The sequence below is a fragment of the Elaeis guineensis genome, chromosome 5, assembly GCF_000442705.2.
Source record: "Elaeis guineensis isolate ETL-2024a chromosome 5, EG11, whole genome shotgun sequence".
In the NCBI taxonomy this organism is placed as follows: domain Eukaryota; kingdom Viridiplantae; phylum Streptophyta; class Magnoliopsida; order Arecales; family Arecaceae; genus Elaeis; species Elaeis guineensis.
Window position 1 is genome coordinate 67,955,608 of NC_025997.2, and position 72,089 is coordinate 68,027,696.

Below are 72,089 nucleotides of genomic sequence, written 5' to 3' on the forward strand. Positions count from 1 at the left end.
CAGGCTTTGTCATCCAAAATGAGTAAGGAAGGGGAGGAAGGACTTGCGCAATGAATTAAGGATCGCATCCTTACCGAGCTGCTCGTGCAAGGGAAAGCCCAGTTTAGTTAGCTGCTCAATCATTTCGATCATGTACAGTACATGATCAGTGACTGAGGCTCCATCCCTCATCCGAGCATTGAAAATGACACAACTAGTTTTGTGCCTTTCAACGTGGTCAGACGTGCCAAAGGAGTTGTTCAACATTTGAAGCATCTCCTGTGGCTGAACTAATCATTCATTGCCGCCAGCATAATGCACCGAATGGTGGTGCGGTCATTGAGCCACTTTTGATAAGTGTCTCGGACTGTCCCTCTAACATTCGGGGCTGGCTCCTCAGGTGCCAGATTCGTTACTACATAAAGGATCCGCTCATGCTCAAGGATAATTTTTAATTTTCGATACCAGCTATCAAAATTAGGTCCCATGAGCTTGTCATTATCTAATAATGATCGGAGGGATAAAGTAGTGGCCATAGCTGTATAAAAGAAAACTAGACCTCTATAAGTACATAAATTATAAATACTAAAGATTTGGACTTCAGTCTAAAGTTTCTCCCAGTATTTTTATGAATTGGTAGCCTCAACCTCCAATTCGAAGAATTACTTTAATTTCTTAGTGGATACTAGAATCCACACAGACTACACATGAGCCCAACTTTGGTTGGTCAACCCATATGCATCTATGGGTAGGTTCATAACCAGTTGTTTCTCTAAACAACTTCTAGTAATTGATTTTGCCCTAGAACCTAATCAGTAGGCTTTGGCCTCCACTGAAAAGATCTGGTTAGGTCCAACCATTAACATGATTTGATTTGGTGAATCGGATCAATAAATGATCAGGCCCAACTTTGGCCGGCCAACCTGACCACCATCAGAAAGACTCAAACCAAATTATCATATTATGAATGATAATTCCATTAGTCAATAAGCACCAGGCCTTTGGGCCTCCAATGATTATTAAACTAATGGACTTATTATCACTCACTTAATGGGAGGCTATGACTTAGTTATCAATATAACTCAATCATTTTTAGGGACCTAATAATTTTTGAGGATTTTATTAAAGGATAGATGAGAAGAAAATATCCAGCCAATTTCAATCCTCCCACTGACTTCACCAAGTCAGATTAAAAAAAGATTTAATTAAAGCTGGCATTAGGAGCACCTAAATCAGTCAAACTGATTTACCTAATGACATGGGTGATCCCTAATCATCAAGTGATCTAATCAAAACTTAATTCATCAGGTTGGCCAGGTAAGTGAGGTCAATGGTGAGGATAAGCCATTAACTCATCAGAGATCGAATCACTGCGAGTAGCTCCCACTTTAAAAACCACTGGTCAAAATGCCAAACTTACCTTAGACACCAACCAGTTCATTAATTTTAATTTGATCAACTTATTAAATAGGGTTCCACCACGTAGCCATGAATTAAGTCCATCTTGGTCTAGTTAAAGATATGGACCCATTCAACTACAACTATTGGAGTTGAGTCTAGAGTATCCTTGACCTAATCTAATTCAATTTTTGATTAGATTTGACCAATTACTCTAATTTAGTCCATTTCTTTAAGCTAACCTTAGGTCTAACCCAATTATGGACCTAATCCATCTAACCCATTGACCCACAAGTTTATGCAATTGTCTTAGGTCTTAATTCACAATTCTAGACCTATTAGACAACACTTAATTCTTTTAATTAAGTATTTGGGCTGATGGGTCAGGATTTGGCATTTCGAAAATAATTTTCAAATTTGAAAGATTTTTTTTTTTATTCACCAAATATGTTGACTCATTTCACAAATAGATAAGCACATTTCATGAATAGCAATCCTATTGCTAATTACATAACAGAAAATAACTCAATCAAAATAAATCAAGAATATTTTTTTAGATCTAATCTAACACATTCATGATAAATTTCACAATTGAACCTTTATAATTAATTCTTTTCGCTACTTCATCTGCGTGGGATATAATTGCAGCGGCACCCCTACAGCCATAGGAGACCCCATCGAAGGGGAGGGAGGGCCTTTAAGTCCTACTTTTCTCCTATGACCAGATGGCCATGGCAACCAACCCAATTCGATTACTTGCTACTTGGATATACCAATTTCAAAATTTAAATTTCAAATTTCAAATTTCAAATTTTAAATTTCAAATTTTGAATTTTAAATTTTGAATTTCAAATTTAAAATTTCAATCAAATTTTAAATTTCAAATTTCAAATTTTGAATTTCAAATTTTTGAATTTTGAATTTTGAATTTCAAATTTCAAAATTCAAATTTCAAATTTTGAATTTCAAACTTTTAAATTTTGAATTTCAAACAACTTTCAAAATTTAAATTTTGAATTTTGAATTTCAAATTTCAAATTTAAACTTTTAGGTTACAACTTAATCTACGCATGTAAATTCATATATCATATCTAAGAACCTGCTCTGATACCATTTGTGGGGAAAATTCAGTGCAGGGGTAAAATGGTAATTTTAAAACTTTTTCAAAATTATAATTTTACAGTGAAAAGATATTAATTAATCTAATTAATTAATATGAATTTACCCTACACTAGGATCTAAATATGATATATAGCATGCATTCATTTAAATTTGAAATTTAAATTCGAATAGTAAACACTTTACTGTAATGTGTTCAGAACACAATACCTTTGTGCAGGTAGTAGATCATCATAATTTGATCACCATCGAGAGAGTCTGATCATCACGACGCAGCCACACAGCATGTCTGGCCTCTACAGATCATCCATACGAAACTTCCGATCTGATCGACTCCTCACGAGTGCTAGCTTGTTGTAGAGCCCTTTTGACAGCGGATGCTGATCGAACTCCTTCGATCGATGTCTGTCGATTCTTCAGATACTCTGGATCATCAACAGATATGCTTGAGAGAATGTTGAAGATCTTTCCGAGATTTTGTGGGCTCACGACACTCATAGCTCACTTTCTCACTTCCCGAACCCCAGGTTAAAACTCTAGAGAATTCATCGAAAACCTTGAACCCACTTTTCTTTCTTTTCTTTCTTTTTCTCTTGAAAGGATATGGACTTCCTTCTCATGCGCAAGACTTCTCACATCCCAGAATTTTTCTCCAAAAAACTTCTTCTTGCATGCCCCACTCTTCTCTTCTTTTTATAACAACGTCAAACGTCTTATCCAAAAGAAAGGATAAAGATGAGTAATTGCACATTTGAATTCAAATCAAATTTTGAATTCAAATGGACACAAACTCATCCCTTATCCACTAAAGGTGTGAGGCATGGCTTAAATTGTGCATAGAGTGATTTCATGAGAAACCTTTTCTCATGTAATAAATAGGGCATAAAAAAAGGGATAAGGTGCAAAGATTGATTGCCCATTCAAATTCAAACTTTATTTTTAATTTGAATGGCCAACCAATCATCCTTATCCATCCATTTGGCACATTAAAGTGGGGTGTGGAGAGGGCTTGGCATGAAAAAAAAATTCATGAGAAGTTCCTTCTCATGAATCCAAATGGGTGCAATGGAAGTGAGGTGGCGCATGGAGATTGGGTCAAGGTGGTTTAATTATTTAAACCAACCTAATTGAACCAAATAAGTTAGGTCCAATTAGACTAATTTAAATCCAATTTAATTAAGCTTAATTAGGCTTAATAAAATCTTAATCAAATCAGGAATTGACTAAGCCCAACCCCTGATCAAATCAGGGACCAAACCATCTCGATGATTAGGTCAACTCTTAACCTAATCGGGTCAAACCCAACTGAATCCAATTCAATTGGACTTGATCCAAAAATAATTACTCAATCAAATTGAGTTAATTAGTGATCAAATCACTAATTAAACCTCTCATAAATACTGAATCCAAATTTGATGGGCAATCAGGCATCAGAATTCATCGATATGTAAACCTGATCGAAAAATCCCAACCAGTGGGACTCTTGACCCTGGTACCCATATTGTGTGGAACTCATGATCAGAGAATCTTGATTCTCGATCATAGAGTTCCAGACACATAGGACTCATAGTCCATGAGCATTAGGACTCTTCATCAGCCATTAGATCAGATAGGAACCTCTAATGTGTGTGACCCCGCAGGTTCGAACCTAAGCCAGTAGCACAGGAACCAATTTCTGTACTAATCGAAGTGACCATCTAGCAATGGTACCCGATGATCGGATAGGTCGAATAGTCATAATCACAACACTCAGAACCTACGTAAATATGGTTACTGTATAATTCATCCTTTTGACCTCTATGTTTAGGACGACTCAGGGTTAAACTGTCAATCCTGATTAGATCATCCGAATCGTGCTCAACTCAAACAGTCCTGTGACTCCTCATAAAGACTACCCTAGCCAAGGTTTTGCTAAATTGAAATATGACTGTACATAGCTTCTGAACTGGAGTGGTCAATCCCATCTTGACACACGCACCGATAAGTCAAGTACTTGACTACACCTAGCAGCCTTCCGTCACTGAATTAGAAATTCAGGTAGTCCAGTGCCTAAGTGCAGTGAGTTGCTTGCAAGTCACCGTGGCGGTCTCAGATCGGAGGGACATTTATATCCATATTCTATCGGAGCAAATCTTGACAATAGAAATAGCTCCAGAGTCGGTCATGTTCAGTGCAGATGTACCCTTACATCTCACCTGTATGCCATACCAGTGTCTCCACATTCATTGGTTAAGAGGACAACCAACTTATATGACACACAACGACCTATGCTTGATAAACGTTGTCGTCTTTGGTAACAACGTATCATTTGGTCGTGAACATATTTAAGGACTAAACGACAAATCCTCTTTTGTTGAGTCTAAATAGTCCTAAGGACTTCACCACAACATAGGAGTTCATTAGAAGATGAAATATTTTATGATAAAAAATATCAAAATAATTTTTATTAATTCATAATTCATGTATAAATACAAAAATGAGCACAATCATCAATAGGCTAACGATTGACTTTGAGATACTATTTCCAACATGATCATCGTAATGCAGCCACACAATATGTTTGGCCTCTGCGGATCGTCCACACGAAGCTCCCGATCTGATCGGCTCCTCACAAATGCTAGTTCGTGACTGCACCTTTTTGATAGCCGATGTTGATCGAACTCCTTCGATCGATGTCTGCCGACTCTTTAGATGCTCCAGATCATTAGCAAAGATGATAGAGAGGTTGATGATACTCTCCCTGAAGTTTGGTGGGTTCACGACACTCGTAGCTCACGTTCTCACTTCCCGAACCCTAAGCCAAAACCCTAGGGTACACAAGAAAAGCTTGCACCCACTTCTCTCTCCTTTTCTCTTCTTTTCTTTTCTTTTCTCATGCAAGAAACCTCTCTCACGCTACCCTTTTTTTTTTTTTGATGCTTTGTGTGCACGCCCTCTCTTATCTCCTTTTTAAAACGATGCAAGACCGTGTCTTTGCAGCATTTTTACCGCATGAGAGGATAAAGATAAGTGGTTGCTCATTTGAATTCAAATCAAATTTGAATTCAAATGCCAACCAACTCATTCCTATCCACTCTACGCATGAGAAGAGAGGAGGCATGGCTTCTCTTGTGCATGGAGAATTTACACGAGAAACTCTTTCTCATGTAAAACAAATGGCGCATGGATTGGTTGCACATTTGAATTCAAACTTTCTTTTGAATTTGAATGGCCAACCAACCATCTTTATCCACCCATATGGTGCACAAATATGGGGCGTGGGAAGGCCTTTGCATGGGAAAAAATTTACGAGAAGTTGCTTCTCGTGAATTCAAATGGGTGCAGAGAAGTGAGGTGGCACAGGGAGTTGAATTCAAAAGGTGGTTTGATCATAATTGAACCAACCTAATCAAAATAGGTTAAGCACAATTAGACTAAATTAAACCCAACTTAATTAGGCTTAATTAAGCTCAATAAAATTCTAATCAAATCAAAAATTGACTAAGCCCAATCCCTGATCAAATCAGGGACCAAACCACTTTGACGATTAGGTCAACACTTGACCTAATCGGGTCAAACCCAACTGAATCCAATTCAATTGGACTTGATCCAAAAATAATTACTCAATCAAATTGAGTTAATTAGTGATCAAATCACTAATTATACCTCTCATAAATACTGAGTCCAAATCCGATGGGCAATCGGATATCAAAGTCCATCGATATGAAACCTTGATCGAAGAGTCCCAAACTAGTGGGACTCTTAACCCCGGTACCCAAAATGTGTGGAACTCATAATCAGAGAATCTTGATTCTCGATTATAAAGTCCCAGACATATAGGACTCATAGTCCATGAGTATTAGGACTCTTCATTAGCCATCAGATCAGATAGGAACCTCTAATGTGTGTGACCTCGCAGGTTCGAACCTAAGCCAGTAGCACAGGAATCAATTTCTGTACTAATCAAAGTGACCACCTAGCAATGGTACCCGACATCCGGATAGATCGAATAGTCGCAATCACAATACTCAGAACCTACGTGAATATGGTTACAATATAATTCATCCCTTTTGACCCCTGTGTTTAGGACGACTCTGGGTTAAACTGTCAATCCTGATTAGATCATCCGAATCATGCTCAACTCAAACAGTCCTGTGACTCCTCACTAGAACTACCCTGGTCAAGATTTTGCTAAATTGAAACATGACTATACACAGCTCCTGAACTGGAGTGGTCAATCCCATCTTGACACACGCACTGACAAGTCAAGTACTTGACTACACCCAGCAGCCTTCCGTCACTGAATTAGAAATTCAAGTAGTCCAGTGCCTAAGTGCAATGAGTTGCTTACAAGTCACCGTGGCAGTCTCAGGTCGGAGGGACAGTTATATCCATATCCCATCGGAGCAATTCTTGACAGCAGAAATAGCTCCGGAGTCGGTCACATTCAGTGCAAATATACCCTTACATCTCATCTGTATGCCATACCAGTGTCTCCACACTCCTTGGTTAAAAGGACAACCAACCTATATGGCACACAATGACCTATGCTTGAAAATATTATTGTCCTTGGTAACAATATATCATTTGGTCATGAACAGGTTTAAAGACTAAATGATAAATCCTCCTTTGTCGAGTCTAAATAGTCCTAAGGACTTCACCACAACACAGGAGTTCATCAGAAGATGAAACAATTTGTGATGAAAAATACCAAAATAATTTTTATTAATTTATAATTCATATACTAATACAAAAAAGAGCACAACCATTAACAGGCTAATGATTGACTTTGGAATACTATTCCCAATAAATGAGACATGTCGTGATCTCATCATCGACATCATCGAAACTTCTTTCGATGGACCAGAATTCTTCTGATTCAGACAATTAGAATGATCGATCATCAATATCATTCTAATTGCACTCAAAATTCACCAGTGATACCTAGCAGTATGTGGTGGCAATCCATCAGAACTGAAGACGAACCTCTCAGTGTAGCTACCTGTGTGATTGAGTTCTTCTATCATGAGTCCCGACTGAATTAGGGTTAAGGTGAACTCATCAAACCCAACATCATTCATATGAATTAATCGATCGATCCGAGTCCGATGTGAAACCCCAATGAAAAACTCTTTTTCATTATTTCACTCTGTCATGGCCATGGGCTTAAGAACTCGATCTTTGGATCATCATAGGACTACTCCTCTCATCTACCGAGGTTGATAGATCCCATCTTGGTGTGACCTAGTTCCTACAATGAATATGCTACAGCCAACAAACACCTCAGGATTCTGGATAGCTAGGAGACTGAGTTATGGTATGGTCAAACTATAATACACTCAAGGTAAACTATCGATGTACCTCAGGTTAAAGAACTAGACACACAACTGTAGCATCGAGCTAGTCATCGACGAGAAGGTAGACTTCCTTATGACTGCTGGAGGTGGTCACGCTCAGTACTCTCGTTCTCAATGAATACCTGTACTTTCACTTCAATATCTCCACACCGTAGACTCAAAGCACATCTATCCTAAGGAAGTGATCGTACATCAATTTTTTGGATTGATCACCATCCTCGTGATGATCCTATGGTCAGGAGCTGTTTATGAGTTAGTTATGTAAATTCATACCTTAAATTTTTAATTCTTGAAAATATGAATTGACATTCCTACTAATTCAAAGGATGTATCACAGACACAATGTACATAATGTGATAGAAGAATAACCCATTTATTGATTTATAATCAAAATTATAAATTTATCCCTAGATTTGTATAGGAATGTGTCAGCCATTCTGGCATCTGAAGAAAAAAACCGCCTTTTTCCTATGTAGGATCTTTCAGATTTTATCAAATCTGGGATGAAATAATTTAAAAATTTTATCCTATGCTATTTCAGATCTAATATCTATTAGATCTAATTTTGTTATCTGATATTTAAAATCTAAAATTAAATCTAAAAGTATGAGAAGTATAGATATACCTCAAGGGTAATTTGATTACCTTGTAGATGATCTCAGCACAGCCTGCGGTTCTGATGTAGCCACCCAAGCGTCTAGCCTCTACCGATATCCACTCAGGCAGAACCTAGAACATCTTCTCCTTGTGAATCTATGCTCCAAAAATTAGATCTCTATCTGATTTAGAAGTGCTTCAGAACTCCTTTCGAAGTTGGAGCAGCAGCCTGTCGAAGATGTCCTGCAGCCTTCTTGTTCCAGGCGTCACCACGCCTTGGACCTTTGCTAGATGGATGTCCAACTCCTTGGACATGAAGAGGGGAGAGAGGAGAGTAGGGAGGATATAGAGATGAAGGGAGGGGGCATCAGCTTGGTGGTTTTTCACAAAAACATAAAACCCTAGGCGCAGGAAGGGTTTATATTGACCCTGCTGCGCTGCGCAGTGCCACATCATTCGACCAATCAAAAAATTTTAATTAATTCTAGAAAAATTCTGATTAGTGGAGTGATGTCATCTGATCCCATCAGATAAGAACCCCACCCTATTTCCTATGTTGGTGCCATCTTTGGATAAGCACAAGCAAGGGTTGGCGCCAAAGAGTCCATATTAATCAGGACTCTTCATCCTTATCCATTTGGGGCACCCACTTTAATCCAATTGGGCTCATGCCATAATCTGATTATGGCACCCAATTTGATGTGGCTTGGCTCCACAAAAATTCTCCAATAAGCTCTTGCCAAGTGGCCTTTAATTTAATACCCATATGTCAACTTTTGACAAATGTCCTAAAATAAAATTGGTAGGTGACAGGAATTAGCAGGTGCTTGTCTTAAATTCATCTCATAAATTAAGACAAGCCTTTTCTAAGCTAGACAAGCTTTATTTAGACTGAGAAAAACCTTCTCAAGATTCTCTGGATGAGTCAAATCATATTTGGCTCAGTAGAGATAGAAAAGATTACACGAGGAGAAAGTTAGGCTCAATCATGTGCTAGCACGATTTCCTTGAACTTAATTGGATCTTATCCAAATTAATTGAGTTAGCCCAATTGATGACATCCAGACCCTAACCCTTATTTGTGTGATGCAGTTAGGTTCAATTTGGTATGGTAATGAGACATGTCATGATCTGATCATCGACATCATCGAAACTTCTTTCGATAGACCAGAACTCTTCTGATTCAGAAAATTAGAATGATCGATCATCAATATCATTCTAATTGCTCCCAAAATCCATCAATGACACCTAGCAGTATGTGGTGGCAACCCATCAAACTGAAGATGAATCTCTTGGTGTAGCTACCTGTGTAATTGAGTTCCTCTATCATGAGTCCCGACTAAATTTGGGTTAAGGTGAACTTGTCAAACCCAATATCAGTCATATGAATTAATCGATCGATTTGAGTACGATGTGAAACCCCAATGGAAAATGTTTTTATATTATTTTACTCTGCCATGGCCATGGGCTTAAGGACTCAATCTTTCGATCATCATAGGACTACTCCTCTCATCTACCGAGGTTGATAGATCCCATCTTGATGCGACCTAGTTCCTACAATGAATATGCTACAGCCAACATACACCTCAGGGTTTCGAATGGCTAGGAGATTGAGTTATGATGTAGTCAAACTATAACACACTCAAGATAAACTGTCGATGCACCTCAGGTCAAAAAACTAGATACACAACTGCAGCATCGAGCTAGTCATCGATGAGAAGGTAGACTTCCTTATGACTGCTCGATATGGTCACACTCAGTACTCTCATTCTCAATGAATACCTGTACTCTCACTTCGGTGTCTCCACACCATAGACTCAAGGCACATCTATCCTAAAAAAGCGATCATACACCAACTTTTCGGATCGATCACCATCCTCATGATGATCCTATGGTCAGGAGCTGTTTATGAGTTAGTTATGTAAATTCATGTCTTAAAATTTCAACTCTTAAAAATATGAATTGACATTCCTACTAACTCAAAGGATGTATCACAGACACAATGTACACAATTTGATAGAAAAATAATCTATTTATTGATTTATAGTCAAAATTATAAATTTATCCTTAAATTTGTATAGGAATGTGTCAGCCAATCTGGCATCTAAGGTACACATCTAACAAACTTCCACTTGACCTAATGCCAATTGGCTACATATCTAAGCCCCATCTTCTCAAGGTGGGCTTTGATCTTTTGCTGGCCTAATGGCTTTGTCAGTGGGTCTGCCACATTGTCTATGGAGTCGACTTTCTTGACCTCGATATAACCTTTTTTGAGGTAATCACGGATCAAATGGAATCGTCGCTCGATGTGCTTGGACTTCTGGTGAGACCTTGGCTCCTTAGCTAGGGCTAAGGCACCATTATTGTCGCAGTAAAGAGGTATGGCATCCGATGACATCACTCCAAGCTCTGCGGTGAACTTCTTGTACCAGAATACCTCCTTTGTAGCTTTCGATGCAGCAATATACTCTGTCTCTATAGTGGAATCAGCAATCACCGTTTGCTTGAAACTCTTCCAGTTGACTGCACCACCATTGCAAATGAACAAACTCTCAGATGTCGACTTTCGATCATCTATATCAGACATAAAGTCTGAGTCTGTATATCTCTGAATCTGGAGTTCTCCATTTTCAAAGACTAGAAATATATCCTTAGTCCTTCTCAAGTACTTAAGGATACATTTCACAGAAGTCCAGTGCTCTTTGCCCGGATTCGACTGATATCTGCTTATGACACTCACAGCAAGGGCTATATCAAGTCGTGTACATAGCATGGCATACATGAGGCTCCCTATTGCCGAAGCATAAGGGATCTTGCTCATGCGTTCAATCTCCTCAGGTGTGCTAGGGCACATCTTCTTGGAGAGATGAATGCCATGTCTAAAAGGTACTAAACCTCTTTTGGAGTTTTTCATGCTAAACCTTTTTAGCACCTCCTCTATGTACATCTTCTGTGAAAGTCCGAGCATCCTATTTGGTCTATCTCTATAGACCTTAATACCCAGTATAAAGGATGCCTCTCCTAGATCTTTCATAGAGAACTCCTTAGACAACCATACTTTGACTGAGGTCAACATGAAAATATCATTCCCAATTAGGAGGAAGTCATCTACATACAATATGAGGAAGACAACCGCGCTCCCACTGGCCTTTTTGAACACACATGGTTCCTCCTCATTCTTGATGAAATCAAACATTTTGATCACATCATTGAAATGAGTATTCCAACTCTGAGATGCTTGCTTAAGTCCATAAATGGACCTTTACAGCTTGCAGATCCTGTGAATGACATCACTGGATGTGAAACTAAGTGGCTGTTCCATATAGATATCTTGCTCAAGATATCCATTTAAGAATGCCATTTTTACGTTCATCTGTCATATTTCATAATCGAAAGAGGCTGCAACAGCAAGCAATGTGCGGATGGATTTTAGCTTGGCTACGGGCGAGAAGGTATCTTGATAGTCAATGCCTTTGCGCTGATTATAACCTTTCGCTACGAGCCTAGCCTTGAATATCTCCACATTCTCATCTGCACCTATCTTTCTCTTGAAGATCCATTTACACCCAATAGGTACAATACCTTCAGGTGGATCTACCAAGATCCAGACTTGGTTTGAGTGCATCGAGTCAATTTCTGATCTCATTGCCTCTAACCATTTCTCGGAGTCGATATCTCATATCACCTCATCATAGGTCTTGGGATCATCACCATGAACCCCATTTTCTGTGAGGAACATTTCCTCTACATCCTCTTGTATTGTACCTAAGTACCTTTCATGAGGACGGAAATCCCTAATCGATCTACGAGGTGGAAGAGGTTGTATTAGGACTGGTTCTGATTGATTTGGTTCCTCAGGTTCTTTAGCTCGTTGCTCTTGGGAGACATTCTCCTTGAGCTTACTTATTCTTTCGATGCCACCATCTTAAATAAACTATTTTTTAAAAAAAATAGCATTTCAACTCACAATCACATTGTGATCTTTCGAAATATAAAAATAGTATCCTAATGACTCTTTAGGATATCCTATGAACTGAGCTCTAAAAGACCTGAACTCTAACTTGTCCGTCTGCTGTCTCTTGACATGAGCCAGACAACCCCAAATTCTGAGATGATTCAGACTAGGCTTCTTACCATGCCATATCTCATATGGTGTGGTAGGAACGGTTTTAGAGGGAACCCTATTCGATACATAAATTATTGTCATAAGACAATATCCCCAAAAAAATTCAGGGAGGTCCGTAAAGCTCATCATGGAATGAACCATATCTAATAGGATCCGATTTCTCCATTCTGAAATCATGTTGAGTTGAGGCATTCCAGGTGGAGTCCATTGAGAGACTATACCATTGTCTTTAAGATAGTCTAGGAACTCCCGACTAAGGTATTCACCTTCTCGATCTGATCAAAAAACCTTAATGGGCTTTCCTATTTGTTTTTCTACCTCATGTTTGAATTCTTTGAACCTTTCAAAAGCTTCAGACTTGTATTTCATTAGAAATACATACCCGTACCTAGATATATCATCGATAAAGGTAATAAAGTAGACGTAGTTGCCTCTAACTGGCACATCAAATGGGCCGCACACATCTATATGTACTAGGGCAAGTAGGTCTGTGGCCCTTTCCCCATGTCCCACAAAAGGAAGCTTGGTCATTTTGCCTTGAAGGCATGATTCACAAACTAGATATGACTCGAAAGTCAACGGACTCAATAGCCTGGATTTCTCCATTTTGTTAACCCTTTCTTCCACTATATGACCTAGTCTTAGGTGCCACAGATATCTATCAGTTAGTCTATCTCTAGGCCTTTTAATTCCTATGGCATTTATATTTTGCTCGATATTAAATATAGATACATCAATATGTAGCTGATAGAGACTGTTAATAAGAAAACCATTTGTAACTTTATTATTTTCATAAAAAATATTACAATGGTCCTTATGAAAGCTAATCACATAGCCTTCTTGTGCTAAACATGAAACAAAAATTAAATTCCTGCTTGCTACAGGCATATAATAACAATCTCTAAGAAATAAATCTAATCCTAATGGTAATCACAGAGGATAGGTTCCCAGGGCCACAGCAGCAACTCTTTCTCCATTTTCGATGCGTAAGATCATCTCCCCATCCCTTAGCCTCCTGCTCTCCTCAAGACCCTGCATAGAAATGCACAAATGAGCACTAGAACCAGAGTCAAGCATCCAACTGGATGCAGAAGAAACCATAAGGTTGATTCTATAACGAGCATACCTCCAGAAGACCATCCTTTTTGTTCTTTTGGATGGCCAGATACTGAGGACAGTTCCGCTTCCAATGGCCATCTGATTGGCAGTGGAAACATTTTTCCTTATCAGCAGCCTTCTTCTTCGATTCTGTCTTCTTCTTCTTGCCATCCACCTTCTGCTTCTTCGCAGACTTCTTTTTCTTTTCAAAAGACTTTCTTTTGGAAAAAATCCACTCTACAGTAAGAACTGAGCCTTTTGAACCTTTCATAGAAAGCTCAGTCGTAACTAGTATGTTCATTAACTCAGCCAAGGTACACTGCATCTTATGCATATGAAAGTTCATGATGAACTAACCATATGCATCGGACAAGGACTGAAAGATCACATCAATCTGAAAATCCTTGTCTAAGATGATACCGAGCTTCTCAAGCTCCTCAAGATCCTTGATCATTGTCAAACAATGATCTTGGACTAACTGCCCATCACGCATCTTAGCCTTAAAAAGTCTTTGACAGACTTGATACTTGGCCGCATGACTCTGTTCACCAAACAACTCTTGTAGGTGAGCTAACATTTGGTGGATAGTCAAAATATTCTCAGGTTGGCGCTACAAGTCATCAGACATTGCACCCAACATGTAGTACCTTGCTTTGTTATCATCATCCATCCACTTTTTCAGAGATGCTCTCTGTTCAGCAGTCGGACGTGCTGGCATGGCAGGTCGGTCCTGGTCCAAGACATGAGTCAATTTTTTGAAATCTAGAACAATTTTGTAGTTCCTCAATCAGTCCTTGAAATTGGGTCCAGTCAATTTGTGGGTGTCTAGTATTTTGGTCAGGAGGTTTGAGGCAGACATATTTTCTATAGAGAGTCAAAAGTTTCTAGTAAGATTTTGTAATCAGACTTAACCAATTTATTTAGGGGTTTTATTTTTAAACAAATTAGGCTCCAACTATTTTCTCAGATCCCTACACTCTCTTGATAGAGATGTGAAAATCTCCGTGATCAGTGATTTCTAGTAGGTGGTGCAGTCTCACCAACTGGCTCATCACCTCACCTAACAGTTATTGGTGATGGGTCAACCGATGAGTGGACAACTCTTGTCCAATGATTCTCTAATCATAGTGCACCCAAAACTTGGTCTCTAATTCATGAAGCTCACCATGCCCGGGATATTACTCCAATCCTTAGTTAAGTCAAACCCACCATTTGCACGAACTAGATTCCTGATTGGGTCCCTCACCGTATCCGAAATATTGAGCCCAGCCCATCCTCTAATTCGTAGCATCCAATGCCTAATGGATATGATTGCATCTTCCTGGTGCAACTGAGCCATTGTATCCAGTTGAGAACAATCAACCACGGGAAGGACCCGCACATCCACAATGGTAGAAGATCTAGACTTAATATTTTCTTAGAGAGATTTGATTTAGGTCTCATTAAACTTGACTTGACATAGTCATAACAATTATGACTAACCTAGTGGCATGGGTTAGCTCTAATTATTAGCCACCTCGAATCAGAACTGGGTCGATACATATGGTCAGGTAAGTGAGATCGATGGAAGGGATATGCCATTAACTCGATAAGAACGTATTCGAGTCGAGTAGCTCCCAATTAAAAACCAGTCAGTCGAATTTGCCTAACTTATCTTAGACACCAAATTATCGAACCAGAACTAATTAGGTTAGCCTACAATCCAGGCTCTAACCTTTGAGCCAAATTAGGTCTTAACTTGATCGAGTCACATCTAAATATGATTCAACCTTGACCCAGACTTAATCTCATTAGGCTGGTCAATTATTAGCTTTCATGATCCCACCTAACCAACTCTTGATTCGGTTTGATCAACTGCTAGACCTAATTGAGCCACCCAAGTCCGAACCCAATTTTATGAAAATGACTTAGATCTGAAATTCTCAATTTTAGACCTAATTTAATTTCATAAGCTTAATTCATTAATTAAGTTTGGGTTCATAAACAAAACATGTAAAATAAATTCTAGGGTTTCAGGATCTAGGATTTTACAGAAAAGTAAGTTTTGATTTCTGATTAAGGATGAATGCGCGTCACCCCTACACGTCATAAGAACACCCCATTGAATGGAAAGAGAGGGTCTTAAAATCTTACTTTCTTTTTATGACCGGACGGCCATGAGAAACACCTTAATCAGAAATATAAATTTAACTACAAAACTAGTTAGATCTAAATTTACATATCCCATATATAATTTAAGATCTAACTAATACATGCTTTGCATACATCTCATGTATCAAAAATTGATCTAATTAACATGTTTTTAGATCTGATACATCACATATAATATCTAAAAAATAAGATTTAAATTGAACTATTCAAAATTAAATCTATTTTAGATAAGTTACTGGAATAATTCTACAACTAGTCTAGGCATGCAACAGATCAATTTTATAAAAAATTAAAATTTTATTTTTTATTTTTTAATCTGATTATAATACTTATAATATTAGAAAAATAAAAAATAAATTAGATTTAATTTATATTTTAATCTCATTAAAATATTAAAACTTAAGACTGTTCATGGATTCACTAATCGTAGTCTAGTCATGCATCTCATGCATGTTAGATCTTATTAGATTTAATTTTAAATATTTTAATTTTAGATCCTACCATATCTGATGTGATATCTAAAATTCTTTAATATCAGATAAATTAAAATTAAAATTAGATCTAAATTAGATCTAAAACTGAGCCATAAATCTGGCTCTGATACCAGTTGAAGGAAAAAACTGCCTTTTTCCTTTGTAGGATCTTCCAGATTTCATCAAATCTGAGATGGAATAATTTAAAAATTTTATCCTATATTATTTTAGATCTAATATTTGTTAGATCTAATTTTATCATCTAATATTTAAAATCTAAAATTAAATCTAAAAGTATGAGAAGTATAGACATACCTCAAGGATAATCTGATTACCCTGTAGATGATCTCAGTACAGCCTGAGGTTCTGATGTAGCTATGTAAGCACCTGGCCTCTACCGGTATCCACTCAGGCAGGACCTAGAATGTCTTCTCCTCATGAATCTATGCTCTAAAAATCAGATCTCTATCTAATTTGCAAGTGCTTCAGAACTCCTTCTGAAATTGGAGCAGCAGCCTGACGAAGATGTCCTGCAGCCTTCCTATTCCAGGTGTCACCACACCTTGGACCTTTGCCAGATGGACGTCCAACTTCTTGGATGTGAAGAGGGGAGAGAGAAGAGTAGGGAGGATATGGAGAAGAAGGGAGGGGGTGGCAGCTTGGTGGTTTTTCACAAAAACTTAAAACCCTAGGCGCAGGTAGGGTTTATATAGACCCTGCTGTGCTGCGCAGTGCCACATCATTCGACCAATCAAAAAATTTTAATTAATTCTAAAAAAATTTTGATTGATGGAGTGATGTCATCTGATCTCATCAGATAAAAACCCCCACCCACTCTCCTATGTTGGCACCAACTTTGGATAAGCACAAGCAAGGGTTGGCGCCAAAGAGTCCATATTAATCAGGACTCTTCATCCTTATCCATTTGGGGCACCCACTTTAATCCAATTGGGCTCACGCCATAATCTGATTATGGCACCCAATTTGATGTGGTTTGGCTCCACAAAAATCTACCAATAAGCTCTTGCCAAGTGGCTTTTAATTTAAGACCCGTATGTCAACTTTTGACAAATGCCCTAAAATAAAATTGGCAGATGACAGAAATTAGCAGGTGCTTGTCTTAAATTTATCTCATGAATTAAGACAAGCTTTTTCTGAGCTGGACAAGCTTCATTTAGACTAAAAGAAATCTTTTTAAGATTCTCTAGATGAGTCAAATCATATTTGGCTCAGTAGAGACAGAAAAGATTACACGAGGAGAAAGTTAGGCTCAATCATGTGCTAGCACGATTTCCTTGAACCTAATTGGATCTTATCCAAATCAATTGGGTTAGCCCAATTGATGACATCCAGACCCTAACCCTTGTTTGTGTGATCCAGTTAGGTTCAATTCTGTATGATAATGAGACATGTCATGATCTTATCATTGACATCATCAAAACTCTTTTCGATGGACCAGAACTCTTTTGATTCAGATAATTAGAATGATCGATTATCAATATCATTCTAATTGCTCTCAAAATCCATCAGTGACACCTAGCAGTATGTGGTGACAATCCATCAGAACTAAAAATGAACCTCTCGATGCAGCTACCTGTGTGATTGAGTTCTTCTATCATGAGTCCCGACTGAATTAGAGTTAAGGTGAACTCGTCAAACCCAACATCAGTCATATCAATTAATCGATCGATCCGAGTCTGATGTGAAACCTCAATGAAAAATTCTTTTCCATTATTTTACTCTGCCATGGCTATGGGCTTAAGGACTCGATCTTTCGATCATCATAGGACTACTCCTCTCATCCATCGAGGTTGATAGATCCCATCTTGGTGCGACCTAGTTCTTATAATGAATATGCTACAGCCAACATACACCTCAGGATTTCGAATGGTTAGGAGATCGAGTTATGGTGTAGTCAAACTATAACACACTCAAGGTGAACTGTCAATGCACCTCAGGTCAAAGAACTAGACACACAACTGCAGCATCGAGCTAGTCATCGATGAGAAGGTAGACTTCTTTATGACTGCTCGATATGGTCATGCTCAATACTCTCGTTCTCAATGAATACCTGTACTCTTGCTTTGGTGTCTCCACATCGTAGACTCAAGACATATCTATCCTAAGAAAGTGATTGTACACCAACCTTTCGGATTGATCACCATCCTCGTGATGATCCTATGGTCAGGAGCTGTTTATGAGTTAGTTATGTAAATTCATGCCTTAAATTTTCAATATGAATTGACATTCCTACTAACTCAAAGGATGTATCACAGACATAATGTACACAATGTGTACACAATATAATATAGTCAAAATTATAAATTTGCCCTTAGATTTGTATAGGAATGTGTCAGCCAATCTGGCATCTAGGGCACACATCTAACATTTTTCATCATATGCTGCATCTTACTTTTGTAATGATTATGATGAACTTCATAAACTAGGATAATGGGTTTAGGATTATGATGAGATCATACCTATGAGATCTAAAATCTTAAAAATCCTGATTTAGAATATTCCTAGTCATAGGAGTATTGAGAAGGGGATCAATATTCTGGATAGACTCGCACTTCTTATGTATGCTTGATGGAGAGGGTAGCTGATCTCATATGCCACTTGTGTGATATACAAATAGAAAGAAGTGGGTGCTCATTAGAGAATAAGTTCACTGAATTGATCCAACTTAAGAAATATCTTATAAAATTTACTTACCCGTCAAAAGATATTTTCTTATAGTGGAAGTTGTGTATATAATCCTTTGACTTGAGACTACCATAGAACCTTGTATACATGAATCCATATTTTTTTGATTCATACTCATTTATGACTTAGTCATGTACGGGGTGTTCTCGATATGGTAGAATGTGTATGGAGGTTGTGAGTAGGTCAACATAGAATCGATCACTCCTGATAAGAGGAGATCGCATCATACTTGCTCTGATTGATTGATAATTCAGGAAGCCTTTGATCAAAGTAGAATAAAAATTAAAAAGAGTTTCTAATATTTTATTAATTGCATCATCATATAAGATTGAGAGAAATATGAGTATGATATTGGATTTGACATCATTCCATATCCAGAGTCATATTCGGGGTGCAGGGAGATCATAGGATCAAATTGCATGGTAACCTTCCACTGAAGGATATTTTTTGTATTTTTACTAAAATTTTATATCTTCCAAGTAGATATAATACATTGCTAGATGTCATTCTTGTCTTGTGGGTTTGATCAAATTAAAGAGTTTAATTCAATCGCTAATTAGAAAGAGTTTTAATTGTTGAAATCGGATTAGTTCGATTAGATCTAAATCAGTTAGATTAAATTCTAATCAAATTAAATTGACTTACACTCAGACCCATTACTAGATAGATGTAGAACCCAATGGGTCACACACAAAGAAAATTGATCAGGGGTCTAATTGGATTAGATCATATTTGCAAAATTGACATGATAGCACATGTTGCAAAAACTAGCTCCCTGTTTCGAATCAGGTTTGAAATTGATTCCAGATTGGGCTAATTAAAGCCAAATTAATTCAAACCAATTTTAGGTTTGAGTTGTGATGGCCCTTAGCTATACGTACTAAAAATTTGGAGCTAGAAAACCAAGTCCCCATGAGTCAAGAATTTTTCTTGTGCATGGGTGCAGTTTTTGTGCGCAAAAATAGCTCTCATGTCCCATGAGATGGGATGCCTCATCCTTGAGCTTATCCAATGTTCTATGATAAAATAAATTTTTACATGATTATTACTTAATTTTATATATAAATAATTTTTTTAAAGTTAAAATTCTTTCTGGTATAAATGTAGAAATTCATCAAAGTTGAAAATCCTGTCAGTCTGATCCATGCGCCTAACTAAGAGTCCAACTTGTGAAGGACTCTAACCCATTTGTCACGTCACTTCTTAATCTGATATTTTTTTCATGCTATTTTGATGTTAGCACCTTCATTTTTAGCCATTGGATGGACAAAATTGCATTGATGGGTGGTGGAGAAAAATTATGCCATAGGAAGCTTCGTGATGCATCAGAGAATCATTGAGAAAAATAATTCGAAGAGTCCTTCTGCGTGAAGCATCTCTTGGATTTTTTTTTTGATTATTGTTATATGTCAAAATCTTTCAGATGGTCATGAAAATTTATCAGGAGGTATGAGATTTTTTGATAGATGTGAGATGGCACGTGGAAGGAGCATGAATAATTTTCGAAGGCAACCCGTCACTAAGTATTTAAAGGGGGGTGCATCGGGGGATTGGATTCATTCAGATTTCTAATTCTTTTTTTCTTTCTAACATCCTCTCCCTATTGTCCAATTAGTCCCTTCCTTCTCTTGTTAGGATAAGTCCACAATAGTGAGGACAAGTCCGATTTTAGGATAAGAGTCTAGGAAGAGAATTAAGGAAGACAAGGAGAGAAGAAAGGTAGGGATAGGAAGGCTAGGAGAAGAGGAAGAGGGTCTTGAGGTCCTGGTGTCCAAAAAAATTTTTAGAGTGAAAATTTTAGAGGAGGAATCATCTCAAAGAGTTGGTGTCCTGATCATAGCCCTATGTGGATCATTGTTGGAGGGCGAATATTTGGGTGCCTAGTGGAGGTTCTACCGAAATTTGGATTAAGCGCTGCAGGTATTCTTCTATAGCTTGAATTTAATTTTAAATTTATGTTATATATAATTATTAATCATTAAAGAGATGTTAATTTAAGAGTTTTATATTTAAAATTTTTTAATTTAAATTTTGAAATCCATTATACTTTCGCTGTGCATGCCCACCCTAAAACCCTACACTAGTGTGTGTGCAAGAAGATAAGTGGGAGTCCTAGTAACTTCTTGGTTTTGTATGTAGATGACATACAGCATATTGAAAAGATAGTTTTGATATTGCACTCGATCAATGATGTGCTTATCACAAATACTTTCGTGGAAGACTTGGGTTAAGCATCTAATATATTTAGCATCTATGGGGATAGATGTAAGTGGATGTTAGGCTTGTTCTAGTCTAGGTAAATGGATTTTATGTTGAAGAGATTCAATATGAATGGGTGTAAAGGAGTTTACTTACCCATACATTCAATGTACCAAGCTTGATGTGAATTATGTTTTGTGCATAATCATTGATTTCAGACAGATCCTTGATAGGATCTTTTGAAAACTGTGAAAAGCATTCTCAAAATACTTGAGAAGTACTAGAGGAGTAATGAATTTGAAAAGTTTCAATTAGCTAACTATATTTGCTTTAATTAAATGTTGTTAGTAAAGATTGCTAAGTTACCAGATGAAAGGGTTCATCACTGAGTTGGGTGTGGTCTCACTAGGTACCCACGCACATCCTAGGCACTTTCACCTCATTCATGATTTGATCATAAAATGAGTTTATATTAAGAAAATTATAATAGACCAGTTCACTAAGCCTTATACAGCAGCAGTGTAATCACCATCTTGATTGCATAGGTATCAGGTACAAGAGCGATTGGCTTTAGTACAAGTGAGAGATTAAAAGAATAGTACCCTACAAGTCAATCACATAGAGGTGCGAAGGGACTTTTCTTTATTTTCTTCTTACTTATTTGTATGGCATTAGTTATTTTTATTTATGAGGTATTGTGTTTTATCATTTGCTGCATCATATTTTTTATGATTATAATAAACCTCATAGATTAGGATAATGATGAGATCATACCAGTAAGATCTAAAATCTTGATAGTTCCAATCTAAAATATTTTTAATCGTTGGATCATCGAGTCAGAGATCGATGATACCAGTAAGACTAGTACATCCTATGTATGCTCAATAGAGGGGGTGGTTGATCTCACAACCACTTGTGTGGTGACACTAATATAAGAATATAGGTGCTCATTAGAGAATGAGTTCATTGAACTGATCCATCAAAAAAATATCTGATAGAGCCTTACAGCATATCAACAGATGGTTCTTCAATTGGAGTGGTGAATGTGATCCTTTGACCTGAGATAACTATGGTACCTTATGTACATGGATCCTTACTTTAGTTTATTCTCTGGCACACCACTTTAAGATGTGTGTGGGATATTCTGGGTATGGTGAAGTATGCATAGAGGTTGTGAGTGGTCAATAAAGATCGATCACTCTTTGTAGGAAGAGAGAACATCCTATGTGATCTCATAGAATGATGACTCTGAGAGTCTCTGGCCAGAGCAGGGATGAACAGTAGAAAAAGTTTCTACTGATTCATCAACTGAGTCATCATCATCAGATCGAGATATATATGGATAGATATTTGAGTTTGACATATTTTCATATCCATGATCTTTCCAGGATGTTGTGTGATCGATGGATTGAATTGCACGGTAACTCATCATGAAAAGATAATTTTGATATTTTCATCAAATTTTAAATCTTTCAGATAGTCATGATATATTGCTAAATGTCAATCTTGACTTGTGGACTCATAAGAATTAAAAGAGTTTAATTCAAAAATTAATTAGGAAGAGTCTTAGTTGATTGGGACTCTTGAGCTAACCTAATCCAATCGAATTAGTATTACGTTGAGAGTCTTGATCCACTGCTGGCTAGATTTGAAATCCAATGGGTCACACACAATAAAAATTTGATCTTGATCCAATCTATTTAAATTTATTATAAATTCAATGGGTTAATTAAATTGCTAGCACATGAATTAACCCAAGTTCTCAATTGAGTTCAGTGCAAATGTGTTTGTACTAACCCTTTGCTTGTTGCTTTGACCTAATGTGATTGGGTTTGAACCTATATTTAAATAGGTTGCTGATTTAGATTTTATGGAAGTGTTTCATGTGTGATCCATCTCCTCCATGCCAAAAGCCATGCATAAATTAATTATCATGCCCAAAATAAATGGTGATGAGAAGGAAGAGTCCTTCTGATCTACTCCTCTTAATTTTATTACCAAGTTCCACTCGTCCTTTATTTTTGTGCACCATCTGATGGTGCTATGGGATGTGTGGATGTGGAAGAGGAGAAGGAGTCCTTCTTTTGGAAGGAACTCCATGCCAAATTAATTTGGACACCACCTTATTTTTGGGCGATGAAATGGAAGAGTCCATTTCACTTTGGACTCTTAATTCCTCTCTTTTCCATGCATTTCCTTTACTCCACGTGCCATGTGATGGCTCCTGGAGATTTGTTGGCATAGAAGTGGAGGAGTCCTTCTATTTGAAGTCTCTTCCACACCTAAAAACTTTCATATGAAGAATTTATTCTTTATGGAAGACTAGGGGATGTCGTGTGGGATTTATTTGTGCCAAACATTTTTCTTCCCCCATTACTCTTAATTATTACACATCAATTTTTATGGGACTAGAGAAGGAAGAGTCCTTCTACTCTTAGACTTCCTCACATGCCATTTTAATGTGGTATTTTATTTTTATCATGTGGAGAAGTTGGGATGCCAAAAGTTGGCATCCCTTAGAGATTATGTGGCGCCCCTTTGTTACCTATTTAAAGGGGGTGCTACACCTTATTTCTATGCCCAATTTTGGATGAGAGTTGGAATGAGAATGAAGAGAAAAAGGTGGAAAAAAGTTTGGAAAAAGATAAGAAAAAAGAGAAAGAAAAATGGAAAGGAAAGGGAGAGAGGAAAAGGAAAGCGTGAGATGCTTGCTTTAAAATCAGATTGTTCAAGTGTTGAACATCTGATTTAACTTTTATGTAGTGAGATATTTTGAGAAATTGTTTTTAAAAAGATCCTAGTAGAGGTCATGAAGGCATACAAGCAATGGTGTAATCAGTTCTTACGAAGGACGGTCGACAGAAAGCTTGCGAAGAAGGCTGCAGTGCCATGACGAATTGGGAAGGGCCCTGATCAGTCCCATATGGATCACCGTTGGAGGGCTTTTACTTTGAAGTCTTGTGGAGGTCTCAAAATTACTAGTTCATGGTCTTCACAATGGTATATGACTTCTGATCTTATCTTATTATGCATGCTTTTGATATTTGATTGTAATCATCAAGGGGTTCCTAGGGCTTTTGTATTCCGGTAGACTAGTTTAAATGTTAAATTTTATTTTCAATTATTGAATACATGTTAAAAATTATAAAATTTATATTCTACTGCATCATCAAAACCAAACACAATCAAGGTCCATTTGGTCTAATCAAATACATAAACTTGATCATATACAACTATTGTATTGGTTCTAGAAAAATCATGATTTAATCTAATTCAATATTTAGCTAGATTTAATAAATTTCTCTACATGATCCATTAATTCTTTGATTCTAAACTTAGGTCTAACTTAATTAAGAGGATCTGATTTGAGCTAACTCATGCCTCCATATTTTATGCAACGTCATTAGATCTTAAATCACAATTCTAGATCTAATCGATTCTACACTTAATTCTTAATTAAGTTCAGCATCAACATGAGTTTAGATTAAGTTTTAAAACTATTTTTCATGTAAATACTTTTATATTAAATCATAAAATCTTTTAGATCATATCTAAATTTTTCATAATTTTAAATTAAAATAATTTTAATTATTAAGATTAGATATTATTACTTTTCTTACAACTTGTATCACATACAATAAATCCTAAGATTTCAAGATCTAAATTTTTACAGAAAAGTAAGTTCTTCTTTTCACTTTCTTTATGGGACCTCACAATGGCACCCCTACAGATCATAAGAACACCACATTGAATAAGAGGAGAAGGTTATATAATCCTATTTGCTCCTATGACCGAATGGCCTAGTGATTAGCCAATCTGAGTACTCTGCTACTAAGATCATCTAATCTAACATGTATAGGATTGATCAAAAATTAGATCTAAAAATAAAACTTATTTAGATCTAATCTAAATAACACAAAATTAGATCTAAAAATATAAAATATCATATCATATCGAACCTGGCTCTGATACCAATTGAATGAAACATTGACAGTTTTATGCATGCAAGTTTAAAATTTTACAATGGATCTTGATAGATTAAACAATTTAAACTATATTATATACACAAGATCTAATCTCAACTATCATGTCAAGACCTATGATATGATTAAATATGAGATTGAGATCTGAAAAATAAAAATCCGCATCAATCATAGGTGCTGTAGACTAGATCTAACACTTAGATCTAACCAAATATGATCTAACGAGTTCAGAACTCATTACCAAAGTGTGGGATGCTGATCTCTACAAGTATATCACATGGATAAGAGTTTTTTTAGGTTGCTCACAGCTGCACAAAGGTATCCGATCTCTACAAATCGTCCACATGAAGAACGGATGCTGATCAAGCTCCTCGGGAGTGCTAGCTCGCAAGGATCTTTGAAGACTGATCTTCTTCTTCTTCTTTTGATCTCTTAGACGCTCTAAAGGAAGAGAAGAATTAATGGAGGAAGAGAAGAGAGGAGAGAACTTTATAGAAGAAATAATTTTCAACTGATTCTCATATGGGGCATCCAACTATTGGACCCCCTTTATATAGATGGGTGTTAGGGTTTTGGGTTAAGAGGGGGCACCATAAAACTCCACGCCAACCACCATATGGGGCATCCCAATTTTTATCAATTTGCATGATGGTGTGAGAAAAAAATCAGATCTTTCTCATGCCAACAAACTCTGCAACGTATAAAAAAAAGATCATTTGGCACCATCCATCTTTCCAAATAAAATCGATCTCTTTCCTTCCTATCTCCTTATTTTTGATTCAGATCAAATTCAAATCAAGAAGGAGATAAGGACCATAACTCATCATGATTGCTGCCCACCCCTCTCTATGCCCTCCTTTCTCATGCCCAAAGTTCTTATAAAAAATCCATTTTTGTGTTAAAAAGATAGCATGGGACCTAGGGCATGTGCAAGGGAGAGAGTCCTAGTTGGCTAGGACTCTTCATTTCCAATTTGATTCCAAATCAAATCAGATCTAGTTTGAACCCAATGAGAGAAAAGAACCTAATCTAATTAAAAATATAATCATCTTAATAAATTTTTAACCTAATCAAGAATTAATTGAACTTAAGTTCTGATCAAATCAGGAACAAGTTTTCCTTGCAATTAGGCTTGATCTAATCAAACCCAATCTAAGTTAAACTGAATCCAATTTAATTAAACTTGATTCAAACTTCTTTGCTTAATTAAATTAAGTTAATTAGAAATTTAATTGCTAATAAATCTTTTATTAACAATAGAGTCTTAGTCCAGTGGGACTCTCCTCCAGAGTCCCAATCCAATGGGACACTAATCCAGTGGGACTCTGTAGCCATCAGATCAGATCGAATCTTCTAATATGTGTGACCCCATAGGTTCGAACTTAAATCAGTAATATAAAAATAAATTTTTATACTAATCGATGTAACCATCTAGCAATGGAACCCAACGTTTAGATAGGCTGAAAGATTGCAAAGTAATATTTTAGAACCTACAGGTGTATGGTTACCATATAATTCATCCCTTTGATCCTAATGCTCAAGATGACCTAGGATTTAACTGTTAACCTTAAAATAGTCGATCATATTATATTTTAAACTTTTGAATCTATCACATGAATTACTCTAGCCAAGATTTTACTAAATTAAAATACACTGATGCATTAGCTCCTACTTATTCAGAGGGGTCAATCCTATCTTCACTCACGCACCGACTTGATAAATACTTAACTATATCCTGAAATCTTTCATTATTGAATTAGAAATTTAGATGGTCTGGCATCAAAGTATAATGAGTTGCTTATAAGTCACCATGGTGATCTTAGATCGGAAGGACACTTATACTCATACCCTTCGCGAGCTACTCTTGATAGCAGAGTGCTCCGTAATTGATAACATTCAGTATGAATATACTCCTACATTCTACTTGCATGCCATACCAATATCTTCACACTCCTTGATTAAGAGGATAATAAACCCATATGGCACACAATGACCTATATTTGATATTGCTATCATCCTATTAACAGCATATCATTTGGTCGCGAACATGTTTTAAGGACTAAACGATAAATACTCCTTTGTCAATTAAATATAGTCCTAAGGATTTCATCACAACACAAGAGATCAAGTAAGATAGACAAAATATGATGAAAAAGCCAAATAATTTTTAGTATTAAAAATTTATGTATATTGTATAAATATAAGCACAATCATCGGTAGGTTGATGATTAGCTTTGGGACATAATTTCCAACAGCAACATCAAGATAACCACTGATAAGTGAGTAGACATCCAAGTAGTTTTTCATATTGATCATATTCAGTGCAAGTTGTTCTCTAACAACCACCCACACTCTCACCCTAGCATCCCTACACTGTAGATCTAAGACTCGTCTGCCTATAAGGGAGGTGAACAGTGCACCAATCTTAAATGGATTGATCACTATCCTTCATGACGATCTTTTGATCAGGAGCATTTAGAAACTAACCCCTAATAATGTATGTCTCAAATTTTCTACACTTTTGAGAATATATATAATCATCTTTGTTAATTTCTAGGATAAATCATAGACACATAAATATGATTAAAATAAAAAATCTTTTATTTACATAAAAATATTATAAGTATAAAGATAAGTCTTGAAAATATAAAATGTGTCACCCAATAATTGGCTTCTAGGGCACTCATCTAACAAACTCCCACTTGACCTAAAACCAATTGGCCATATATCTAAGACCCATCTTCTTAAGATGAGCTTCAGTCTTCTGCTGGTTGAGAGGTTTGGTCAGTGGGTCTGCCATATTTTGCACGGAGTCGACTCTCTGCATCTCGATGAACTTCTTCTCGAGGTATTCTCATATGATATGGAACCACCACTCTATATGCTTGGATTTTTGGTGAGACTTGGGCTCTTTAGCTAGGGCTATGGCACCATTATTGTCATAGTGCAGTGCAATGGCATCTGATGGCATCACACCTAGCTCTACAATAAACTTCTTGAACCAAAAATCTTCCTTAGTAACTTTAGAGGTGGTGATGTACTTAGCTTCCATGGTTGAATCTGCAATGATCGGCTACTTGAAATTCTTCTAGCTAATCGTACCACTATTATATAAAAAAATACACCTCAATGTAGACTTTCTATAATCGATATCAGTCATGAAGTCTGAATCAGTATATCCCTCAACTTTCAACTTTGATCCTCCACTAAAGACCAATAACAAATCTTTAATCCTTCTCAAGTACTTAAGGATATTTTTCATAGCAATCCAGTGTTCTTCACCTAGATTTGCCTGATATCTGCTCGTGACACTTATGACAAGGGCTATATCAGATCGTATACATAACATAGTATAGATGAGGCTCCCTATTGCCGAAACATAAGGGATCTTGCTTATGCACTGGATCTCCTCAGGTGTGTCAGGACACATCTTCTTGAAGAGATGAATACCATGTCTAAAGGGCAAAAGACCCCTCTTAGAGTTTTTCATGTTGAACCTTTTCACCACCTCCTCTATATACATTTACTGTGAGAGCCCTATCATTCTCTTAGATTTATTCTTATAGATATTTATATCGAGAATGCAAGAAGCTTCTCCTAGGTCTTTCACGAAGAATTCTTTTGATAATCATATTTTGATCGATGTCAGCATGAAAATATTATTTTCAATCAGGAGGATGTCATCTACGTACAATATGAAAAATATAACAGTGCTCCTACTGATCTTTTTATACACATATAGCTCCTACTCATTTTTGATGAAATCAAATATTTTAATCACATCATTAAAGTAAGTGTTCCAACTCTAAGATACTTGCTTGAGTCCATATATGGACCTTTGCAGCTTGCAGACCATGTGATCACTATCACTGGATGTGAAACTCAAAGACTGCTCCATATAGATATCATCCTCAAGATATCTATTTAGAAAGATAATTTTCATATCCATCTATCAAATTTCATAATCATTGAAAGCTACAATCGCAAGCAGAGTGCAGATGGATTACAGCATTGCCACAGGAGAAAATATTTCATGGTAGTCAATGCCTTCGCATTGACTATGACCTTTTGTCACCAGCCTTGCTTATAGGTCTCTACCTTACCATCCAACCTAATTTTTTTTTTTATAAATCTATTTACACCCAATAGGTACAATACCTTCAGATGGATCTACTAAGGACTAAATCTGATTGGAATGCATGGAGTCAATTTCTGACTTCATCACTTCCATCCTTTTTTTGGAGTCAGTATCTAACATTACCTCATCGTAGGTCATGGGATCATACCCAATGTCTCTATCTCCCATAAGGAATGCTTCCTCTAGATCCTCTGTAAGAATACCTAAGTACCTTTCAGGAAGATAGGAGACCCTACTTGATTTATAAGATGGAGGAGGTACCACATCTACTGGCTCACTATTAGGCTTAGATTTTAGACTCGATGCTCTTTAGAGACCTTCTCTTCAAGCTCAATTCTCTTCCCACCACCTCCATCTTGGATAAACTTCTTTTCCAAGAAGATGGTATAACAACTCACAATCACATTATAATCTTCAAGAAGATAGAAGTAGTATTCCATAATTTTCTTAAGATACCCTATAAAGCGAGCCCTTAATGATCTAGCCTCTAACTTGTCCACCTGCTATCGCTTCACATGGACCAGACATCTTCAAATGTTGAGGTACCCAAGAGTTGGCTTCTTACCATGTCATAACTCATATGGTGTGGTAGGAACGGATTTAGAGGAAACTCGATTTAAAAGATGAATTGCAGAAAGTAATGCATATCTTTAGAGAAAGAAAAATCTATGAAGCTCATCATGCACCGAACTATATCTAATAAGGTCCAATTTCTCCTTTCGAATACCCTATTGAGTTGAGGCATCTCTGAAGGTGTCCACTATGAGACTATGCCATTATCCTTGAGATAGGCTTAAAATTTTTTACTAAGGTATTTTCCTCCTCAATCTGATTGAAGAATCTTTATGGATTTTTTAGTCTATTTTTCTACTTCATGCCTGAACTCTATGATTTTTTTCAAAGGCTTCAGACTTACGATGCATCAAATACACAAATTCATACCATGAATAATCATCAATAAAAGTATGAAGTAGACATAGCCACCCCTAGCTTGTACATCGAATGGACCGTACACATCAGTGTGTACCATAGCTAATATCTCAGTGGTCCTTTTCTCTTATCCCATAAAGGACAGTTTAGCCATTTTTTCTAGAAGACAGGACTCACAAACCAGATAAGACTCGAAAGTCAATGGCTTGAGAACACCATCTTTTTCTAATTTATTGAGTTTGTCTTTCCTATATGGCATAGCCTAAGGTGCCATAGATACTTTTAGTTAATCCTATCTTTAAGTCTCTTAAACCCTACAGCATTCACAGTTTGCTCATCAATATTAACACTCATATCATATGTAAATGATAAAGACCATCAATCAAAAAAATAAGTGCAACAATTTTATTTCCAAAATAAATTACACACATATCTTTATTGAAATAAAAATTATAGTTATCTTGTGCCAGCATAGATATGGAAATTAAATTTTTACTGGCTACAGGTATATAATAGCAGTCTTTCAAAATTAAACTAATTTCTAATTGTAATCATAGAGGATAGATCCTGAGGACCACAGCAGCAACCTTTGCTCTATTACCGATCTGGAGAGTGATCTCGCTTTTTCTTAGCCCTCTAATTTTTTCAAGATCCTATATAGAAGTACACAAATAAGCACTTAAACCAAAATCTAGAACCCAACTAGAAGAAGAGAAAACCGTTAGATTAGTTTTAATTACAAGCAAATCAGACATACCTTCAAAAGGCCCATCTTTCTTCCTGTTTTTCACAGTCATCAGGTATGCTGGACAGTTTCTTCTCTAGTGGCCTTCGACATTGCAATGGAAACACTTTCTCTTGTTGTCAGTCTTCTTCAAAATTTGCTTCTAGGGTTTGACCTCGTTCTTTTGCTTCTTCATAGGTTTCTTATTTTTTTGGAAAAAAAACTTTCTCTTAGAAGAAGCTCGCTCCACAGTCAAAATCGTACCCTTGAACCTTTCAAGGTGCGCTCAGCCGTTACCTATATGTTCAGCAATTTGGATAAAGTGCTATCAATCTTATTTATATGATAGTTCATAATGAACTGTCTATACGAATCAAGAAGAGACTGGAGGATCAAATTCACCTGTAATTTCTTATGCATGTTCATCTCGAGCTTCTGAAGCTATTTGATGTCCTTTATTATTGTCAAATAATGAACATTGATGGATTATCCATCATATATGTTTACTCTGAATAGTCTTTAAGAGACCTCAAAGTGAGCTGTGTGACTCTGCTCACTATACAACTCTTACAGATGAGTCAGCATCTTCTTGGTAGTCCTCATGTCTTCATGCTGTCACTGAAGATCATTGGACATGGATGCTAGAATGTAACACTTCACTTTATTGTCCTCATCCACCCACTTTTCAAGTGTGGTTCGTTGATCAGGAGATGCATGAGCTGGTAACACAGATGCATCCTGGTCTAGGACATGGGTTAGTTCTCAAAACTAAGAACGATTCTCAAATTTCAGAGCCAATCTTTATAGTTCGTTCCGATCAATCTATTTGTGTCAAGAATACGAGCAAAAGGTTGAAACTCGACATGGTTATCTGTAGAGAGAATAGTTTCTAGTTAGATATTTATACTTATTAAATATTCATTCTAGAAACTTTAAAAATAAATAAGACTCCCACTATTTTCTCAAATCTCCCACACTTCTCGTGAAGAAAATACAGGCAATTCTATGCATGCAATTTTAAAACTTTCACAGCGGATCTTGTTAGATTAAATGATTTAACCAAAATTATATATACAAGATCTAATCTAAACTACCAAGCCAAGACCTATGATATGATTAAATATGAGTTTAAGAATTGAAAATAAAAATTAGCATCGATCATATCGATGCTATTGACTAGATCTAACCCTTAGATCCAACCAATCCTGATCTAACGAGTTCAGAACTCATTACCGAAGGGTGGGTTGCTGATCTCCACAAGTGTTTTGTATGGAAAAGAGTTCTTTCAGGTTGCTCACAGCCATGTAAAGAAGTCCAACCTCTACAGATCATCCACACAAAGAATGGATGCTGATCAGACTTTTCAAGAGTGCTAGCTCGTAAGGGTCTATGAAGGTTAATCTTTTTCTTCTTCCTTTGATCTCCTAAATGCTCTACAGAGGAAAAAGAATTAATAGAGGAAGAGAGGAGAGAAGAGAGCAACAGAGAAGAAAATAATTTCCATCTAGATCTCATATGGGGCATCCAACTGTTGCACCCCCTTTATATAGATGGCTGATAGGATTGTGGGTCAAGAGGGGGTGCCAACTTTCTCCATGCCAACTCCATATGGGGCATCCCATTTTTTTGAAAATTATGTAATGGTGTGTGAAAGAAATCAGATCTTTCTCACACTAACAAACACCTCAAAAAACAAAAGAAAAAAATTATTTGGCACCACCCTTCTTTCCAAATATAATGGATCTCTTTCCTTCTTATCTCCTTATCCTTAATTCAGATCGAATTTAAATCAAGAAAGAAATAAGATCTATGACTCATCAAGAGTGCCGCCCACCCTCTCTACACCTTCTCTTCTCACACCAAAAAATCTCATGCAAAACCCATTTTTGCATGTAGAGAATGGGGTGGGTCCAAGGCATGCGCAAGGGAGAGAGAGTCCCAGTTGGCCGGGACTCTTTGTTTCCAACTTGATTCCAAATCAAATTAAATTTGATTTGAACCCAATGAGAAGAAGGAACCTAATACAATTAGGAACCCAATCATCTCAATAAATTTCTAACCCAATTAAGAATTAACTGATTTTAAGTTCTGATCAAATCAGGAACAAGTTTTCCTTGCAATTAGGCTTGATCAAATCAAACCCAATCTAAGTCAAACTGAATCTAATTCAATTAGACTTGATCCAAAACTCTTTGCTTAAGCAAATTGAGTCAATTAGTAATCTAACTGCTAATAAATCCTCCATTAATAGTAGTGTCTCAATCTAGTGAGACTCTCTTCCAGAGTCCTAGTCCAGTGAGACTCTTCACTAAAGTTCCAATCCAATGAGACTCTTCAGCCATTAGATCAGACCAAATCTTATAATGTGTGTGACCCCAAAGGTTCAAACCTAAACTGGTAGCATAGGAATAAATTTTTATACTAATCAATGTAACCATCTAGCAATGGGACCCGATGTTCGGATAGATTGAAAGATTGCAAAGCAACATTCTAGAACCTACTGGCATATGGTTACTATATAATTCATTCCTTTGATCCAAATACTCAAGGTGACCTAGGGTTTAACTGTTAATCCTAATATAGTTGATCACATTATATTTCAACCTTTCAAATCCATCATATGGATTACTCTGGCCAAGATTTTGTTAAATTAAAATATACTGATGCATTAACTTCTACTTATTCAGAGGGGTCAATTCTATCTTAACTCACGGACTGACTTGATAAGTACTTGACTACATCCAAAAACCTTTCATCACTGAATAAGAAATTTAAATGGTCCAGCATCAAAGTACCATGAGTTTCTTATAAGTCACTGTGGTGATCTCAAGTCGGAGGGATACTTATATCCATACCCTTTATAAGCTACTCTTAACAATAGAGTACTTGATAGTTGATCATGTTCAATGTGAATGTACTCTTACATTCTACCTGCATGCCATATCGATGTCTCCACACTCTTTAGTTAAAAGGATAACCAATCCATATAGCACACAATGGCCTATACTTGATATTTCTATCATCCTATTAACAGCATATCATTTGGTCGCAAACATATTTTAAAGACTAAATGACAAATCATTCTTTGTCGATTAAATATAATCCTAAGAACTTCATCACAATACAGGAATTCAAAGAAGATGGACAAAATATGATAAAAAAATCAAATAATTTTTATTAATAATAATTTATATATAATTTATAAGTATGAGCACAATCATCAACAGGCTGATGATTGACTTTGGGATATAATTTCTAATAACTCTCACTTGGACTAAAGTTAATCGGTACAGTATCGTATACCTATCTTCGACTTGTGATTATCGAACTTTTTGATTCTGAGAGCTTTAGTAAATGAGTCGGTCAGGTTCTCCTTTCTGTCGACCTTCTGAAGGTCAACATCACCTTAATCCATGATCTTTCAATAAGATGGTAGTGGTGCAAAATATGCTTGGTGCGTTGATGGGACTTTGACTCTTTGGCTTGAGTAATAGCTCCAGTGCTATTGCAGTACAACAGTGTTGCCCAGCTATGCAATCCAAGAGGAGGGGTGAATTGGGTTTTTAAAATTTTAAAGTTAATTTAGAACCACAAGGATTAAGTAATAATGAGCAAGTTATGTGTAGTAAGTGATTTAAGCTAAGTGTAGAAATGAGATGCAAGAATGTAAGAAAATAAAGAAATTTAGATAGAGAGCAAATAAGCACACCATAAATAATTAAGATTTATAGTAGTTCGGTACCAACCTTACACCTACATCCACTCCCCAAGCTCCTACTTGAGAATTTAAATCTACTAAAATGTATTCAACAAGAATACAACATCGGTACCTCTGACTTTAGCTATCTCAAGCTAGAATACTTATTTTTTGAGTATAAGCCAACCCAATACAATCCGATTCAAGGTTCGGATCAACCTTTTCAAGTTTTGGAATCCTTCCAAAACTAAAGATCAAGACAAAAATAGAGTATAAGAGTTAATGATAAAAAAATACAAGTTTAACTCCTTTAATGAGCAAGTAAAATTTTAAATATACTTTACACAACAAGGAAGAAGCTTTTTTGATTTTCTTCAAGATTGTTGAAGATTTGAATGAGCTCTTGAGGGGTTGGTGAACTTGAAATAAAAGCTTCTTTTGCTTGAAGAGGATTTTTTGCTTAGGGCAAAAATGAATGCTTGAAAATCTTCTTAAAACCTTATCTTTTTTCCTCCTTCAAGTGCCTTTATATTTTCAATGGATGCTAGAGAGAAATCTGGATAGAATTAGAGCCATTGGAGTGCATTAAATAAACATTAAATATGGCCAAAAAAAGCTAAAAAACTAACTGTTATGGAGATTTTTCATCGCAGGAGTCGACTCATAGGGTCGACCTCTATGCAGGGGTCGACTCATAGAATCGACCTCTGTAGCGCAGATCAAAAAATGACTGTTCTGTATCTTTGACTTGCACAGACAACAGAGGTTGACCCCTAAGATCATTTCTTTTAGGTGTGCCAGCCAAAAATAGCATGTCATTCAGTCTCTTTTGACATTAGTCAACTCATAGGGTCGATCCTTTTCTTTAAACTTAATTTTTTCTTAAAGTATACATCCAAAATATATGAAATTATCTTCAATAGATCACAAATCTTCTATTCTTGCTCTTGAGACTTTCGAATCAGAACTTGATAAAATTATGATTTTGCCCTTGAAATATAATAAATCTTTTTTCAAGTTAAAATTATTAGTAATCCCCTCAAATATTTTGTAATCATCAAAATCAATTCATAGAGCAACAATCTCTCCCTTTTTGATGATGACAAAATACTTGAGCAAAAGTAAAATATAACATATATAAAGCATTGATTAAGAATTTTAAATTTATGAAGATGCATCATTTAAATATTATAGCCAATTATTTGAATGAAATGCATCATGAGTGGTTTGAAGATTAGTTTGAAAATTACTTATAAGATTATTTTCTTTGACACATTTGCTTATTGCTCAATTTTATTTCTCTACTCTCCCTTTTTGACAACATCAAATAGTATCTTAAGGAGTTTTTAAAGAAAAATGAAAAAGACTCCCCTTCACTATAGTAATCATAAAGGACATTTCAATTTACTCATATAGAAGATATTGCCATTCATAATATTTCATAGCACATATATGAGATATTTTTCATATCACATAATTAAGATATTTCAATTGATGTCATTCACAAAAATTAATCTAAAAGACATTCATAGAAGTTAAAAGCATATATATATATATATATATATATATATATATATATATATATCTAAAATATGACTGAAGAGTTATCAGATACATAAGTATCATAATACATAAGAGTCAAGTCAAAATATACAGGCCATACAAAAGTCATGGGTAACAAATATAAAAGTCATAAGTTAGATCCTAGACATAAAAGACTAACTATGCTAGATCTAATAAATATCATGGCTAGAGGCATCAGAATCAGAAGAGTCAAAGATATGATGAGGAGTCTCAGGATCAAGGCCACGGGCACGTCCTCGACCACGTCTGTCTCAGCCATGGGTAGAAGTATCGGTACGAGCAGAAGGGCGAGAAAGTCCTAGAGCTTGGGAAGATATGGACTGTGCTAGAAGAGTAAGTATGATGGTGTCCAATTATTCCAAAGCTCTCATCAAGGACTGCATCAGGATACCAATTTGAGTAAAGACAGCCTCACTGGAGCCCTTGATCTCTCTCCTCAAAAAATTAAAGTCACTCTACAAAATGTCTCGAAGCCTAGCTGCCTCTACAGACAGGTTGGAGACCTCCATGATGTCCTCTTGTGACTGGAGATGGGCTAGGACTAATACCTGTCTCTGTAAATCTAAAACTCTATCCGTTAGTCTTAGAATATATCCCTCAAGCTCCTCAATTCATGCGAACTGAGTAGAAAGCATCTGAAAGATAGTAGAGATATGAGGGATCAAGATCTAATCTGAAACAACCTGAGATATCATCCTCTGAGCAAAATCTGAGGTGACAAACTGCTGAGATAAAATAGAAGCAACACACTGGGACATCAATTCAATCTGATCATCTGCAAGTCTGATCTTTGAAGGATCTACTCTGCTCCCTGACTGTGGTACAAAAGTATCCCTCCTCACTGACTTTGAGGGGCCAGCCTCATGATCAGACCCGAACTGAATATCAGGAGATGCTCTATGATCATGAGGAGGTGAAGATGGTCCCTCCTCTTCTGCTCTCTCCTCTGCTCTCTCTTCAATACCCTTCGATCAACTACCATCAGTCTTTGAAAAACCCATGGATGTAGTGTGTGGTGGTTGATGGTGTCAGAATGTGATAATCTGGTGATTGTCTCCCCCTCAAAACAGACTCCGAACCTCCTAAAGATCAGGGTGAGTGCCATACCATAAGGTAAGTGAGCCTTAGACCTATTTAGGGTCTCTCTCATGGCCTCAATCATCAGAGTAGGAAGGTTCAAGGGGGTCTCGATGATCACATGGTACATGACGCATATATCCCTACCAGATAAGAGGTCATGCCTGCCACTCCTACAGATAAAAAGTTTGGTCACCATGTGATGCAAAAATCTCATCTCTACTGAAAGTATCCTTGCTTCTAATTTATTCAAATTTTCTATAAATGCTCTCCCAAAAAAAATACTTAGTCCCTCTTCTTTGATTGGGAGCTCCATATGAGTATAACCTTCCCAAGGCAAGTACAAGATTTGTCCCAAATGCAGTGGATCAAGAACAATGTTAACACCTTTCACTGAAGACTTTACTGTTCCATTGTAGTAACTTAAATTCAAATAAAATTCTCTGACCAAATCAACAAAAGTATTTTTCTTCAATAGATAGTAAAACTCCCATCCTTGACCTTTAATTTTTGATCTAATTAAGAACCCCTCTTTTTTAAAAAACTTAAAATCTATATTCTTTCTGGGCTTTACTTTTTGATTGGAGAGAGGTACCTTACTTGGACTGAGTGAAGACTGTGAAGAAGCTGGAGTACGACCTGAAACTGGGGTTGGAGCAGGAGAGGGCTCGGCTGCCATCCTTTTTCTGTGCACTTTCTCCTCTAACCCACGAACATACTTTCTTCTCTGTGGTAGCTTCAATTTGGGAGCCATTTTGGACAAGAGAGACTTGCAAACAGCCTAGGAGACCTAATGAGAGGTAGAGTGGAAAAGATTTTAGAGAAAAAATAAGAATTTTGGGGAGATAGACCGACGGTTTGGAGAAAAGGGTTTGAAGCTAGGGTAAGCTTGATCCGCCCAAATAAAAAAGAAAAATATAAGGTATTTAGTTCCTAAAAGGGTGATTTGAAGGGAGAAAATCTATGGGAAAAGGGATTTTAGGAGGATTTTTGCGATTGAGAGAGAGGAGAGGGAGAAGATTTTTGTTCAGTGGGAGGAGGAAGATGAAAGGCAAAGGATTGGCTCCTTTACAAATAGAGATTTTTCAAAAAAATAGAGCGCCCAATGGGTTTTAATGAAAAATACAAGTTTACCCTAGGGTCGACCCTATGGGTCGACTCATGGCTAGGAAAAAATAAAAAAATGATAGAAAAATTTTGAAAAAAAAATTTGAAACTTGAGAGAAGGGTGTTTATTTAAGAGATTGATCAAATAAAGGATAGTTTTGAGTTTTTAAAAAAAGAGAGATGAGAATTGAGCTCAAAAAAAAAAAAAATTGGTTCAATGAATTTTTGACAAAAAGAACTTAGAATCAGAAAGATACTTAAGCTGACAGATTAAGGATTCCTAGTTCTCTCCTAATTTTACAAAATCTATCTTCACTTAAAGCTTTGGTAAAGATGTCAGCCAATTATTTTTTAGTACATACATAATCAAGAATTATATCATTATTTTAGACATGTTCTCTTATGAAATGATGTCTAATTTCAATATGCTTTGATTTAGAGTGCTGAATTGAATTTTTAGTTAAATTAATAGTACTAGTGTTATCACATCTTATGGGAGTTTCATTGAGTTTGATGCCAAAGTCCTCAAGTTATTGTTTAATTCACAAGATTTGAGCATAGCAACTTCTGGCTGCAATGTATTCGGCCTCGATCATAGATAGTGCCACCAAATTTTGCTTCTTACGAAATCAAGAGATTATGTTAACTCCTAAAAATTGACAAGTTCCACTAGTACTTTTTCTATCTAGTCTACATCCAGTAAAATCGACATCTGAATATCCTATTAAGTCAATTGATGAGTCCTTAGAATACCATAATCCTAGAATTGATGTACTTTTTAAATATTTAAGAATTTTTTTAACTATATTTAAATATGATTCTTTTGGATTTGATTGAAAGCGAGCATATAGACAAACACTAAATATAATATCTGGTCTACTAGCAGTTAAATACAATAAGGAACCAATCATGCCTCTATAAAGTTTTGAGTCTACATTTTTACCTCCTTCATCCTTATCAAGCTTACATGATAGGCTCATGGGAGTATCAATTGCTTTGGAGCCCTCCATTCTAAATCTTTTGAGTAGTTCTCTTGTGTATTTGCTTTGGGTGATGGAGATCTCTTTCTTTGTTTGTTTGATTTGGAGTCTGAGGAAGAATGTAAGTTCTCCCATCATGCTCATCTTGAACTCCCTCTACATAAGCTTAGCAAAATCTTGACAAAAAGTTTCATTAGTAGACCCAAATATAATGTCATCAATATATATTTGTATAACTAAGATATCATCATGATTTCTTTTAATGAAAAGGGTTGTATCTATATTTTCTCTTGAAAAATTATTATTAAGCAAGAATTTACTTAACCTTTCATACCTAGCCCTAGGTGCTTGTTTTAAATCATATAATGCTTTGTTTAATTTGAAAACATGATTAGGAAAATCATAATTTTTAAAATTGGAGGGTTATTCTACATATACTTCTTCAGCAATATAATCATTTAGAAAAGCACTTTTGACATCTATTTGGAATAATCTAAAATTCATAAAGCATGCATATGTAAGTAAAAGCCTAATTACTTCTAATCTAGCAACAAGTGCAAAGGTCTCATCAAAATCAATTTCCTCTTCTTGATTATAACTCTTTGCAACCAATCTTACTTTATTCCTAATTATATTTTCATGTTCATCCAATTTATTCCTATATACCCATTTTGTGCCAATTACTGGATAATTTTTAGGTCTTGATACTAAAATTCATACATTATTTCTTTCGAATTGATTAAGTTCCTCTTGCATTGTATTTATCCAATTATAATCTTTTTCAGCTTCATTTATGATTTTAGGTTCAAAATAAAAAATAAATACAAAATGATTGTATGCATCTCTAAGTGAAGAACAAGTTCTTAACCCACGTGTAGGATCACCAATGATTAATTCTTTGGGATGATTGAGATCATACCTCTATTTTTTGGATAGATCATTTGTACCTTGAGATTGTTCTTGTTGTTCTTCACCTTCATCCTCTTATTTATTTTCATGTTCTTCTTCATTTTGAATTGTTAAGTCTTTTAGGGTGAGCTCCTTCATTCCTTCTATAAGAAGATCTGCATCATCAATACCTTCACTCTTTCTTAAAGAAAGATCATTAGTCTCATCAAAAACAATATGTATATATTGACTCCTCTACTACTAAAGTTCTTTTATTAAAAACTCTAAAAGCTTTACTAGAAGAGGAGTAACCAAGAAAAATAGCATCATCAGATTTTGCATCAAATTTTTTTAATCTCTCTTTACCATTGTTCAAAACAAAACATCGGCAACCAAAAATATGAAAAAATGCAATGTTTGGATTTCTTCCTTTCCAAAGCTCATAAGGTGTTTTCTTTAGAATTGGTCTAATTAAAGCATGGTTTAAAATATAACATACCATGTTAATTGCTTCTGCCCAAAAGTATCTTGGGAGGTTGCTTTCATATAGAATGGTACGGGTCATTTCTTCAAGGATTCTATTTTTTCTTTCTACTACCCCATTTTATTGGGGTATCCTTGGTGCTGAAAAATTATGGTCAATATCTTTTCATCACAAAATATTTCAAAATCTTGATTTTCAAATTTAGTTCCATGATCACTTCGAATATTTTGAATTGAAAAACTTTTTTCATTAGTTACTTTTAGATAAAATTTTGAGAATACATGAAAAGTTTCATCTTTATGTACCAAAAAAAAAACCAATATAAAATGAGAAAAATCATCAATAATTACAAAGTGATATTATTTTCTACCTAAACTAGTAGTTCTAGTAGGTCCAAATAAATTCATGTGCAATAATTCTAATGACCTAGAAGTTGAAACAATATTTTTAGATTTGAATGAGACTCTTGTTTATTTACCTAGTTGGCATGTATCACAAATTCTATCATTTTCAAAATTTAATTTAGGTAAACGGATAATCAATTCTTTTTTAATAAGTTTTGAAAGTGAATGCATGCTAATAAATATAAGCCTACGGTGTCAAAGCCAACTAGTCTCATTAATTTTGGCATTCAAGGCTCCTAGGCATTGCATGTTTATCTTGAAAAGATCATTCAAATATATCATATAAATATTACCATGTCTATGCCCAACAAATTTAATTCCTTCATCATTGGGACTAGTTACTATGCATAATGAAGACTCAAAAATAACTTTGTACCCTTTATCACAGAATTGACTAATACTTAATAGATTATGTTTCAAACCATCTACTAATAAAATATTTTCAATATACTTGGAGGGAGTGATACCAATGTTACCTATGCCGATGATCTTTCCTTTGTCATTGTCTCCAAAGGTGACCATCCCTCCATCTTTTGCATCAAGTGTGATGAATTGGGATTCATCACCGGTCATGTATCTTGAGCACCCGCTATCAAGATACCATTTTCGATTTGTTCTTTGGGATGCAAGACGCACCTACATACAAAAATCAAGTTTTGACTTTAGGTACCTAAGTTTTCTTGGATCCTTTTTGGTTAGTTACAATGGTTCCTTTTGGAATCCATATTTTTTTCACTTTAGAATTTTTAGATTTGTTAGAGAAACATGGATAAAATTTGTGTCCTACTTTACTATATTTAAAGTAAGTAATATTTGAAAACTTGTTGCTTGATGAGTTCGCAAAGATATTTTTCAAAATTTTTATTTCTTTAAAGGGTTGCATCCAAGACCCGCTTTATCATAAACGGTCTTTTGATTATCAAGTATCATTTGAAGTTTATTTAAACTTAGAGTGAATTTTTCTATCATGGTTTTAACTTAGCAATTTTATTTTTCAAGTTCAAATTTTCTTGCATCAAGACCAATTTTTTATTTGAAATAATCTTATTTTTTTTAGTAAAGATTGATTCTTTGATTTCAATTCTTTGTTCTTTATCCTTAACTTTTTTAGATCATCAACTAGATCATAAAATGCTTCTTGAAGTTTTTCAAAAGTAAAGTCATTAGGAGTTTCAGTGTTTACCTCATTTTCATGTGCTATAAGGTACAAGTTGGCTTGTTCATGTGAATCTTCTTCTTCGGAGCTTGACTCATCACTATCACTCCATGTACCCACCATAGCCTTTTTCTTGTACTTCTTGGGGCCCTTCTTAAGTTATAGATATTCGGATCTAAAGTATCTCGACTTCTTACATTCATAACAAATAAGGGGCTGCTCCTTATCCTTCTCCTTGATATGCTTCCCTTTTGTAAGTAGCCTTTTCCTCATCCCTTATTCTTTTCTTCAAAAATTTTTTAAACTTTCTAATGATGAGGGCTATTTCTTCATCTTACTCTTCATTTTTTGTTTCATCAGATTTCTCATCGAGTTAAGCAGTGGATTTGAGGGCAATTGTCCTCTTCTTCTTGACATCTTCTTCTTGATGTAGTTTCATGCTTAGCTCGTGTGTCATTAGCGATCCTAAAAACTCCTCCAAGGATAAAATATTCAGATCTTTGGCTTCTTGGATTGCAGTCATTTTGGCCTCCCAAGTCTTTGGTAAAGATCTAAGAATCTTTCTCACAAGATCGCTATTAGAATAAGACTTACCAAGACTTTTAGACCATTAATAATGTCCATAAAATGAGTAAATATTTTAGTTATTGATTCATCATGCTCTATTTTAAAGAGTTCATATTTATGCACAAGCATGTTAATTTTTGATTCTTTAACTTGATTAGTATCTTCATGTGTTACTTCTAATCTATCCCATATTTTTTTAGCCTACATGCATGTTGAAATGTGATTAAACTCATTAGCATCTAAAGTATAATATAAAATATTCATGACTTTGACATTGAGTTGAGCTATTTTCTGATCAACTTCATCCTATTCTCTTTCGGATTTGGTTGATTCTACACCATCAATTATCTTAGTGGGTGCATGTGGTCCATTAACTATGATACTCCACATATCATGCAAGTGCTTGAATAAAAATTTTCATCCGAGCTTTCCAATAGGTGTAGTTTGACCCATTGAAAAGTGAAGGTCGATTTGTGCACTGCCCCTCAGCTAGTGAAACACCAACTTGAGTTGCCATAGATCTTTAGCCCTTTGATGGTTAAATCAAAGTAGTGCAAGAGCACCGAGCTCTGATACCACTTGTTATCCAGTTATGCAACCCAAGAGAAGGGGTGAATTGGGTTTTTGAAATTTTAAAGTTAATTTAGAACCACAAGGATTAAGTAATAATAAGCAAGTTATGTGTAGTAAGTGATTTAAGCTAAGTATAGAAATAAGATGCAAGAATGTAAGAAAATAAAGAAATTTAGATAGAGAGCAAGTAAGCACACCACAAACAATCAAGATTTATAGTGGTTCGGTACCAACCTTGCACCTACATCCACTCCCCAAGCTCCTACGTAAGAATTTAAATCCACTAAAATGTATTCAACAAGAATACAACATCGGTACCTCCAACTCTAGCTATCTCAAGCTAGAACACTTATTTCTCAGGTAAAGTCAATCCAATATAATCTGATTCAAGATTTGGATCAACCTTTCTAAATTTTGGAACCCTTCCAAAACTAACGATCAAGATAAAAACAGAGTATAAGAGTTAATGACAAAGAAATATAAGTTTAGCTCCTTTAATGAGTAAGTAAAATTTTAAATACATTTTACACAATAAGGAAGAAGTTTTTCTGATTCTCCTCAAGATTGTTGAAGACTTGAATGAGCTCTTGAGGGGTTGGTGAATTGAAAATAAAAACTTTTTTTGCTTGAAGAGGGCTTTTTGCTTAGGGATGAAATGAATACTGAAAAATCTTCTTAAAACCTTATCTATTTCCCTCCTTCAAGTGCCTTTATATCTTCAATGGATGCTAGAGAGAAATCTAGATAGGATTAGAGCCATTAAAGTGCATTAAATGAATATTAAATATGGCCAACAAGAGCTGAAAAATTAGCCATTACGGAGATTTTTCGTCGTAGGGGTCGACTCATAGGGTAGACCTCTGTGGCACAGAATAGAAAATGATTGTTCTGTATCTTTGGCTTGCACAGACAATAGAGGTCGATTCCTAGAGCCATCTCCTTTGGGTGTGCCAACCAAAAATAGTGTGTCATTCAGCCCCTTTTAACAGGAGTCGACTCATAGGGTTGATCGTTTTTTTTAAACTTGATTTTCTCTCAAAGTATATATCCAAAAAATATAAAATTACCTCCAATAGATCATAAATTTTTTATTCTTGCTCTTGAGACTTTCGAATCAGAACTTGATAAAATTATGATTTTGTCCTTGAAATATAATAAATCTTTTTTCAAGCCAAAATCATTAGTAATCCCCTCAAATATTTTGTAATCATCAAAATCAATTCATGGAGCAACAAACAGAATAAGACCATCAATAGAAAATGCTACTCCGAACTCGTCGATGAACTTTCATAGCCACACAGCTTCCTTCGCAGCATCGGATGCCATGATATACTCTGCCTCACAAATATAGTCAGCCACGGTATGCTGCTTGAAACTTTTTCAGCAGATTGTTCCATCGTTTAAGGTAAAAATATATTCCAACACATTCTTGCTATCGTCATGGTCTGACTGAAAGCTGAAGTTGGTGAACCCACTAATTTCAAGTCAGTTTCATCATAAATAAGCTACTGATCTTTAGTATTTCTCAAATACTTAAGGATGGTCTTTATGACCTTCCAATGGTTCTCTTCTGAATTAGACTGATATCTACTTACTACTCCTAGTGAGTATGCCATGTCTGATCTTGTACATATCATGACATACATTATAGAATCTACTATTGAAGCATATAGAATTCTACTTATATGCTCTCTCTCTTGAGGAGTTGTCGGACAATCCCTCTTTAAAAGAGAAGTTTCATGGCCTATCGAGAGATAATCTTTCTTGAAATTCTCTATGCTGAATCATTTCAGCATGGTGTTTGTGTACGTAGATTGAGACAATCCAAGTAATCTTTTCGATCTATCTCTATAGATCTTCTTTCTAAGGATATAGGATGATTCTTCCTAATCCTTCATAGAGAACTAAGATGATAACCAGACTTTTATTCCTTATAATATAGAAATGTCATTTCTAATTTAAAGAATATCATCCATATATAAAATAAGAAATATAACCATAGAGTTGTTTACCCATTTGTAAATACAGGATTCTTCTCCATTCCTAATGAAGCCATACATTCTGATAACCTTATCAAAATGCATGTTCCAATTCCTAGATACCTACTTCAAACCATACATGGATGTCTGAAGCTTGCACACTTTAGACTCATCCATGAATGTAAAATCTTCAGATTGTATCATATACACCTCTTCTTCTAGCACTCCATTTAGAAAAGTTATTGTCATATTCATTTGTCAGATTTCATAGCCTTTGTATGCCGCTATCGCAAGCATAATCTGAATGGATTTAAGCATTGCCACAGAGAAAATATTTTGTCATAGTCAATACCATAATGTTGATGATAACCCTTAGTAACCAAATGAACTTTATAGATCTCTACCTTTCTGTCTATGCCCCTTTTCTTTTTGAAAACCCACTTACACCCTATGGGTTTAACCCCTTCAGGTGGGTCAACTAATGTCTACACATCATTGACCTTTATGGACTTCATTTTGGATTTCATGGTTTCAAGCCATTTATCAAAGTCAGACCTCTGTATTGCATCCATATAGGTGATCATGTCCTCATTATTCTCATCAAATTCAACAAGATCTCCATCCCAGACTAAGAAACCGTAGTATTTGTCTGGTTGATGCGATACTCTATCGAATCTCCTAAATGGTGCCTCTACAATAAGTTCCAAATTTGACATCATCAAATCTGATTCTATGGATTCACTAGATTATGTCAGTTCTATCTGTTGAACTTTCTCAAGTTCAACTTTAGAGGTATTAATTCTTTCTTCAAGAAAATATTTTTTCAAAAAAACTACCCTAAGGCTAACAAACACCTTTTGTTCATCAACAAGATAGAAATAATACTTTGGGATATCCTATAAAAATATATTTGTCAGACCTGGCTCCAAGTTTGTCCATTTTTAAATATTTGACATAAATCGGATGCCCCCAAACCTTAAGGTAAGAGAGCATTGGCTTATGTCCCGTCCACATCTCATATGGTATTTTACTTATCGATTTATTAGGAACTTTATTAAGCACATAACAAGCTGACTCGAGTGCATATCCTCAAAAGGAGATCGACAGATTAGAAAAGCCCATCATGGATCGAACCATGTCCAATAAGGTTTGATTTCTCCTTTCTGACACACCATTATGTTATGACGTTTCAGGAGGTGTCCATTGAGAGAAAATCCCATTCTCCTTAAGATATGTTAGAAATTCATCAGAAAGGTATTCACCTCCTCGATCTAATTGAAGAGTTTTAATATTCTTTCTAATTTATTTCTCTACCTCATTATGAAATTATTTGAATATTTCAAATAATTTAGATTTATGTTTCATCAAGTAGACATTCCCATACCTAGATAGGTCATCTCTGAACATAATGAAATAGTGGTATCCTCTTCCAGCACTAATGCTCATGGGTCCACATACATCAGTATGTACAAGACCCAAAACATCACTGGCTCATTCATCTTTTCTAGTAAAGGATGACTTGATCATCTTTCCAAGTAGATAGGACTCATAGGTTGGTAATGATTCATAATCATTATCATCAAGAATTTCTTCTTGGGCTAATATGTTCATCCTATTCTTGTTAATATGACCTAGCCTACAATGCCAAAGGTAGTCATCCGTGACATCAACTATTCTAAGGTATTTATTAGACATGTACATTATATTAGGTCATGATACAACATAAATACCATTGTTCAACTATCCACACATAATAGTAATACCATTCAAAATGATATCACAAAAGCTTTTCTTTATTGAATTTCATAATTTGCTTTGGCCAAAAGGCCTACAAAAATGACATTCAATAAGAAACTAGGATAGAAATGACAATCACTAAGAACAATAGAATGAGAATCGAATACAAGCTTGATAATTCTTAAAGCTAGAACTGAAACTGATCTTCCATCTCCAACGTTCAGAAATCTCTCATTGTCTCCAAATCTCCTACTGACCTAAAGTCTCTATAATGAATTACAAATATTAATAGTATTTAAAAATATATCTCAAAGCCAATCATCAGCTTGTTGATGATTGTGCTAATTGATGTAATTGTATATGAATTAATTAATAAAATATTTATTTGGTAATTTTCATCATAAGCTTGTACATCTTCTATATTGAACTTCTGTGTTATGATAAAAATCTTTAGAACTATTTTAAATTGATAAAGAAGGATTTATCATTTAGTCTTTAAATAAGTTTACGATCAAATGATATGCTATTACTAGGATGATAATATATCAAGTGTAGTCGTTGTATGCCATATAAATTGGTTATCCTCTTAACCAAGGAATATGAAGATGCTGGTATGAAATGCAGATGAAATATAGGAGTATATTTCACTGAACGTGATCAACTCTGAAGCATTCTGCTATCAAAAGTCACTCCGAAGGGATATGGGTATAAGTGTCCCTCTAACTTGAGATCACCATGGTGACTTGTAAGTAACTCACTATGCTTTGGTACCAAACTACTTGAATTTCTAATTTAGAATCGAAAGGTTTCTAGGCACAGTCAAGTATTTGTGAAGTCAGTGCATGAGTCAAGATGAAATTGACCACTCCAATGGATTGGAGAGAATGCTTTGTATTTTAATTTAGTAAGACTTTGGCCAGGACAGTCGTTGTGAGGAGTCATAAGATTTATTAGGTTGAGACACATAATAGATGTACTATTAAAAATTAACAGTTTAAACTATAGGTCATATTAGCATCAAGGGTCAAAAGGATGAATTATATAGTAACTATATCCAAGTAGATTCTTGAGTGTTGCTTTACATATATTCGGCCTATCCGAACGTCGGGTACCATTGCTAGATAGTTACTCTGATTGGTATAGAAATCTGTTCCTGTGCTACCAGCTTAGGTTCAAACCTATGGGGTCACACATATTAGAAGTTTCTGTCCGATCTAATGGCTGATCTGAAGAGTCCCACTAGACAGAGACTCTGCTGAAGAGTCCCATTAGATGGGGACTCTAGTGAAGAGTCCCACTGGACTGAGACTCTATCATTAATGAAAGATTAATTAGTGATTAGATTATTAATTAAGTTAATTTGATTGAGCATTAAAGTCTGGATCAAGTCTAATTGAATTAGATTCAATCAGATCAGGTCTGATTAGGTTGTAAGATGACCTAATCGGTAAGAGAGAATTAATCTTGATTTGATCGAGTCTATGACTCAATTAATTTATTGATTTGATTAGTTTTAATTGAGATTAAGGGAGCCTAATCAGATTAGATTCATTATATTTTATTTGGATCTAATTGGATTGGATTTGAATAAAATTTAATTGGTTAAACCCTAGAGTCTCAAATGAATGGGACTCTCTCCCTTGCGCCACCCAGAAAGACTCATGCCTTTTCTCATCGCACAAAACTAGTTTGTGCATGAAAAAAATTAGAAGCTAACATCCTTTTTGTTTCCCTCTTTGGATTAGATTAGGTTTGTTTTAAGTTGGATTCAAAAGGTTTGAATTTAAACCTAAAACTTTATCCTTATCCTTCCACACACCAGCACCTTGTGAATGACCCTGATTTGTGCAACAAAAAGGAAGAGCTCCCATATGTTTTCCATACCCAAAATCTTCTGGTAGGTCCCTCTTTAAGTCAGATAAGGGTGAAAAAAAGTTAGAGTTAAATTAAAATTCAAAAAGATTTGAATTGTAATAAATTCTAGCTCCTATCCTATCTAATCTGATGATGTCGGTAACTATAAAAAGCATACATTTTTATGCGCCAACAACTCTCTGATTTTTACCATGAGATACTAAAGAAAAAGAGGGGCCAAATATCATTCTTGAGGCATGAGGTTTGGGGTAGATTCATGTTGGATTTTGGTCACACAGTGAAAATAAAATTTTAAAATTTTTTAAAATAAATAAATCAATAGCTTTAATAGTTAAAACTATCAAACCAAAATCCAAATCCTAGAATCACCTTATCGATGTTGATCAAAATAAAACAAGCATGCAAAGGAATAGAATTTTATACTTTTACCAAAAAGTAATATGGCACGATGGTGATCTCTACGAGATTTCAAAGTAGAAATCCTCCAACGGTGATCCACACGAAAGTTGGTCAAGGTCCTTCCTAACTGATACGCTGCTGCAGCCTTGTCTTCTTAAGAACACTGCCGGCTTCAAACATGAAGTATGATCACACAAAAGCCAAGTCATCTTCAATTTTACCACCAGAATCATGCCAAGAAGATACTCTACAGATGTTTCACAACCTAAGATTTGATTTTGGGCTCCAACACATGAAAAAATCAAATCCTAGGGCACACTAGTAACACTTGCTAATTCTCTCACTACCCTTCTTACAACTTTTGCCTCTCAATTTTTTCTTATCTTCTTTTCAATTTTTTTTTAGAATTTTTTTTTTCTTTTACACACCACTTATCTTTGATTTTCATCTAAAATCAAGCACCTGGTCCATATGGGATACCCTATATAAATAGGTGACCATGGGACGTGAGGAAGAACCAAGGGGTGCCAACCTTTGGCGCTTCACATTCTCACATGGTGAAATAAATTGCTGTGTATTATTTTTGGCATAAGAGAGCCTTCACATAGAAGGACTCCTCCTCTTCTACATCTCATAAAAATTTCATATAAAAATAGGATGAAATAAATAGAGTTCTGGATGAGAGAACGAGGCGATAAGATAAGATAAGAGCCTTCATTGAGAAGGACTCTTCATCTTCTCACATTAATTAAGAGGGGTTGGCAACATTATTTTGGCATGAAACCTGGTGGGCAAAGAGAAATCCTTCCACACTTAAAACTATTCCAAGTTTGATAAGAACCTAATTAAATTGGACCCAATCCCATGAGGTCAAAGATAACAGATCTAGTTTAGCTCAAACACTTTGAACTGAACCAATTTAAGAACTTGGGTTAATACAATGTGCTAGCATATCAAATTAACCCTTAAAATTTATATTAAATCTTAAATAAATTAGATCAAGATCAAATCTCAAAGTGTGTGATCCATTGGGTTTCAAATCTAGCCAGTAGTGGACCCAGACTCTCGACATAACTCTAATCTGATCAGATTAGGTCAGTCGAAGAGTCCCAATCAACCAGGACTCTTCCTAATTAATTCTTGAATTAAACTCCTTTAATTCTGATAAGTATACAAGTCAAGATTGATATCTATCAATGTGTCATGACTACTCGAAAGATTTAAAATTTTGATTAAAATTATCATAATAACCTTCAGTGGTAAGTTACTATGTAATTCAATTCTTCAGTCAAACAACATCCCAGATGAGCTATGGGTATGGAAACATCTCAAATCCAATTGCTTATCTATATGTATCTCGATCAAAAGATGATGATTCAGTTGATGATATATTAGAAACTTTTTTCTAATTATTGATTGCTGTCGTAGGCAGTCAAGAATAAAAATCAACTCAAACTATATAGATAGGGTGGTAGGAATCATTTCCACAGAGATTTTGGATGATTATTTTTTTTTAAGAAAAAAATAAAAGAAAATTGATTATAAAAGGATTAAAAAGAAATAGAATAGTAAGAATTAAATTAAAAGCATAAATTAATTTATGAAAGAAAATAATTCAGAGAAATAACCCAGGAATTTCGAATCCACCATGCAAATTAGATTTTTTTTTCTTATATTACAATATTAATTCTTGTGATTAAGATATTAGCATAGCTTATCTCTAAGGGATACAGACTGTATCAGTAGATTACTGTTGGAAATAGTATCCCAAAGCCAATCGTCAGCCTATTGATGGTTGTGCTCTTTTTTGTATTAGTACATAAATCATAAATAAATAAAAGTTATTTTAGTATTTTTCATCATAAATTATCATCTTCTAATAAACTTCTGTGTTATGGTGAAGTCCTTAAGACTATTTAGACTCGACAAAGGAGGATTTATCATTTAGTCTTTAAATCTGTTCGTGACCAAATGATACATTGTTACCAAGGACAACAATATTTATCGAGCATAGGTCGTTGTGTGCCATATAGGTTGGTTGCCATCTTAATCAAGGAGTGTGGAGACACTGGTATGGCATACAGGTGAGATGTAAGGGTACATCTGCACCGAACGTGACCGACTCTGGAGCTATCTCTACTGTCAAGATTTGCTCCGATGGGATATGGGTATAAATATCCCTCCGACCTGAGACCACCACGGTGACTTGCAAGCAACTCACTGCACTTAGGCATTGGACTACCCGAATTTCTAATTCAGTGATGGAAGGCTGCTGGGTGTAGTCAAGTACTTCACTTGTCAGTGCGTGTGTCAAGATGGGATTGACCACTTCAGTTCAGGAGCTGTGTATAGTCATGTTTCAATTTAGCAAAACCTTGGCTTGGGTAGTCCTAATGAAAAGTCACAGGACTGTTTGAGTTGAGCACGACTCGGATGATCTAATCAGGGTTGACAGTTTAACCCTGAGTCGTCCTAAACACAGGGGTCAAAAGAAATGAATTATATAGTAACCATATTCATGTAGGTTCTAAGTGTTGCGATTGCGACTATTCGACCTATCCGAATGTCGGGTACCATTGCTAGATGATCACTTCGATTAGTACAGGAATTGGTTCCTGTGCTTAGGTTCGAACCTGCGGGGTCACACACATTAGAGATTCCTATCTGATCTGATGGCTGATGAAGAGTCCTAATATTCATGGACTATGAGTCCTACATATCTAAAACTCTATGATCGAGAATCAGGATTCTCTGATCATAAGTCCCACACATTTTGGGTACCGAGGTTAAGAGTCCCACTGGTTTGGGACTCTTCGATCAAGGTTTCATATTGATGAACTTTGATACCCGATTGCCCATCAAATTTGGACTCAATATTTATGAGAGATTTAATTAGTGATTTGATCACTAATTAACTCAATTTGATTGAGTAATTAATTTTGGATCAAGTCCAATTGAATTGGATTCAGTTGGGTTTGACCCGATTAGGTTAAGTGTTGACCTAAACGTTGAAGTAGTTTGGTCCTTGATTTGATCAGGGGTTGGGCTTAGTCAATTTCTGATTTGATTAGGATTTTATTGAGCCTAATTAAGCCTAATTAAGTTGGGTTTAAATCAATCTAATTGGGCCTAACTTATTTGGTTCAATTAGGTTGGTTTAAATAATGAAACCATCTTGACCCAAACTCCCTACGCCACCTCATATCCACTGTGCCCATTTGAATTCACGAGAAGGAACTTCTCATGAATTTTTTTCTCACGCAAAGCCCTCCCCACACACACATTTGTGTGCCATATGGATAGATAAAGCTGATTAGTTAACCATTCAAATTCAAAACATGTTTAAATTTGAATGGATAACTTATCTCTTGTGCCTTCATGCTTATCCATCTTGTGCACCACATAACTTACACGAGAAAAAGTTTCTCATGAAACCTTTCCATGCACAAAGAGCCTCACACCTTCTCTTCTCATGCCCAAGTGGATAGGGATGAGTTGGTTTTCATTTGAATTCAAATTTGATTTGAATTCAAATGTGTAACCACTTGTCTTTATCTTCTCACGCGGATAAGACACGTTCGATGTTGTTTTAAAAAGAGGAGAAGGATGGGGCATGCGTAGAAATTTTTGGAGAGAAAGTTTGGGGTGTGAGGAACCTTTCTACATAAGGTGAAGGTCCAAAACCTTTCGAGAGAAAAAGAAAGAAAAGAAAGAAAAAAGGGTGCAGAGTTTTTCTTAGTGTACCCTAGGATTTCAGCCTGGGGTTCGGGAAGTGAGAAGGTGAGCCACGAGTATCGTGTGCCCACCAAATTTTTGAGAGATCTTCAACATCCTCTCAAACATGTCTGCTGATGATCCAGAGCATCCAAAGAATCGATAGACATCGATCGAAGGAGTTCGATCAGCATCGATCGTCGAAAGGGCTCTACAACGAGCTAGCACCCATGAGGAGCCGATCAGATCGGGAGCCTCGTGTGGATGATCCGCAGAGGCCAGACATGCTGTGTGGCTATATCGCAATGATCAGACTCTCCCGACGGTGATCAGATTATGGCGATCTACTACCCGCATAAAGGTATTGTGTTCTGAGCACATTACAGTAAAGTGTTTACTGTTCAAATTCGAATTTCAAATTTAAATGCATGCATGCTATATATCATATTTAGATCTTAGTATAGGATAAATATATGTTAATTAATTAGATTAATTAATATTTTTTATTATAAAATCATAATTTTGAAAAAGTTTTAAAATTACCATTTTACCCCTGCACTCAAATTTTGCTTCAAATGGTATTAGAGTAGGTTCTAAGATATGATATATGAATTTGCATGCGTAGATTAAGTTGTAATCTAAAAGTTTAAATTTAAAATTTGAAATTCAAAATTTAAAATTTGAATTTTGATAGTTGTTCGAAATTCAAAATTCAAAAGTTTGAAATTCAAAATTTAAATTTTAAAATTTGAAATTCAAAATTCAAAAATTTAAAATTCAAAATTTAAAATTTAAAATTTGAAATTTGAAATTTGATTAAAATTTCAAATTTGAAATTCAAAATTTGAAATTCAAAAATTTAAAATTTAAAATTTGAAATTTGTTTGAAATTTAAAATTCAAAAATTTAAATTTTAAATTTTAAAATTGGTATATTTAGATATACATGATCCAAGTAGCAAGTAATCAAATTGGGTTGGTTGCCATGGCCGTCCGGTCATAGGAGAAAAGTAGGGTTTAAAGGCCCTCTCCTCCCATTCGATGGGGTCTCCTATGGCGGTAGGGGTGCTGCTGTAATTATATCCCATGCAGATAAAGTACTGAAAGGACTTAATTGTAAAGGTTCAATTATAAAATTTAACATGAATGTGTTAGATTAGATCTAAAGAAATATTCATGATTTATTTTGATTGAGTTATTTTCTGTTATGTAATTAGCAATAGGATTCCTATTTATGAAATATGCTAATCTATTTGTGAAATGAGTCAACATATTTGGTGAACAGAAAATAAAATCTTTCAAATTTGAAAATTATTTTTGAAAAGCCAAACCCTAATCCATCAACCCAAATACATAATTAAAAGAATTAAGTATTGTCAAGTTGGTCTAGAATTGTGAATTAAGACCAAAGACAATTGCATAAACTTGTGGGTCAATGGGTTACATGGATTAGATCCATAATTGGGTTAGACCTAAGGTTAGCTTAAAGAAATAGACTAAATTAGAGTAATTGGTCAAATCTAATCAAAAGTTGAATTAGATTAGGTCAAGGACACTCTAGACTCAACTCCAATAGTTGTAGTTGAATAGGTCCATGTCTTTAACTAGACCAAGATGGACTTAATTCATGGCTACATGGTGGAACCCTATTTACTAAGTTGATCAAATTAAAACTAATGAACCAGTTGTTGGGAAATGTGTCCCAAAAAGCCAATCGTCAAGCTGTTGATGGTTGAGCAACCAAGTATTGTAATTGATTTGTTAATAAATAAAATATATTTGGCATTTTCATCATAAGCTTTCATCTTGTAATGAACTCCGTTGTTATGATGAAGTCCTTAGGACTATTTAAGTTTGATAAAGAGAGGATTTATCGATTAGTCCTTAAAACTGTTCACGACCAAATGATAGGCTGTTAATAAGGACGACAGCTTCTATCGAGCATAGGTCGCTGTAGGCCATATGGGTTGGTTGTCCTCTTAACCAAGGAGTGTGGAGACACTGGTATGGCATACAGGTGAGATGTAAGGGTACATTATCATTGAACGTGACCAACTCCAGAGTATTCTACTATCGAGAATATCTCTGATGGGATATAGGTATAAGTGTCCCTTAGACCTGAGATCGCCTCAGTGACTTGCAAGCAACTCACTGTGCTTTGGTACTGGACTAACTGAATTTCTAATTCAGGGATGGAAGGCTTCTGGGCACAGTCAAGTACTTGCAAAGTCAGAGTGTGATCGAGATGGGATTGACCACTCCAAGAGTTGGAGAAGAATGAGTCGCTGTATTTCAATTTAGCAAAACCTTGGCCATGGTAATCCATCAGATGGATTTGATATTTTGAAATACAATGTGGACAACCTGATCATAGTTGACAGTTGAACTCTGGGGTGTCCTATGATCATTTTGGTCAAGGGGATGAATTATATGAAAACTATATCCGCATGGGTTCTAAGGATGTTGTTCTACACATTCGACCTATCCGATCGTCAGGTACCATTGCTAGATGGTCACTTCGATTGGTATAGAAATTTATTCCTATGCTACCGGCTTAGGTTCAGACCTATGAGGTCACACACATTAGAGTTCATGATCCGATCAGATGGTTGATCAACGATTAAGAATCGTTCTAGGGTTAAATGATCAATACGATTGACATTTAACCCAGTGCAAGTGTTGCAGGAGGATCGATTAGTAATTCGATTGCTAATTGGCTTAATTTGATTAAGCCAATGGGCTGAGATTAAGTCTAATTAAATATGATTTAATTAGATTTATTTTGGGCTTGATTGGATCAAGTTCAATTGATTTATTGGATAAGCCAAGTGCAAGGAAAAACTAGTCCAAGTTCAACTAGGACTTGGGTCAATCTAATTTCTAATTTGATTAAAAAATTAAATCAGATTTAAATCTAATTTAATCTGATTAAATTAGGTTCTAAATTGGGTTAAGACCTATTTTAATTGGGTTGATCTAATTTTGATTTGATTTGGTTTGGGAAACCAAATTAAAACAAGTCATAAGACAGAATCCTAGTAAGACTAGGATTCCACCTTGCGCCACATAAGCCTTCTCCACGCCCTCTCTCTTATTCAACGCCAATCTCCACTTATTTTGTGTGACAAAAGCCCTCTCTCAAATCTCTCCCACATTCACAAAAGATCTCCTCTCTTCTTTCTTACATGGAAGGTGGTTTGGATCAAATCTAAAAGGAATAAGTTTGGATTTCGAATTCTATGAGATAGAGTTTTAGAAATCCAAAACTCTTTCAATTTTGCACCGAATTTATCCAAATTTTTTTTTAGAATTTTTGTGGCTTTTAGAGTATACATTGTGCACCATTTTCTGGTGATCCATGTACGAAAATATGAAGGAGGTGCTCAAGAGTTGGGCGTCCCTTAACTTGCCATGTTTGGATAAGCCTTGACTAGGTGTTTGACCTAGACAAGGACTCTATCATATCTCTCTATATAAGATGAGTTTCTTCATGAAATTTTAGTAAAAATTAGAGATTTGAGAGACCTTTGTGTCATCTAAAAATCAGAGAGAAATACCTTTGGGTCATGGAGATATAAAAGATGCAAGTTTGGGTGTCTAGAGAGAAAAACGTGAAGAAGAAGAGGGTCTTCTTCTTGGATTTTTTATTTTCATATCTTTCCTCCTTCCATCTTGAGTTTCTTGAGAGCGTCTCAGATCTAAAACTTCTCCTTCTACTTTTCATCTTTGGAAGAGTCCAAATCAAGAAGAAGGAGGCACCTGATCAACCATCAAAGAAGGATCAGTGCAGTACTAGCATACTGTGCTGATTTCCGGAAGCAGGACTTCTGATCGAGATTCGTGGGCTCGTGTGGACGACTCCTAGAGGCCGGACATGTGTGCGGCTTGCAACATCATCCTCAAGCCTAGATCAGTAAGGTTAGAATGTCTAACTTGCAAGGTAATAGATCTGATCTATTGTTTAATACATACATTAGATATAGTATAGAAACATGTTGATATGATCAACATGTAGTTCATGCTATATTTATATATTTTAATTTTTGATTTAATGCCATGTAATAATCATGTAATAGGATCTTAGATCTAGGGATTTTCTAATCTTAAAAAATAAATTTTAATTTATTTTAGTCTTCCGCTGTATGATCTTGAAAAAATTTTAAGATCTAACCCTCTTTTTCAAGATCTAACCCTGAAACCCTAGATCTGGTTCCTTCAATTGGTATCAGAGCCTAGGTTCTTTATTACATGATTATTTATACATGCTTAGATTATTTTTTAGATTAGATCTAATTTATAATCTGATTGTTAAATCTGAAATTAAAATTTTAGATCAATCACAAACTGCAAAGTTGTCCTGCTGTAAGGTTTACCCCTTACAGTGCAAAGGTTGTCCTAGTTTGTGTAGATCTATCTTTAATCATAAATTTATTAGATATGATTTAGATTAAATTTATGATTTATTAGATTTAAAATATATTTAAATCTGAAATAAAATCTCTTTGTTAATAATTTTTGTGCAAAGAAATTGTTTAAAGTTGAAATTATTTCAATTACATGAACCTGTTTAGATTAGATCTAAAGTAGTTTCATGTTTATTTCACTTGCATCTTAATTATGAATCAAACATGCAATATGGTTGGTAGAATCATATTATAAAATTGTTTTACAAATATGAAAATTATTTTTTGAAAAGCCGAACCCAACCCTCAGCCCAAAATTTAATTAAGAATTAAGAAGTTGTTTGATTAGGTTCTAGGATTGTGAATTGAAGAACCTAAGACACAAACCATAACACATTGGGTTAATGGGTTAGCGGGAATTAGGTCCATTAATTGGGTTAGACCTATGGTTAGATTAAAGATGGACTTAATTAGAGAATTGACTAAATCTAATCAATTATTGTCTTAGATTAGGTCAAGGATTCTCTAGATCAATTACAATAGTTGTAGTTGGTCAAGTCCATGTCTTTAACGAGAACCAAATGGACTTGATTCTTGGCTAAGCGGTCTAGCATGAACTGTTAGGTTGATCTAATCGAAACTAATTAAACCAGTTGGTGTCTAAGGTAAACCAGACCGGTGGTTTTTAATTGGGAGCCCGCTTACCTGGCCATTTCTGATGGTATCTAAGGCAAGCTTTGGCAGACCCTCCCACTGATCGAACTTACCTGGCCTCTTGGTGAAATTATGTTTTGATCGGATCACTTGACTATTCGAGCTGACCCATGTCAGCTAGGTAAATTAGTGTGACTGATTTAGGTGCTCCTAGACCAGCCCTTTTAATGGTCTCCCTTAAGCTGACTTGGTGAAGCCAGTGGGAGGATCATGATAAGCTGGTTCATCTGACTTCATCCTCTATATTATTTAAATCTTCTAAAATTATTAGGTCCTTAAAATGATAAAGTTATGGAAATAACTGAGTCATAGCCTCCCATTAAGGTGTTTGATAATGAGTCCATGAACTCAATAATCATTGCAGACCCAAAGGCCTGGTGCTTGTTGACTAATGGAATTATCACTCATCATATGACGACTTGGAAGTATCTCTCTAATGGTGGTTAGGTGAGCCAACCAAAGTTGGGTTTAATCATTCGTTGGTTAGATACACCAAGTATGATCATGTTAATGGTTGGACCTAACTGGATCCTTACAGTGGAAGCCAAAGCCTACTGATTAGGTTTCTGGGGCAAAATTAAAATTACTAGAAATTATTTAGAGAAACAATTGGTTATGAACCTACCCTTAGATGTACATGGGTTGGCCAACCAAAGTTGGGCTTGTGTGCAGTCTAAGTGGATTCTAGTACCCGCTAAAGAATTAGGGTAATTCCTCGAATTGAAGGTAGAGGCTACCAATTCGAATAAAATAGTGGAAGAAACCTTTTGATTAAAGTCCAAATCTTTAGGTTTAATGAATCAATTACTAATTAGGTTATGGTTCTCCTTTGTGCAAATATGGCCACTTCCCTATCGCTCCGATCATTGTTGGACAATGATAAGTTGGTGGGACCCAACTTTGGTAGCTGGTACCGAAAGTTGAAGATAGTCCTGGAGCATGAACGGATCCTATATGTGATAATAGATCCTGCACCTGAGGAGCCAGCTGTCAATGCACGTGGAACAATCAGAGACACTTACCAGAAGTGGCTCAGTGATCGGACCACGGTGCGCTGTATCATGCTGGCTATCATGAGCGACGAGTTCAGTCGCAGATTCGAGACGGCTCAGCCAAAGGACAAGCTTCAAGTGTTGGAGGATGCCTTTGGCACACCCGATGGCGTGGAGAGGCACAAGACTAGTTGTGCCATCTTCAACGCCAAAATACGGGATGGTGCCTCTGTCACTGATCATGTATTGTACATGATCGAGCTGATGGAATGATTGAGCAAGCTCGACTTTTTCTTACATGAGCAGCTTGGGAAAGATACAATACTGAACTCGCTGCCCAAGTCTAATCTCCCATTCCTCACTCATTACAGAATGACAAAGCCTGAAGAGAACTACCACGGGTTACTGGGGTTGCTTCAGAACTTTGAGAAGGATCACCAACTTCATGAGGAGTCGGTGAATTTAGTGGGAGGTTCGTCTTCTGGTTCTCGACCTTTTAAGAAAGGGAAGAAGAACAAGAAGAAGAAAGTAAAGAAGGTGCAAGTTCAGGCTAGGACATCAGTGCAGAGCCAGACCAAAAAGGTCAAGCCTGATAAGAGTCTATTCTACTGGCAAGCACCCTAGATTAGATAGTGTGTCAGATATCTACTTATGGCACTGTAGGCTAGGTCATATAAACAAGAACAGAATAAACAGGTTGACTCAAGAGAGAATCCTCGAAGTTAGTGATTGTGAATCACTTCCAACCTATGAGTCCTGTCTTCTTGGTAAAATGACCAAGTCACCTTTTACTGGAAAAGGTGAGAGAGCTACTGAGCTCTTGAGCCTAGTACATACTGATGTTTGCAGGCCCATGAGCACCAGTGCTAGAGGTGGATATTTCTACTTCATAACTTTCACGGATGACCTATCCCGATATGGATATGTCTATCTGATGAAACATAAGTCAGATTCATTTGAAATGTTCAAACGATTCCGAAGTGAAGTAGAAAAATAAACTGGGAAGAGTATTAAAACTCTTCGATCTGATCGAGGAGGAGAGTACCTTTCTAGTGAATTTCTCACATATCTAGGAGAGAATGGGATTCTCTCCCAATGGACTCCTCCAGGAACACCACAGCATAATGGTGTGTCTGAAAGGAGGAATCGGACTCTGTTAGACATGGTCCGATCCATGATGGGTTTTGCTAGCTTGCCGATATCCTTCTGGGGATATGCACTCGAATCAGCCTGTTATCTGTTAAATAGGGTTCCAAGTAAGTCTGTAATTAAGACTCCATATGAGAAATGGACGGGACGTAAGCCAGCACTTTCACACCTTAGGGTCTGGGGGTGCCCGGCCTATGTCAAACGATTAGTCACAGACAAACTTGGATCTAGGTCTGACAAATGCTCATTCATAGGGTACCCCAAAGAGACAAAAGGATATTTTTTTCTACCATGCTGATGAATAAAAGGTGTTCGTCAGTCTTAAGGCAATCTTTTTAGAAAAGGAGTTCCTTGGTGAAGGAACCGTTGCCTCTAAGGTTGAACTTGATGAAGTTCAACAGGTAGAAGGACCGACACCAATAGCTGAACCTGAGTCGGATATGATTAGATCACATCCGGAGCCCAATATACCTGCACCATTAAGGCGATCCGGTAGAGTACTACGTTAGCCGGACAGATACTATGATTTCTTAGTCCAGGACAGTGATCCCATCGAACTTAATGAGAATAATGAGGATCCGATCACCATATGGATGCAATGCAGAGACCTGATTTCGAGAAATGGCTTGAAGCCATGAAATCCGAAATGGAGTCCATGAAGGTCAACGATGTATGGACATTAGTTGACCCACCTGAAGGGGTTAAACCCATTGGGTGTAAATGGGTCTTCAAAAGGAAGAGGGGCGCAGACGGAAAGGTGGAGACCTATAAAGCCCGTCTGGTTGCCAAGGGATATCATCAACATTATGGTATTGACTATGACGAGATATTTTCTCTGTGGCAATGCTCAAATCCATTCGGATAATGCTTGCAATAGCTACCCATCTAGATTATGAGATCTGACAGATGCATGTAAAGATAGCTTTCCTGAATGGAGAGCTGACTGAAGAGGTGTACATGATACAACCTGAGGGGTTTACATCCACAGATGAGTCCAAGGTGTGCAAGCTTCAGAGATCCATTTATGGATTGAAGCAAGCTTCTCGGAGTTGGAACATGCATTTTGATAAGGTGATCAAAACGTATGGCTTCATTGAGAATGAAGAAGAGCCCTGCATCTATAAATGGGCAAATGGTCCAGTTGTGGTATTCCTTGTCTTGTACGTGGATGACATTCTCTTAATCGGGAATGACATCCCCGCACTACAGGGAATAAAAGTTTGGTTGTCATCATAGTTCTCCATGAAGGACTTGGGTGAAGCATCCTACATCCTAGGGATGAAGATCTATAGGGATAGATCTAAAAGGATGCTTGGGTTATCCCAGTCCATGTACATAGATACTATGCTGAAGAGGTTCAGCATGGAGAATTTCAAGAAGGGCTATCTACCGATAGGCCATGGAATTTCTCTCTCTAAGAAGGATTGTCCGACAACTCCTGAAGAGAGAGAGCATATGAGTAGAGTCCCATATGCTTCAGCCGAGGGATCTATCATGTACACCATGACATGTACAAGACCAGATGTGGCATACTCACTAGGAGTAGTGAGTAGATACCAATCTGATTCTAGAGAAGATCACTGAAAAGTGGTTAAAGCCATCCTTAAGTATTTGAGAAATACTAAGGACCAATGGTTGGTTTATGGCGAGTCAGATCTGAAACTTGTGGGGTTCACAGACTCCAGCTTCCAATCTGACCATGATGACAGCAGAAGCATGTCAGGTTATATCTTTACTCTGAATGGTGGAGCCATCTACTGGAAGAGTTCCAAGCAGCATACTGTGGCAGACTCTGTTTGTGAAGCGGAGTACATCGCAGCATCGGATGCTGCAAAGGAAGCTGTGTGGCTGAGGAAATCCATCATTGAGCTCGAAGTAGCACCCTCCCTCGATGGTCCAGTCCTGCTCTATTGCGACAGCACTGGTGCCATAGCTCAGGCGAAGGAACCCAAAGCACATCAACAGACGAAGCACATCTTGCGCCGCTTCCACCTGGTCTGGGAGATCGTGGATCGAGGTGACGTTGACCTTCAGAAGATCGACGGAAAAGAGAACCTAGCCGACCCCTTCACTAAAGCCCTGGCAATAAAGGAGTTCGAAAACCACAAGTCGAAGATGGGTATTAGATACTGTGCCGAGTGGCTTTAGGACAAGTGGGAGTTGTTGGGAAATGTGTCCCAAAAAGTCAATCGTCAAGCTGTTGATGGTTGAGCAACCAAGTATTATAATTGATTTGTTAATAAATAAAATATATTTGGCATTTTCATCATAAGCTTTCATCTTCTAATGAACTCCGTTGTTATGATGAAGTCCTTAGGACTATTTAAGTTTGATAAAGAGAGGATTTATCGATTAGTCCTTAAAACTGTTCACGACAAAATGATACGCTGTTAATAAGGACGACAGCTTCTATCGAGCATAGGTCGCTGTAGGCCATATGGGTTGGTTGTCCTCTTAACCAAGGAGTGTGGAGACACTGGTATGGCATACAGGTGAGATGTAAGGGTACATCATCATTGAACGTGACCAACTCCAGAGTATTCTACTGTCGAGAATATCTCTGATGGGATATAGGTATAAGTGTCCCTTAGACCTGAGATCGCCTCAGTGACTGCAAGCAACTCACTGTGCTTTGGTACTGGACTAACTAAATTTCTAATTCAGGGATGGAAGGCTTCTGGGCACAGTCAAGTACTTGCAAAGTCAGAGTGTGATCGAGATGGGATTGACCACTCCAAGAGTTGGAGAAGAATGAGTCGCTGTATTTCAATTTAGCAAAACCTTGGCCAGGGTAATCCATCAGATGGATTTGATATTTTGAAATACAATGTGGACAACCTGATCATAGTTGACAGTTGAACTCTGGGGTGTCCTATGATCATTTTGGTCAAGGGGATGAATTATATGAAAACTATATCTGCATGGGTTCTAAGGATGTTGTTCTACACATTCGACCTATCCGGTCATCGGGTACCATTGCTAGATGGTCACTTCGATTGGTATAGGAATTTATTCCTATACTACCGGCTTAGGTTCGGACCTATGAGGTCATACACATTAGAGTTTATGATCCGATCAGATGGTTGATCAACGATTAAGAATTGTTCTAGGGTTAAATGATCAATACGATTGACATTTAACCCAGTGCAAGTGTTGCAGGAGGATCGATTAGCAATTTGATTGCTAATTGGCTTAATTTGATTAAGCCAATGGGCTGAGATTAAGTCTAATTAAATATGATTTAATTAGATTTATTTTGGGCTTGATTGGATCAAGTCCAATTGGTTTATTGGATAAGCCAAGTGCAAGGAAAAACTAGTCCAAGTTCAACTAGGACTTGGGTCAATCTAATTTTTAATTTGATTAGAAAATTAAATCAGATTTAAATCTAATTTAATCTAATTAAATTAGGTTCTTAATTGTGTTAAGACCTATTTTAATTGGGTTGATCTAATTTTGATTTGATTTGGTTTGGGAAACCAAATTAAAACAAGTCATAAGACAGAATCCTAGTAAGACTAGGATTCCACCTTGCGCCACATAAGCCTTCTCCACGCCCTCTCTCTTATTCAACGCCAATCTCCACTTATTTTGTGCGAAAAAAGCCCTCTCTCAGATCTCTCCCACGTTCACAAAAGATCTCCTCTCTTCTTTCTTACATGGAAGGTGGTTTGGATCAAATCTAAAAGGAATAAGTTTGGATTTCGAATTCTATGAGATAGAGTTTTAGAAATCCAAAACTCTTTCAATTTTGCACCGAATTTATCCAAATTTTTTTTTAAAATTTTCATGGCTTTTAGGGTATACATTGTGTACCCTTTTCTGGTGATCCATGTATGAAAATATGAAGGAGGTGCTCAAGAGTTGGGCATCCCTTAACTTGCCATGTTTGGATAAGCCTTGACTAGGTGTTTGACCTAGACAAGGACTCTATCATATCTCTCTATATAAGATGAGTTTCTTCATGAATTTTAGAAAAAATTAGAGATTTGAGAGACCTTTGTGTCATCTAAAAATCAGAGAGAAATACCTTTGGATCGTGGAGATATAAAAGATGCAAGTTTGGGTGTCTAGAGAGAAAAACGTGAAGAAGAAGAGGGTCTTCTTCTTGGGTTTTTTATTTTCATATCTTTTCTCCTTCCATCTTGAGTTTCTTGAGAGCGTCTCAGATCTGAAACTTCTCCTTCTACTTTCCATCTTTGAAAGAGTCCAAATCAAGAAGAAGGAGGCACCTGATCAACCATCAAAAAAGGATCAGCGCAGTACTAGCATACTGTGCTGATTTCCTGAAGCAGGACTTCTGATCGAGATTCGTGGGCTCGTGTGGATGACTCCTAGAGGCCGGACGCGTGTGCGGCTTGCAACATCATCCTCAAGCCCAGATCAGCAAGGTTAGAATGTCTAACTTGCAAAGTAATAGATCTGATCTATTGTTTAATACATACATTAGATGTAGTATAGAAACATGTTGATATGATCAACATGTAGTTCATGCTATATTTATATATTTTAATTTTTGATTTAATACCATGTAATAATCATGTAATAGAATCTTAGATCTAGGGATTTTTTGATCTTAGAAAATAAATTTTAATTTATTTTAGTCTTCCGCTGTATGATCTTGAACAAGTTTTAAGATCTAACCCTCTTTTTCAAGATCTAACCCTGAAACCCTAGATCTGGTTCCTTCACCAGTTGGTGTCTAAGGTAAGTTCGACAGTTTGACCAGTGGTTCTTAAGTGGGAGCTACTAGTATTGATTCGATCTCTGTCGAGTTAATGGCATATCCCCACCACTGATCTCACTTATCTGGCCAACCTGGAAAGTTAGGTTTTGATTAGATCACTTGGTGATTAGGGCTCACTCATGTCATTAGGTAAATCAGTGTGACTGATTTAGGTGTTCCTAATACCAGCTTTAATTAAATCCTTTTTAATCTGACTTGGTGAAGTCAGTGGGAGGATTGAAATTGGCTGGTTAATTTCTTCTCTTTTATCCTTTAAGAAATCCTCAAAAATTATTAGGTCTCTAAAATGATTAAGTTATAGTGATAACTAAGTCATAGCCTCCCATTAAGTGAGTGATAATGAGTCCATTAGTTTAATAATTATTGGAGGCCCAAAGGCCTGGTGCTTATTGACTAATGAAATTATCATTCATAGTATGATAATTTGGTTTGAGTCTTTCTGATGGTGGTCAGGTTGGTCGGTCAAAGTCGGGTCTGATCATTTATTGGTCTGATTCACCAAATCAAGTCATGTTAATGGTTGGACCTAACCAGATCTTTTCAGTGGAGGCCAAAACCTACTGATTAGGTTCTAGGGCAAAATTGATTACTAGAAGTTGTTTAGAGAAACAACTGGTTATGAACCTACCCATAGATGCACATGGGTTGACCAACCAAAGTTGGGCTCGTGTGCAGTCTGTGTGGATTCTAGTACCCACTAAAGAATTAAAGTAATTCTTCAAATTGGAGGTTGAGGCTACCAGTTCATAAAAATATTGGGAGAAATTTTAGACTAAAGTTCAAGTCTTTAGTATTAATAATTTATGTACTAATAGAGGTCTGGTTTTTCTTTATGCAGCTATAGCCACTACCCTGTCACTCCGATCATTATTAGATAATGACAAGCTCATGGGACCTAATTTCAATAGCTGGTATCGAAAATTAAAAATCATCCTTGAGCATGAGCGGATCTTTTATGTAGTAACAGATTCGGCACCAGAGGAGCCAGCCCCGAATGCTAGAGGCACGGTCCGAGACACTTACCAGAAGTGGCTCAATGACCGCACCACCATTCGGTGCATAATGCTGGCGGCAATGAATGATGAGTTTAGCCACAGGTTCGAGAATGCCCAGCCGCAGGAGATGCTTCAAATGTTGAACGACTCTTTTGGCACGCCTGACGATGTTGAAAGGCACAAAACTAGTTGTGCCATTTTTAATGCTCGGATGAGGGATGGGACCTCAATCACCGATCATGTACTGTACATGATCGAAATGATTGAGCACCTAAGTAAACTGGGCTTTCCCCTGCATGAGCAGCTCGGTAAGGATGCGATCCTTAATTCTTTGCCCAAGTCCTTCCTCCCTTTCCTTACTCATTTTTGAATGACAAAGCCTGCAGTGAACTACCACGGCTTGTTGAGGTTGCTGCAGAACTTTGAGAAGGACCACTAGCTCTATAAGGAGTCGGTGAATGTTGTGGGAGGGTCTTCTTCTGGTCGTCGACCCTTTAAGAAAGGGAAGAAGAACAAGAAGGTGCAGCCGCATGCTGGGACATCTGCACAGGGTCAGACCAAGAAGCACAAGCCCAACCAGAGCCAGGTGGAGTGCTTCTTTTGCAAGAAGCAGGGGCACTGGAAGAGGAACTGTCCTCTATACATTGCCTCCCTGGATCCAAATAGGCCGAAGAAGAAGCAAGGTAATTATATGATAACATCTTGCAACTTTTTCACTTGTGATACTACTGCCTGGGTATTGGATACCGGAAGCCCTTATCATATTTGCAATACGATGTAGGGTCTGCAGGTCAGTAGGAGATTTGATGAAGGCGAGAGGTTCCTAAACATTGGAGATGGAAGCAAAGTTCCAGCTCTAGCTTTAGGAATCATAAACCTTGTAATCAATTCTCGTAATATAATTCTGAGTGAATGTCACTATTATCCAAGCTTTTTATTAAATATTATTTTTGTAGGCCTTTTGGCCATGTATGGTTATGATTTTTTAATAAAAGAAAATATTTGCAATATCATTTTGAATGGTGTTAAAATATTTGTTGGACAACTAAATAATAGAATTTACTTTCTATCACAACCTGTTAATGTGGTTCAATCCTCTGGTAAACATCCTAGAATAGATAATGTGTCAGAAGTCTACCTTTGGCACTGTAGACTAGGTCATATCAATAAGAACAGGATAAACAGGTTGGCTCAAGAAAGAATTCTTGAAGTTGGTGATTGTGAATCACTTCTAACCTGTGAGTCCTGTCTTCTTGGGAAGATGACCAAATCACCTTTTACTGGAAAAGATGAGAGAGCCAGTGAACTCTTGGGTCTGGTACATTCTGATGTATGTGGATCCATAAGCTCAAGTGCAAGAGGTGGATATTTCTACTTCATAACCTTCACATACGACCTATCGAGGTATGGGTATGTCTATTTAATGAAGCATAAGTCAGAGTCATTTGAAATGTTCAAACCATTCTGAAATGAAGTAGAAAAATAAATTGAAAAGTATATTAAAACTCTTCGATCTGATCGAGGAGGTGAATACCTTTCCAATGAGTTTCTGACATATCTTGGAGAGAATGAGATTCTCTCTTAGTGAACTCCTCCTGGAACACCACAGCATAATGGTGTGTCTGAAAGGAGGAATTGGACCTTGTTGGACATGGTCCGATCCATGATGGGGTTTGCTGGTCTGCCGATCTCCCTCTTGGGATATGTACTCGAATCGGCTTGTTACCTTCTAAATAGGGTTCCGAGTAAGTCTGTAACCAAAATACCATATGAGTTATGGATAGGACGTAAGCCAGTACTCTCGCACCTTAAGGTTTGGGGGTGTCCGGCTTATGTTAAACATTTAATTACGGACAAGCTTGGACCTAGGTCTGACAAGTGTAATTTCATAGGGTATCCAAAAGAGACTAAAGGGTATTATTTCTACCTAGCTGATGAGCAAAAGGTGTTTGTCAGCCTTAAGACAATTTTCTTAGAAAAGGAGTTCCTTGGTGAAGGAACTGTTGCCTCTAAGGTCGAACTTGAAGAAGTTCGATAGGTGGAAAAATCGACACAAGTAACTGAACCTGAACTGGATTTGATTAGATCAGATCTGGAGACCATTGTTCCTGCACCCTTAAGGCGATCTGGTAGAGTACCACGTCAACCGGACAGATACTATGGTTTCTTGGTCCGGGATGGAGATCCTATCGAACTTGATGAAAATGATGAGGATCTGATCACCTACATGGATGCAATGCAGAGACCTGACTCTGAGAAATGGCTAGAGGCCATGAAATCCGAAATGGAGTCCATGAAGGTCATTTTTTTTCGATGTGTGGATATTGGTTGACCCACCTGAAGGAGTAAAACCCATAGGGTGTAAATGGGTCTTTAAGAGGAAGAGGGGCGCAGACGGAAAGGTGAAAACCTATAAAGCCCATCTGGTTGCCAAGGGATATCATCAACGTTATGGTATAGACTATGACGAGATATTTTCTCCTATGGCAATGCTCAAATCCATTCGGATTATGCTTGCGATAGCTGTCCATCTGGACTATGAAATTTGGCAGATGGATGTGAAGACAACTTTCCTAAACGAAGAGCTGGACGAAGAGGTGTATATGATACAACCTGAAGGATTCACATCCACAGATGAGTCTAAGGTGTGCAGGCTACAGAGGTCTATTTATGGACTTAAGCAGGCATTCCGGAGTTGGAACATACATTTTGATAGAATGATCAAGACGTATGGCTTCATTAAGAATGGAGAAGAGCCCTGCATTTATAAGTGGGCTAATGGTCCAGTAGTAGTATTTTTTGTATTGTATGTGGATGACATTCTCTTAATCGGGAATGATATCCCTGTATTACAGGGAATAAAGATTTGGCTGTCGTCACAATTCTCCATGAAGGATCTGGGAGAAGCTTCCTACATCCTAGGGATGAGGATCTATAGGGATAGATCTAAAAGGCTGCTTGGCTTATCCCAGTCCACGTACATTGATACTATGCTGAAGAAGTTCAGCATGGAGAATTTCAAGAAAGGCTATCTACCGATAGGTCATGGAATTTCTCTCTCAAAGAGGGATTGTCCGACAACACCTCAAGAGAGAGAGCGTATGGATAGAATTCCATATGCTTCGACAGTGGGATCTATCATGTACGCCATGACATGTACACGACCAGATGTGGCATACTCACTAGGGGTAGTGAGTAGATACCAATCTAATCCAGGAGAGAATCACAGGAAGGTTGTTAAAGCCATCCTGAAGTATTTAAGAAATACTAAGGACCAGTGGCTTGTTTATGGTGAATTGTACTTGAGACTTATAGGGTTTACAGACTCTAGTTTTCAGTCTGATCATGATGACAGCAAGAGTGTGTCGGTATTTATTTTTATCCTTAATGGTGGGGCTGTCTGCTAGAAGAGTTCCAAGCAGCACACAGTGGCTAATTCAGTTTGCGAGGCAGAGTATGTCGCTGCATCAGATACTGCCAAAGAAGCGGTGTGGCTGAGGAAATTCATCACCGAGCTCAGAGTAGCACCCTCCCTTGTTGGTCCAGTTCTGCTCTATTGTGACAGCTCTGGAGCCATTGCTCAGGCGAAGGAATCGAAGGCACACCAGTGGACGAAGCATATTCTGCGCCGCTACCATCTTATCCGAAAAATCATGGATCGAGATGACGTCGACCTTCAGAAGATCGACGGAAAGGAGAACCTGGCCGACCCATTCACTAAAGCCATTGCGGTGAAGGAGTTCGATGACTTCAAGTCGAAGATGGGTATTAGATACTCACCGATTGGCTTTAGGCCAAGTGGGAGATTGTTGGGAATAGTATCTCAAAGCCAATCGTCAGCCTGTTGACGGTTGTGCTCTTTATTGTATTAGTACATAAATCATAAATAAATAAAAGTTATTTTAATATTTTTCATCACAAATTATCATCTTCTAATGAACTCCTGTGTTGTGGTGAAGTCCTTAGGACTATTTAGACTTGATAAAGGAGGATTTGTCATTTAGTCCTTAAATCTGTTCGCGACCAAATGATACATTGTTATCAAGGACAACAATGTTTATCGAGCATAGATCATTGTGTGCCATATAGGTTGGTTGTCTTCTTAACCAAGGAGTGCGGAGACACTGGTATGGCATACAGGTGAGATGTAAGGGTACATCTGCATTGAACGTGACCAACTCCAGAGCTATCTCTGCTGTCAAGATTTGCTCTAATGGAATATGGGTATAAATGTCCCTCTGACCTGAGACCGTCATGGTGACTTACAAGCAACTCATTGTACTTAGGCACTGGACTACATGAATTTCTAATTCAGTGACGGAAGGCTGCTGGGTGTAGTCAAGTACTTGACTTGTCGGTGCGTGTATCAAGATGGGATTGACCACTCCAGTTTAGGAGCTGTGTACAGTCATATTTTAATTTAGCAAAACCTTGGCCAGGGTAGTCCTAATGAGGAGTCACAGGACTGTTTGAGTTGAGCATGACTTGGATGATCTAATCAGGGTTGACAGTTTAACCCTGAATCATCCTAAACACAGGGGTCAAAAGGGATGAATTATACAGTAACTATATTCACATAGATTCTGAGTGTTGTGATTGCAACTATTTGACCTATCCAGATATCAGGTACTATTGCTAGATGGTCACTTCGATTAGTACAGGAATTGGTTCCTGTGCTACCGGTTTAGGTTCGAACCTGCGGAGTCACACACATTAGAGGTTCCTATCTAATCTGATGGCTGATGAAGAGTTCTAATATTCATGGACTATGAGTCCTACATGTCTGGAACTCTATGATCGAGAATCAAGATTCTCTGATCACAAGTCTCACATATTTTGGGTATCGGGGTCAAGAGTCCCACTGGTTTGGGACTCTTCGATCAAGGTTTCATATTGATGAACTTTGATACCCGATTGGCCATCGAATTTGGACTCAATATTTATGAAAGATTTAATTAGTGATTTGATCACTAATTAACTCAATTTGATTGACTAATTAATTTTGGATCAAGTCCAATTGAATTGGATTCAGTTGGGTTTGACCCGATTAGGTTAAGTATTGACCTAATCATCGAAGTGGTTTGGTCCCTGATTTGATCAGGGGTTGGGCTTAGTCAATTCTTGATTTGATTAGGATTTTATAGAGCCTAATTAAGTCTAATTAAGTTGGGTTTAAATCAGTCTAATTGGGCCTAACTTATTTGGTTCAATTAGGTTGGTTTAAATAATGAAACCACTTTGACCCAAACTCCCTACGCCACCTCATATCCACTGCGCCCATTTGAATTCACGAGAAGAAACTTCTCATGAATTTTTTCTCATGCAAAGCCCTCCCCATGCACACAATTGTGTGCCATATGGATAGATAAAGCTGATTAGTTAACCATTCAAATTCAAAGCATGTTTGAATTTGAATGGATAACTTATCTCTTGTACCTTCATGCTTATCCATCTTGTGCGCCACATAACTTACACGAGAAAAGGTTTCTCGTGAAACCTTTCCATGCACAAAGAGCCTCGCACCTTCTCTTCTCATGCCCAAGTGGATAGGGATGAGTTGGTTTTCATTTGAATTCAAATTTGATTTGAATTCAAATGTGTAACCACTTGTCTTTATCTTCTCACGCGGATAAGACACGTTCGACGTTGTTTTAAAAGGAGGAGAAGAATGGGGCGTGCATAGAAATTTTTGGAGAGAAAGTTTGGGGCATGAGGAACCTTTCTACATGAGGTGAAGGTCCAAAACCTTTCGAGAGAAAAAGAAAGAAAAGAAAGAAAAAAGGGTGTAGAGTTTTTCTTAGTGTACCTTAGGGTTTCAGCCTGGGGTTCGGGAAGTGAGAAGGTAAGCTACGAGTATCGTGAGCCCACCAAATTTTAAGGTGATCTTCAACATCCTCTCAAGCATGTCT